The sequence below is a fragment of the Camellia sinensis genome, chromosome 7 (genome assembly GCF_055761805.1).
Source record: "Camellia sinensis isolate YWXY chromosome 7, ASM5576180v1, whole genome shotgun sequence".
Lineage (NCBI taxonomy): Eukaryota > Viridiplantae > Streptophyta > Magnoliopsida > Ericales > Theaceae > Camellia > Camellia sinensis.
Genome location: NC_138967.1, coordinates 85,962,201 through 86,034,289, shown reverse-complemented (window position 1 = coordinate 86,034,289; position 72,089 = coordinate 85,962,201). Strand labels below are relative to the sequence as shown.

The window sequence follows — 72,089 nt, the reverse complement described above, 5'->3', positions numbered from 1 at the left end:
CTTCTTCATTCTCTCATTCTTCAGATGGATCTTGTAATGTCTCCTTGAATTTGACAATTGCCTTTTTTGATTTTTTCTTCATCTTTTTACCAAGACAGAACTCCTCTGATGGGTTTTTGACTAGTTGCTTGTTATCTATCTGTAACAGGAGATTCTTTTATTAGAGAAATGTTACAAAATTCACTGGGAGAAAAAATTCAAATAAGGAAAATAAAATTCATCTAAATGATACTAATGGGAAACAAACTTCAGAGAAAATTGTATGGCCCAGAGAAAATTAGAGACAAGGAGTTAATTTTATGAGGCAGAGAAAATTATGAAACAAGCAACATAATTTAGATATCAGAGAAAATCAATCAAGGCATATAAGTTAATGTTTGACTATAATTGTGTCAGAGAAATTTGGATTCCAGAGAAAATTCATTAGAAGGGTAGAAATAAACAGTGTTTATCAAAGATGCAAGGCACATAAGTTATGGGCCAAAGAAAATTACACACAAAGAGATAAAATTTTATGGGCCAAAGAAAATTATGAAACAATCAACATAATTCAGATATTATAGAAAATCAATCAGGGCATGTAAGTTAATGTGTTACAATTGTGGTCAGAGAAATTTGGATGACAGAGAAAATTGATTACAATGGCAGAAATAGACCAGTGCGAACCAAAGAAGAAAACATAAATTGATAGTTCAGAGAAAATTGATCTTAATCAATCAATGCACAAGGAGGGAAGCAAAGCAGTGGTCAGAGAAATTTTGGAATTTCACTGAGATTTCAGTAGTGATAGAAATCTAACCTGTCGAGGTGCAAGAGAGTGGACTGGTGTCTTCTGTAGCTGTTTCGTCAACGTTTGCAGGTTCCGCTTGGCACATCTTGGGAAGTCAGTTGTGTTACTATTTTCCGAGTCAATGATATTTGCATGTTCACATAGCCAAAATTGTGATGAAAATTAAAATAATTAAATTTTTCTAAACGCACAAATTTGTAAGTATGATAATTGCAAATTTGAATGGATATTATACTTACCAGCAATGCAATGACACACCCCGTAACGTTTTTTGGAGTTTTGTGCAATGCTATGATTGAATCAATCAATGTTGATGTGATTGCTTCTGGCCAATCATACTGTTTCATTGATTCAAGAGGTTCCACATACTTTATAAAAATCCACCCTATTGAATTCCCACTTGTTGCAAAAAAATAGGGTGAGACACAAGTACAATGTAACAATGATTGCTACACCATTGAAGTCACTTTGTTGCTTGCCTTTCATTGCTTTGACCAAGACATTTTTAAGAACTGGACCAGTGAGCCTTGTGTCCTTTTGGAATCTTCTCCTCAGGAATGCAGATTTTGGCTTTTTAGAGTACCTTAATGACATGGCTCCTTTACCTCCTTGCAAACCAAAAATCAAGGTCATGTCATTTGTTGTAAAGGTCAACTTCTTTTTACCAACTGTGAATGCTTTTGTTTTTTCATTGTAACATTGAATTATTGCAACTACATCATCATCAGATTTCCTAGATTTCTTTGGATCCATCCTTCCAGTGGTTAGAGCTTGGATCAAATACCAGAATGGGGTCTTTTGAAGCTCTACAAGTTGGTTTGAATTGAATTTAAGTGTTTGAAAAAAGGAGACAACAGATGAGAGGTTGGATCGGTATTGAATGTTGTAGTGAGCTCTCTTTCTTTGGAGTTTAACAGGTTTTTTGCCCCTTGAGCTTGAGTCTTTTGAAGTTGGTGTACTCATCTGGATGCTAGTTGCTTCATCACCTTGGACTTGTGTGTTTCGGCGAGGAGTTTGTGGTGTTTTGCTGCTGGTTTTTGATCTTTGGTCATAAGAAGACTGAGAGAGTTGTTCTTTATTGCTTGGTGTTTCCAGTGTTTTGCTGCTGGTTTTTGATCTTAGCTCATAAGAAGATTGAGAGAGTTTCTGTTTCTTGCTTGGTGTTTCCGGTGTGTTGCTGCTTTTCCGTTTTGCCATTTCTAAACAATGATTAAAACATAAAGATGTCAACATTAAATCCCAGAGAAATTTGAACATGCCAGAGAAAATTAGATATGTCAGAGAAAATTACAGATAATGGAGAAAATTACAGATAAGAGAAAATTGGAGATGTCAGAGAAAATTTCAGATAAGGAAAAATTACAGAAAATTGGACATGCCAGAGAAGATTGGACGTTAAAAATTAAATGTCAGAGAAAATCAACAAAGAATCATAAACATGGGAGAGAAATTTTCAATAATTGTTAAAATACATATAGAAGTAAACATAGTAGAGAAAATGAATGACAGAGAAAAGTAAACATGGCAAGCCAAAGAAAATTTCCATTCCACAATTAGCGAGATAAAATAAACAAAGTAATGTAAACATGCCACTGAAAATTACACCACATTGAAAGCAAGAATTGAACAAAATAAACATACCAGAGAAAAATACACATTCCGGAGAAAATTACACATTCTTGAGGAAATTTCCATTCCAGAGAAAATTTCAATTCATAATATTAAAATGCCAGAGAAATTTACATACACAACTGTGGACGTCCCCGAACGTCCTGGGAGGGAAATCTCCCGTTTTGTTCATTTGGGCTCACTACAGTTCGGACTCAAATGTCACGGTCCTGTATCTAATCTCGCAGAGTGCAATGCAAGACCGATAGATCATCAAAGAGTCCAAATTCGGCAAATCGTTTTTGAAAACAGATTTTTTGAAAGAAGTGCCAAACATGGACTGCTTTGCCAGATACAGAGTCGCCATCTAAATATTGTATTTTGGGGAATATAGGAAACCCTGACTCGTTTGTCTAAGGCCACGTGTCTGTCATCACCAAAGTTGCCTCGGCTCGGGAACTTGGGTACGATTGGGGAAGGTCACTTCGTGAGCACCCCCGCTCGCCCGATCAAAGATCGGCCTCTACTAACCATGATATCAAGTTTTGAAAATATTATGTGCTCTTATTCCGGTTATTAGCCTAGATTTACTACGTGATGCGCACAGTATACAAATATAGACCGGATCGCCTGAATTGGAACAAAACATCTCATTTTTGTTTCGAAAATGGTTTGCTACTCGCAAGTAGGCTAAAATGCAGGTTTTGCCACCCTCGGGTGGGCTTAGAAAAGATGTTTTTTTTTTGCCACTGGCTAGTGGGCTTAAAACTCACAGTCAATGCATTATTCCAATTCAGATAATCTAACCTTCACCCACAGGCATTCAGGCAGTTATATCACATAAGCAGTTTAGCCTCATGGTAAGCATGCTATCATGGCAGTCACCCACACGCATGCAAGGATGCTAAAGCATAAAACTTACCAAGTACTCCAAGCCAAAACAAAAGCTATGTTAGAAATCCATGTATGATCCTAGTTATACAGAAATGTCTAATGCAATACATGCAAAATGCAACTAAAATAGGCTCGGCTATTCTACAGATGGCATGTGGAATGCTACAACCAAGGTTTTGAAACCCGGACTGGACCGGCCGGTTCTTGAACCGGTGACCGGATGGGGTTCCGGTCCAGTTAGCCCTCTTAAACCGGCCAATTGCAAAAACAGGACTATTTATTGAAAACCGGTGAACCCACTGGTTAAACCGGTGAACCGGTTGACCCGGTCACGGGTTGATCGAACCAGTCCGGCTCTTTTTTTTTTTTTTTTTTTTTTCAGTTTTTTTTTTTTACTTTCTTTCTTTTCTTTCTTTCTTATTATATATATATATATATATATATATTATATAAAACATAAGAATATAAGAAAATTTTAATTTGAAACTCTTTTTTAAGGGTCTCCTCTTGTGAGGAATCCCCTTAAGAGTTTTGATGAAATTATTGTGAAAGTCTTCACCTATTTATAAGAAAAAAATTCTTTCAAAAAGACTCAAGAAATTCATGTGGGATTCAATCAAATGTATTGGAGGGAATATTGAAATTTTGATATCCCTCCAAAATTTTTGCTCTCCTTTCAATCAAATTATTTGAATTAAAATCATATGGAGGGAATATTAAATATTTGATTTCATCTTTCAAAATTGAAATTAATAATATTTCAAAATATATTATTATATTTTTCAGTAAAAAAAATATTAAGACAAATATTTAAGATAATTTAATAGTTTTAATATTTTTAATTTATAATTTCATTACTTATATTTTTATTTAAATATAGTTTTAATATATTTATTACGTCACGGTTCAATTTCGGTTCAACCCGACAGTTGAACCGGTGACCCGTCCACCCGATCCTTTTTCCGGTTCGTTCACCGGTCCGGTTTTTAAAACATTGGCTACAACTATCAAGTATTCAACTCGGAATTGAAATACGATGCAGTTAGTATGATACGCCGAGCCCAGTGCATGCAAGACAGATGAATGATGCAAACATGCAAGCATAAGTATGCTAATTGAAACATGCCCTAATCTAACCATCATAAGCTGATAAATAAAAGGGAGAAAGAAGTGGGGTTCGAAGATATACATCACACACACGCACACTTATTACAATTGTGCCCTCGCTCGGAGGGTCCGAATAAATAATACAGTCCGAATAAATAATCAAATATTACAAAACCCTAATTAATTAACAAATTAATTAGGAAAGCAAATAAACTAGCATGCAAGTTCATGGACCGACTCAGCTCTGTTTTGGATGACAATGGATGCATGCATGCTCGAGTCGCCTCGTCGGGAAATTCCATCGCGATGCCTCGTCTCGCCTTTGTTTGCAACTGATTTTAGAAACTTGCACAAAGCTCCAGAAGGCTGAAACTCCACCTTGGGAAGGCTGCCGACCAGGTATTGGCTTGGGAGACACCTGCCGACCACCCTTTGTGGTGGAAACCAAAGAGGTGGTCGGCCTGCCAGAAAACCTGGTCGGCCGACCACTTTCTGCCCCTGGATCCTGGTTTTTCTGCAAAAAAGGCAAGATGGAGAGAAAACAAGGTATTTTCAACATATGTGTGCAAGACCACTCTCCCCGTCCTTGCACAAGCTCAAGGGAGTGTAGACCTCGATCCTCGGGCCACCAATCACGCATCTCGATGCATGATGGCCAAGAAGTCGAATTGCACGACTCAATGGAATGAATGCAAGTATAAACACAACAAGGCTTAGACTCCATCATGGTTAATCCGGAGTGTCGGCGATCGGGAATTGAGACACGTTTCGTCACTTTGAGTACGAAACGTCCCTCGTTTCCCGTGTTTGGGCTAACTCATTTCCCAAACACAATGCAAATGATATGGCATACACAATGCGACTAACATGCAACCTAGCATACGCAATGCTATGGACTAAAATGGCATACACAATGCTAACAACATAACATGCACAACACGTTGCAACATGGTATACACAATGCAAGGTGGACTTAAACCGATATGAGTGGACCTCAGCCACACTCAAATTAGTGGCCATGTGATGGAAACGGGACAACCGAAACACATGCAAATATGCACGATGCAAGGGACCGATCCTAAGGCATCAAATGCCACTCTACCAAAGCATGGCAAGAGGTGAAAGATGGCATACAAGCATGCAATTTCCAGCTCTGAAATAATATGCTCAATGGTCCCGAATCATGGAAACATGTCACCCAATGCATGAAATAAGCTTCGAAACTCAAAACTAGGCAAATGCATTGAACCACAAGTATGCAAAGCAAGCATTATTTGATCATGAGGCATGAAAATAGAGCCAAGGCAGTCCTAAACATGCACCAAATCAGTTTCAATCATGGCCAAAAAGTGCTAACATGAAGGGCTAAAACAACATGTGACATAGGCTAGTAAGCATGGTTTACATGGCATGTATATGAAGCACAAGAGAGATCACCAAACCAGCCACAACTAGGAACATGGTATGCTAAAATATGCCCAAATAATCATTGAAATGTATCTAATGCATGCAAAAATGATGGGCTCCTTTGGAGGGCCATGAGGTGGATTACTCAACACATACAAGATAGACATGTAAAATGGCAAGACCAACTCCGGAAATCAGTTATGACAGCCCTAAAACTCACCAAAAAGGCCCTGAAATGGGTCAATGAATCATGCAATGAAAGGTCCCCTTGAAAGGCCTTGAGGAGGATTTCTCCACACATGCATGAGGGACACAAAATATGGCCAAAAGGGCTCCGGACAGAGCTAAGGCAAACCTCAAAACTCACATAATAGGGCCCAAAACAAGACTTCAAAGCATGTAAGATGGAGCCCCTTTGGAAGGCCAAAAGGGCCAACAAACAAGACAAGGACAGAGGGGGTCACCCTCCTCTGATTTTGGTTCTCAAAATAGTATGTTAGCCACTGAAAATCCACTGGATTTCAGTGGCTAGAAGGCCAAACAAAGCATGCAACAAAGGCCTAGATGCAAGGCTCAAAACAAGAGGCAAACAAGTATACAAGGAAGTAAATGACCTCAAAAAGAAAAATTCCCTTAATCAAACATCAAGAGGGGCTCAAAATAAGACTCTTTTCAGTTTATGACAAATCTCGAAAATACTTGCAAGCAAGGCTAAGATATGAAGCAAAATAAGCCTACAAAGAGGGATAGAGCATACAAGGAGGTATATGACCTCAAACAGAAAAGTGTCCTTAATCAAACTTCAAGAGGGGCTCAAAATAAGACACTTTTCAGTTTATAACAAAACCCAAAAATGCTTGCAAATAGGGCTAAGTTATGAAGCAAAATAATGCAAAAAAAGAAAAAATGAGGACTTACCCTTGTAGCACAGCAATGCAGCAAGTTCTGGACCAAGAAGGTGAGTATTCAACCTCTGAAAAATAGCTCCAAGATGATTGAATGGATGGTGGAGGTGGTAGGCTAGGAGGTGTGGTGTAATGGCCAAGAACAATGGGGTATTTGAGCTTGGATGAGAGAGATATGGAGGGTGGAGTGGCTGGTTTTTCTAACCCTTGCAAATGGAGGGGGAGTGTTGGTTTTATAGAGGAGAAGAGCCAAGACTTCTTAGAGAAGCCTTAAGAGAGGGTCAATGCTTCTCAAAGAAGCTTAACCAAAAGGGTCAAGCTTCTCCAAGAAGCTAAGCAAAAGGGTCAAAACCAACTTAAAAAGACCAATAAAAGGCTTAAAATCTCAGACAGTGGGTCAAGTACTACACAGCTGGCACAGCTGTATTGCACTCAGGAAGGCCAAAAAGCAGAAGGCTGGCCGACCAGCCAAAGTGGTCGGCCGACCACTTCCCCTGGTCGGCCGACCAGGGGTCAAAAGGGTCAAGGTGAAATGCTGGTCGGCCATAACAGAAAGGTGGCCTCCTAGATGAGTAGAATACAGCTGTATTGTGGGAGACCAGAAAATGTAACCCAAGAGAGAGAAAAACCAGCTTTCTAGCAAGGTTCAAAAGGGTCAGGAAGAAAAGCTGGTCGGTTTACCCATATTGGTGGCCTCCTAGATGAGTATAACACAATGGTGGTATGGGAGACCAGAAATTAAGGTCCAAAAGTGAGAAAAACTAGCTTTCTGTCAAGAAAACCGGCTGGAGGAGAGAGAAAATGGTTTTCAAAAGAATTGCTAGTCTCCCACTATCCTATCACCTTCCAAACAATGAAAATAGGGTCCATACCAAAAATGAACCCTAACCAATACAAAACGAGGGTTCGGGGGCCAAAACACGCGGCCTATGGCCCCGAAAATAGGCTGTTAGGCACCGGAGGTGGCGTGCGACCACGAAGGTGGTCTCTCGGGCCACAGTGTCCCTCTAGGGAGAGGAAACAAGGTGTGTGCCAAAAATCGGAGCAAACAGAGGTAGTTAAGCGGTCCCGAACCGAGGCATACGGCTGACGGTTCTGAAAAATCGGTAACTGGTCTCCAAACGGGAAAAATGGCCTACGACCATGAAACGTAGCCTACGGCCGCTGAGAGATGGTCTACGAGACCTCTTCCTCCCTTTGGGAAGAGAAAATAGAGAAAACAGAACCTGGTTCGCAAACCGAGGCAAAGCGCAAAAGAGCTCCGAAGTCCGGAGGCAAGGCTCTCAGCCGAGACTCCGCAACCTCAGAACGAGCACCATATGCATCATCACCGAGCGCTCAACCGGTGACGTCTGAGTCTTAAGGCTGATAAAAAATGGGGTGTCTACAACAACCAGAGAAAATTAACCATGATAGAGACATACGAGAGAGAAAAGTGATGTGATGTGGTCAGAGAAAATTATAAATACTAGAGAAACCTAGACAGAGGCAAGAGAGTAATAGACATTCCAGTCCATAATATTAAAATGCCAGAGAAAATTAAACATGATAGAGACACACAAGGGAGGAAAGTGATGTGATGTGGTCAGAGAAAATTATAAATACCAGAGAAACTTAGACAGAGACAAGAGAGTAATAGACATTCCAGAGAAAGATAAACATTCCAATTAAAAATACATATTACAGAGAAATTTACAGAGCAGGGAAATTTATAGACAAAATCATAAAAACATGTTGAAAAATAAGATGAAAACACAGAAAATTACTTTTTTCAAAATAAACATGCCAGAGAAAATTGGAAGAAGAAACATACATCAAGCAAAAATCAGAGAAATTCAAATGCCAGAGAAATTTACAGATAAAATTACACAAACATGTTCGAGAATAAGTTCAAAACACACAGAAATAACTTTTTTCAAATTCAGGTAGCTTTTTATTACGAAATTGAAACCCTAATTTATGGAAGGTTAATATAAAATGCAATTAACTGTGTTTCAGAGAAAATCTGGTTGTATTGTATAAAAACTTACCAGAGTTAGGATGAAACTTGAATGACGAGCTGATATGGCCTGAGATGAAGATGCGACGTGACGAAGATGAACTGAGATGACGATGAACGACGAACAGTGAAAACAGGGTCAGAGAAATTTGTGAGGAAGGAATGAGAATGATTTTTGCAGAAGATAACGAAGCTCTAATGTCGATGGTGAAGATGAAATTGAAAACCTAGTTCTGCTGTACTGTTGTTCGTGAAGATGGTGGATGCTTGGAATGGAACTCAGACGTTGGAAAGTTTCATTTCTGTGTTGATTTTGGGAAGGGTATTTTGGTCCACAAAATAATTAAAAACGCGCACTAAGTTGTTCAGGGACCTGATGCATCACTATTTTTTTTGTGTCCTTTATCCTCTAAATTATTATTATTAGGGACCTTAAGAAAAATTTCCCTATTATACAATAGTTTATTAGGTTATTATGTATGAGATTTAGGTTTATATATATATATATATATATAATATAATATAATATGTAGTCAAGGTCTTTATCACTTTTTGGTGGAAGTTTTCCATTAGCAGCTTCGGAGAGGAGAGAGAGAGAGAGAGAGAGAGTAATCAAAGAAGAAAAAAAAGAGTGCGGCTGGGTGTGTGTCTAAGAGCATCTCCAACCACACTCTTTATTTTTTACTAGCTAAAGTTTAAAAAAATGACACTCTTTATTTTACCTAATTAGTTTAGCTATTGTGTGTTCCAACCATACTCTTTATTTTAGCTAGTCATTCAAACTAATTTAACCAATTTTCAAAACAAAAAATGCTACATATATATATATTACTCTTTTTCATAGAATACCACATATGCACCTACTTTCTAATATGGATGCCAATGTGACATTTGCGATAATATTTTTAAAAATAATATTTTTTAATATTAGTTTTAAAAATGTTATAAAAAATAATTTTAAGTAATATTTAATTTTTTTATTATAAAATTTATAGTATGTGAATACATTTCAACATATGAATTTGGTGGAACCATCTTGAAAGGAATGGAGGGGAAAAATAAAAGAAAACAATAAAGAATTTTTTTAAAAAAATAACAATACAAAGGAAGTTCTTCAATAATTATAGTTTATAAAATTAAGAACCGAAAGAACACAAAATAACTAATTAAAAACCTTACAAAGGTCAATGAATAAATAAGAAAAAAAATCATAAATAGCAAAGTTATGAATAAAATTCAAAATAAATAAACTATTTCTAACACTAATTGTTACAAATCTCCATGTAGATACCACAAATGCTCAACTAGGTCTGCTTGGAGTTTAGAATGAGTTTGTCTATCTCTGATGCGATGATGATTTTGAATGAAGTCATAAAGTTCGGGTGTACGCTCGTGTGACACTGCTGGAGGGAGAGTTTCATCGATTGCATCATAATTACAGTCTATATTTTGTTCATTTCGCTCATCCTCAACAATCATGTTATGCAATATTATACATGCCTTCATAATAACTTTAAGGGTTTCAACTTTCCAAAAACGTGCAGGTCCTCGCACAATTGAGAAACGTGCTTGGAGCACTCCAAATGCTCGTTCGACATCCTTCCTTGCTGACTCTTGAGCCTTAGCAAAATGTATTTGCTTATTGCCTCGTGGAGATGGAATTGTTTTAACGAATGTTGACCATTGAGGATATATACCATCAGCGAGATAATATCCCATTGTATAGTCATTTCCATTGATTGAGTAATCAACTTGGGGAGCACGCCCTTCAGTAAGGAGAGAAAATACAGAAGAACGTTCTAACACATTGATGTCGTTATGAGATCCCGGTAATCCAAAAAATGCATGCCATATCCATAGATCATAGGAAGCCACCGCTTCTAAAATAATAGTTGGTTCATGGATATGACCACAATACATACCTTTCCATGCAGTAGGACAATTCTTCCACTTCCAATGCATACAATCAATGCTCCCCAACATTCCAGGAAACCCACGATTTTTTCCCACCTCTAGTAATTTGGCAATGTCATCTTTGTTTGGTGCCCTCAAGTACACATCTGAAAAAATTGCAACAACTGCCTGAACAAACCTTTGTAGACTTTCTATTGCAGTGCTTTCTCCAATCCTCACATAATCATCTACAGAATCGGCCGCTACTCCATAAGCGAGCATCCTCATAGCCGCTGTCATCTTTTGAAGGGAAGACAGACCAAGAACTCCAATAGCATCTTTCTTCTGGACAAAATAAGGATCATATGCTTCCACCATAGATAAAATACGAAGAAAGAGATATCGACTCATCCGAAACCTCCTCCTAAATAAATTGGGCGGATATATTGGCGTTTCAGAGAAGTAATCTTGATAAAGTCTCTTGTGGCCTTGAATTCGATTACGATAAATAACTGTATGACCTTGAATAGAACCACGACGTAATCCCAATTGCCTCTCATTATTTAGCCGCTCTTCTTCTAAAGCAGCTATTGCAAATATCTCCAATTCATTATCAGAATCAGAGTCATCAATAATCATCTTCATTACACTATTGCGAGCCATGGAAATTAAAAGAAGAATGCAGCTGAGTAATAAGCAACTGAAAATAAAAATATTAGGTTGTGTTTTGCTTCTTAAGCTTTGCAAGTTTCTGCCTAACAACTTCAATTTTCTGCAAATTCAAATTTATAAAACATATCAAACAACTTCCAAAATCAAAACACCAGCAACTTACATAATCTGTATTTAATTGATCAACAAATAGAAATGTCCTGTAAATAAGAAGCACTCCAATCCAACATACAATAAGAATTATATTTAGCCATGGAGTACTTCAGCAAGCATTCAACGAGAATTCCACTCAGTAATTAAATTACTACTACTTCAACCATTCAACAATAGGTAGTTCCAAAAAAAATTTAACATATAATAAATAATTCCAACATAAACTGCATAAAAAACATAGTTCTGCCTACAATGGAGAATCAAATCCAACAATAAATAAAGTGAAAAACGTAGTTCCAACAAATAAATTTTTTTTTGGGTAGTTCCAACAACTAAATCTTTTTTTGGAGAATTTCCATTTGGCGGCGATGAAGGTATTCTGCTTGCAATGAAGGCAGACCACTTGTATCTATTGACATTATTCGCTCTTCCTCCTTCAATTGTTCCATTCGTATCTTCTCTTTCTCATTATCAACCTTTTCTTGTTCCATTTGCGTCCTCTTTTTCTCATTATCAATCTTTTCTTGCTCTTGAAGATACGACCTTTCATACATCTCTATTTTCTTGTCATTCATTTTCTTTCTATCTTCCTTTAAATCCTCTAATAATATTAAAATAGGTGACCCTCCTTCATTTCCACGGTCTTTATTCTTTCTTTTATTCAAACGTTCCTTTTCAGCTTTCCTACCCGGTGGTCTTTCCAAGTCTACATTGTCATTATGTGAAACATCATGGTCCTCTAAATTGATTGAATCCGGTGCACTAGGAGAACAAACGCCGGGAGTTGCCACTTTTTTTGGTTTTTGTTTCTTCATGCTATATTCCTCTCGCCATTTTGGTTGATCTCTTAACTCATGCCAACAATGTTCAAATGGAAATGACGATTTGTACAACTCTTTGTATAATTTCTTCGCATCAAGAATCTGAATAATAGATAAAAGAACACTAATTATCATGAGATTAGACAATTCCAATGATAATAAGTATAAAAAACTCAATGGCATTAATACCTTATCTTTGTCAGTCTTTCCACTTTGATTCAACCTTTGGATTTGGGCGAAGCACCCACTGAACTTATTTGTGGCAAGTTGAATTGCTGACCAACGATTCATTAAAGAAGTTTGACTACGATTAGATGAAAAAGTTTTGTACTGGTGGAAATACTCCCACACTCTTAGCCAATAAGCCTTTGATTTTTGTTCATTCCCTTGCACTGGATCTAAGCTAATGTTAAGCCACGCCGATATGAGCATACTGTCTTCTTCTGTAGTGAAGTTGCCACCTCGTTGTGGTTTCTTGGTGGTTTCTATTTGAGGAGAGATTGGGGAAGACTGATCCCCTTGGTCAAGAGGTTCATCCATAAATTCGTAATCAGTCCCATCATTCATCAAGTTGGTGAAATATGCATCATTTTGTTGCTGACTCATCTACAGACAAGGTAAAGAAAATTATGGCAACATATATTGGGTTGGAGAAATAACTAAGATTCCCAATTTGGAGCAAATTAATTAATAATTGGAGATCATGTAAATTAAAACACTAGTTGTTTTGTTGAAAATGATTCAATGATAATTTTAGATAAATAAATGGAGATCGTGTAAATTCAATGATAAAGAATTCAATGATAGTTGCAACCAACTCTCTATCATTGATAGACAACTTAGGTATTGGATTATTATTTGACTTAAGAAGTTTAAGATTCATTTTGTTTCTTGTGCTTGGCATTTCTTTTATTTAATTCTATTTTGGTTACTTTTTTCTTGTCAGACATTCGGCATAAGAATGAAGGCAATACAAATTGGATATCTAAGATTGGCTATTCCTATAAGAGACTGTCCCTCAGAATCGGAGACTAATAAAGCAGAATCAAAGAAAACAAAAACAATTTAGTAGTATGAAAGTATGAAACAAGGGAGATGAATGAGTTCAAGTTGCTATATTGATATTATTAAAGAATTGCAAGATGTGCATAAGAAAACTCTCTATACATAACAATATAAAAATATTAGTTGGAGTAGTTCTGTTCTAAACATATACAGAAAGAAAGGGTCAACTGTCGAGTACCTGACAATCACTCATCACCAATAAACAATATAATTATGTCAATTTTGAATAAGATTCTAACCATAACTAGGCATGCTGAATGCAAAATTAGGAAAAGGTATAAGCTAAAGCTGAATAAGATAGCTATTAAAGAATTCTATCCTAATACAGAACTTAACACTGTATCTTTTAATCCAAATTTAGTAGATTCCAAAAACTCTCAAAGTTATCACACTTCATATAAGAATAATTTATTTGACTAAGAAACAATTATTTGGAAAATGATGTGTGGATATCATTTTTCATTTTTTACTAGGTACATTGAGTTGGATAAAGGATCATATTTAGCTTATGAAATGAGAATTAATGGGTAAGGAATAACAATTTTTTAAAACTAATATACACTCCATGCTTATTCCCACATTTTTTGGGATCTTCAATGTAGATCAGTTCAACATGTGAAGTTTTTAAAGAACATGTGGAGTTTTTAAAGAACTATCCATGTCTCTTCCCCACTTTCATTCCCATTCCCAAACTCTTTTTCCACTTTATATTCATAATTTGAGCTAGTCATAATTGGGAGTAAATTAATGTCCAACTTGAAAAGACATCTGCCCTAAGAGGGACACTACAGTTTACACTATAATATAAGCAACAAATATGAACAATCCAACAAGAGTGACACTACAGTCTTAGACTTTGACAAAAAGATAGCAGATCAATAAGCATATCTTTTACATAAGCATGAAGCTTGAAAGAGTCCATCAACACTCTTTATGAGATATATATTAAATTGGGCAAGGCATGTGCGAAGTGCACCTCAGTCAATACAACAATGACAGCAGATCTTTTATGTCAAAGCAAATCACAATACCCCATCTTCACAAAATTCTATCTTTTTTCTATGCTAGCATTTCATTAATTTTGCATAAGAAGATAGTTGGAGCACCTCTTTAGGAGAGGTCAAGGATTCAAGTCAATTAAAAAAAATAACAAATATATAATGTTTTGATACCATCCAAGTTGATTTCTGGTCCTGTTGGACCCATCATTGCATGTAGCACACAATCTTGGTTACCAGCACTGTTGTTGGCACATCTTGAGTTGTTACTTGTCTCATGTATTTGCTTGCTGGGCACAAAGGCCTATGCTAAGCTACTTCTATGCTTTTTATAGACATAATATATGCAACTATACTTGGAAAACTCGCTTCTCTCCACCAATATATAAACCAACATCAGTTTACGCTCCCTTTCTTAGAGAACTTGATTATTTATATTAATTGACTCATTAAGTTTTTAGTTTTAAACTACTTATTGCTTCTACCATTATTTGTCACAACAAACTAAAACGACATTATCTGGTACTAAACCTGTAATTAGCTAAAATTAAAAATCCCAGGTAAGTCATGGACCACCAAGTTTCTTTGCAAGAGCAGAACCAAAATTCAAGGCATCCACAAGTTGCTAGGCAACATGCCAACACCCAAGCAATTGGATGCATCTATGGTAAATGACAACCAAATAGACTGCACAAAGCTATCTATACTCAAACTATATGTAATTGTCAACCATTGGATCAAAAGAATAACACCCAGGCAAGAGTTCTCGAGCAACAAACAGCAATATTACAACAATTAGTTTATTCCATCTTCCACTCAGATTAAAATCTTTTTCATATGCTCATATCACTGTATGTAAAAAAACATAATGTAAAACAGCTAATCATTTAAAACCAAATTCTAACTCATCTGCATACCATACTGTAATCCAGTATCTTTTTTAGCAAGTTTCGGAATTTCTTTTGGCAGGTAATACTGAACAATAAGCTGTATGAAAATGGGTCAGAAAATTGGTAGCACACAGCATACTTGAGATCAAAAAACCCCCAAGAACAATAACAACGATGATGTGTTTTGCACTCTATTCAGTCTGTACTTATGACCAAGTAAAGCTAATGACCTTGCCATTTAGTGTACACTCAGATGAGTATAACTGAATAAAGGTCTTTGTTCTAGATCTATGTAATTCATAAGCTTATACTTTCACTTGTTCCTCCTGGGCTATGAAGCACCGACATTTCAAAATGGGTGTCCAAGTTGGACACATATGGGACGACACTCCAGAGACACGCATGACACATTTTTTTGCATGACAATTTGGGGACATTTTCACGGACACGCCGATCTTGTGTGGGGTTGGACTTGTATACTCTGGTTTTTTTTTTTTTTTTTTTTTGTTTTTTTTTTTTTTTTTGGGTGCAAACTCTGTTTTGAGGTGGTTGTGTTTCTTGATAGTTTGGTCTCATGGGGGTTTCAATTCAAATTAATAGGGTAAGCCCAAGAAAATGATTTCCTGTTTATGAGGCACTTAAAAAAGCAACTGGTGAAATTAATTAAGGAAGAAAAAATAGGAGGCAATGCTATGGTGACATATGATTTATAAGCAAAGAAATGACAAGGCTAAGGGATTCTGAGAAAATAAAAAAGGTTAATTAGTTCACCTAACAGTCTTACTCCCCACTGCCCAGGGGCAATTACTCAATGCCATGTTGATCATTCATGTTAAAGAACAACATTTTTTGGGAAGCTTATGATTTCCGTCCATCTTGCAAAATCATTCGCAACACAAAAACACACAACACAAAAACAGAACAGTAAAGTATCAATGTATGCTTGAACTCACAGATCAGACCCTCAAGTACACATATAAATTGTTTACAGATTGTAAAACCAAGAAAATGGGAGAGACTTACACTAGTAATTCTTAGACTTTCTTTCTTTTGTGTGACCCAATCAAGTATTATTTAATTTCATTTAATACACAAAATTATGTTTTTGTAAGTTAACATGAATCAAAAAAATATGTTTAGTGATATATTTTTTTTTAATGTTGTTTCTCATTTGTTATGATAGCAGAATTAACGTAGTAGCTCATACTTTCTTTTTTATTTTAGTGCATACCGTTTGCCCATCTAAGTTAAAAATACATATATATATATATATATATATATTTGATTTGTCATAGAAATTGATTGGTGCTTTTGATTAGTTGTTCTTGGGTCGGTCGATTAGCATTCTTCACATTGCAAAACTACTAATGTGAACATCGGCTACCAAAAATAAATAAAGAATTTTTTATATAATAAAAAAGAATGTAATGACCTTGAGACTGGGTCACTAAACAAAATGCCACTAGAATCCCACCCCTACTTTAATTAAGTTATAACTACGATCCTAATAAATTGTAATAAAAAAAACCCACAAAGTGGCCAGAATGTTTCTAGTAAGAGGGGAGAGATAGAGAGATGCTGTGCCGCCTGGCTTTTGACGAGCATTCACAGTGCCTACAGAGGAACAACGGAAGTTTGTGCTATACATACATATATATATATATAGAGAGAGAGAGAGGGTTTATGAGTTGCATAGAAGGGGAAGCCAGAGAGATAGAAGGATCCATACCTTGAGGAAGAGGTCGATGGAGGGAGTTGCAGACAACGTTGAAGGAGAAGATCGATTTCACTGAAAGAATAGATCGATTTCGCGGGAGAGACGTGTTTGGAGATCGGTTTCGCGCTGAAGAAGTAGATCGATTTCGCGGGAGAGACGTGAGTAGATCGATTTCGCGGGAGAGACGAGTTTGGAGAGCATTCAATCACTCTCCAATTGAAGCCAGCGAAAAAGCCGCGAGGGAAAATAGGAAGCCATTTACCCAGCCCGTTGGAGTGAGAATATTAGGCTGATATGAGCTAAAATAGCTAACAGTACCAATATACCTCTTCCCTTGGAGTTGCTCTAAGGGAGAGACGGCAGAAGAGCAATAGAAAAGGAAAAAAAGGGAAGGAAAGGAAGATTAGGGTTAGGGTTTTGTTTTGGTAGCTCCATTAATTCTCTAAATATTTTTTTATTTTTAAAATAATATTGTGAGTACAAAACTCACTTCCCTTGATTTATATTTAATTCGTTATTTTTATTTATTTATTTTTATTTATTTGATGTTGAATTGATTTCATATTTTTATGTAGATGATTGATTGATTTTAATTATTTTAATTAGTTGTGTATGTAAGGTTTAGGGTTTTTAGATGATTGATTGATTTTAATTATTTTGTTTAGTTGTGTATGTAAGGTTTAGGGTTATTAGTTGATTGATTGATTGATTTTTAATTATTTTGATTAGTTGTGTATGCCATGTTTAGGGTTTTTATATAGATTTATTTTATGGTTGTAATCACACTCATGGTTATATGAACTTAAAATTAATTAGGAACCCATAGATAAATTTCTTATACTCCACCATGACTCCATGGATTGTTGTTTTATTTGAGTGATGGTGAGAAAGAGTGTATAAAAAAAAGTGAGGATTATGAGAATTATTTGAATGTCTTAGGCTTGGCATTGTTATGTTGTGCTCATGAGTGAGATGTTTTATATATGTATATTGTTGCCTCGTTCTCATGAGTAGATGAGTGCTTTAATTTACGTGCGTACGTATATACTAACCATCCGGGAAGTGTGAGTCAAACTCGGGACGATATCCCCGTGCAAGTTTGGCTTCGGAGCGGTGTTAGGTATACGGGAGGCACATGTGATATATGTGTAAGCCAGAGGTGGAGGCCGAAGTGGTAGAGTTAAGGTACAAAGAATTAAATATGAGTTTATTGTTATAGTGTGAATTGTATTGATTTGTACATCTTGAAAAATAGTAAACGATCTCAATAAATTATGAAATTTGAGCAGAGGCATGTACATGTGATTATAGACAACTTTTGTGTTTTAAATTTTTATTAAAAAGATCGATTAGAACTTATAATCGGATGATCTTGGTTATTGTAGTTTTGATTCATTTTTAGCAATGCAGAGTTTAGAGGCTGTTTTAACCCACGAAACGAGTTCATTTTTATTGGTTTTGCTTAAACTGAAGTAAAATATTATTCTGCATACTTTTCGTGTTTTGAACTTTTTCGAAAAAAATCATCTTAGGGAAGTTTGTGTTCATTTTCAGCTTCAGATTTTTTGATTGAATTCCGTCTAGGTTTTTCTATCACGGTGTTCTCTCAACTTGTTTAGTTTATGTTAAATTTGTTCATGTAGTCTTTTAGGAAATTTGATTCTGTACAACTTTCATTCTTTGAGTTTTGATCAATTCGAATTATTTAAGTATGAAACGGTGCATTTTTATACTTTTTCAGCAAGTTACTTATGATTAAATTATACTAACTTTATTTATTTTGTAGGATGGTGGATCTTCCTAATTTTTTTTATGCAGGGCTGACCCATCATATTTTTATTTTTATTTTGTTTATTCTATACTTAATTTATATTTTGTTGTGTACGGGTAAGAAACTAAATGTCACCATATCTCGAAAAACTACCCATTCGTCTCGGTGCAGTTAGAACTACTTGTCTTGTCATGTAACCAGAATTAAATGTATTTTTGTTTGTGTCTGGTAGACACGTGGGTGTTAAATCTTGTACTCATACCAGTATACCTGTATACTGACCTGTTTTGTCTCTTGGACACTCGGGTGCGTTCTGTTTGAGCGCAGCCGAGCTTCTTTTGTAAGATTAGTTGAGGCTATGGCGGTGACAAGAAGTAACTATGATCGTAGGACATATCGTTTGGACTTCTTTTGTTTTCTTGAGCTTAGGATTGATATTAGTCTATGTATTTATTATTTTCTTTATGACTTTAGTATTGGAATAATTTGGCATGGTTTGCAACCGTACTTTATTTAAGTTGTTTTGACTAGTTGTTGCTACCTTAATGTTAAGGTATTGGTTAGTTATGAAATTATGGTGGATGGTTTGGTTGGAGTTTAGTTTTTTTGTTTCACCCCTAGGATTAGGATGATGGAATATTAATTGGGGTTTAATCCTAATTTAATATTTGATTGTCCAAATTTTGGGGCGTGACACACTCTTTGCCATGTTTGGCAAAAAATCATGCCCCCCATACCCATAGTTATGTTCAAAAGGGCCATGATTGAAAACATCTTGCCCTCCATATCCATGTCCAAACGGCGCTTACCTGTCGACATGTAAAGGAGGTGCTGGAAAACCATTATTTCTTGGCCTTATGTTAGGGTAACCATTAAATTCTCTATTGAACAAATTTTTATTTTCTACACCTTTTTGGCCATATAGTGGGTTAGAAAAAACATTTGATCTAGGTTGCCCCCCATGCCAGTTTCCTTGAACTTAAACATTTGGGGTTTGAAATACCTCATGCATTCTTTCCTCAGTAGTTGGGTCCCTGTAAAAGGACATTGGCTCACCAATAGACTGGTGTAGCATACCAGTTGGTGGCAGCATGTGTGCACTCCCTGCCTTTTATACTTTTACTTCACCCTGACTTGCATACTCCATCGATGGAGCTTTTCGCACACTCCTCACTTCTCCCAACAGGATCTGGTTCTCTTCCAGTGACTGATTTGCCAATGCATCCCTGATTTGAGCCACCAAAACTCCTGTGGGAATTTTGGCATGTCCACTTGTTTGGCCTTTCGTGCTCACTACTTGGCCACTTATCTGGTCTTTATGGGCCACTACCTGGCCAACATGTTAGGCACCACCATCAACCTGTTTCTTTGCCTTCACCATTTTTTGATATAAATTATGCAAGAATGTCCAACAGGACATGCCAAAAATTGTTAGTAAAAAGTATGCTAGGCCTAGATCGACAGCAACCAAACAATAATCTTAAACTAGACAATTAAACAGGAACAATCAAGCAATTGTGGTACTTGTTCGAATGCCTCAAAAGGATGAGGACTTCTTTGGATCAACTAATGGTAACAAAGTAAACAAGTAAACAAACTGCTTTATATCAACTGATGGTAACAAAGTAGACAAGATAAACAAAAGTAATTTTGGATTGAAATCACCAAAGTTCACTCAATTACAAGGTACAAATCACAGTGGCAGAACTACTCGTAAGTTGCACTCTGAACTACTCCTAAGATAGAACCAAGTTGTTGTTGTGTTCTTGATGTCCTCTCTCTCTACAAATTCTGGCCTTTATACTTCTTCTTTTCCACGCTTCATGATCTCTTTAATCTGCAACTGCTTTCTCACTTCCCAACCCTCAAACTTCACCAATTCTTCCTTTTTATCAGTCGAACCACCTCTCCTTCATGTTACCATGTGTTCCTCAGTCCTTTGGACCTTCCATTGATAGAGAAAAACTTCCATTCTGCACATGACTCTTCTTGCAAGTTGCCCACTAAGCCCATGACCTAGCCTAATAGCTGCTCCATCACCTAAACCTAGCCTGATAACTACTCCATCATGTGAACCATCCAATGCATGTGATTAACCTTTCTAACACCACCACTGAACTTCACAAGCACTGCTACGTGTTCCTTATGAATTGTTGACCTATGTCGACAAGCCATCTTGCCATTTACAAGCACTAAATGCCTCCTGAAAATTGGCCATCATTCAACAACTTGTAACTGATCCACTGATTGTCTTCACCACATTGCACATACTTTGGCCCAGAAAGTAAAACATCTTCAAGCTTATTTGCCACATGTCATAAGCAACTTTTTACTCCTCGTCGACAGAAGAATTACAAAAATTGCTGCAAACAATGCCCCCTAACTCTTTAAGAATGAGACAGGCTTGAATTCTTGAAGAGTTATAAAATCAAAATTAAATTGATGGCAGTCTTTTCAACAAACAAACATATATAAAATATATGCCTTGGGCCAAGAAGTCTGATGGTCAAAGACTACATTATTAATAATCATATGCCACATAATTGCCAAAATCGCAACTCAGTCCAAGTGAACATTCAAAAAAGCATATTAGAAATATTTCAAGTATATATTGTGCAAATGGCTAATTAGAACTACCTTTCACAAACACAGTATCTTTGTGCAAATACAATTGCTACAATTTCCTTTGGTCTTGTGTTCATGTTTGATTAACACAATTTAGACCAAAAAGGTTTCTTCATGCACTTGAAAATCTGATCACATGCTTTCAACTGTTAGTGTTCAACAGTGAAAAGATACTTTTGCTTAAAACCAAGTTTTGGTGTGATCCACGTATCCAAAAAAGATTTTGAACAACAAAAGCCATCAATGGCCTTAAAAACTCATACATGTCGACATCTTGAATAATATCAAAAATTTTGAATTCGTGAACATATGGTTGTTCATCATTTTCAGCTATAGTTGACTTAAGATTACACTTCTTTGTTTCACACATTAATGGGTTAGAAACATTTTTTGAAAATCCAGAAAATATTTCTTCTTTGCAAAATTGCCATTCTTTTGTCCAAATTATGCATAATTTTTACTAACAATTTTTGGCACGCCCAGTGGGACCTGTCTAATTTGGAGTTATGGTGATAAAGAAGCAAACTAATGCTTATGGAATCATGCCTTCAAGTGGCATGTGCACGTCTTATGCACCCATGGATGCAAACCGCCAATGGAATGTCTCATCTTCTATGTCTAACGATTGCCAATATTATGGCAATGATTGTAACACCTATTGCCAACATAATGGCATGATAAATGATATGGAAAGAATGATTTGGCATTGTAAAGATGAAATTTATTGGCACGGGAGTGAAAGTTTGGCTATAAGAGGAGAAATTAATTCTTTTTATCGGCAAAGATTTCAGATAATTTCACCATCTCCATATTATTTAATGCAGAGAGATTTAAATTATTTTGTTGAAAAAATTCATCAACTTGAAGGCCAATTTTACCTAATTGATGAAGAAATTCGATATTGGGAGCATAATTTAGAAGGCTTAGTGGCCAAGAAAAAATTAAGGCATGAAAATAATGTGGCTTGGGAAGCTAATACCCGTATTCCTAAGGAGCCAATTATTCATGAAAAACCAAGGTATGTGGCTCAAAGGGTTAGTACACCAAGTCATGAAGATAACATGATGTTAGAGAAGTTTCATAGGCCAATAGTGGCTAAAAAGAAAAACAGCCACTTTTGACAAAAAAATGTTGAAAATCTATCATAAAATGATGGTGAAGATTTACTTGGGGGGCATGATTTTAAACTAAACATGGCTGAAAATCATGAACAACCCACATTTATTAAATTTGAAAATTTTGACATTTTTTATTTTGTCAAAAGTTTTGATTTTCTAAAAATATTAGATATTATGGTTTCTGTTATCTAATGACCACCATGGATTTCAAAAATTGATTTTGATAAATTGGTTAACAAAAATAATATCTTATTTTTGTATGTTTGATGGAATAAAAAATGACCATATAAAACAACCCAGGCCAACCAATAATGACCAATACCCAATTATTTATACTTTGCATGAAGGCCAATTCAATTGCCAGTTGTTTAACATTGATGCATCGACAGAAGGCTAGTTTAAGGACTAATGGCCAATTGATTATACTTCGCATGAATAGACAGAAGAAAGAAAAAAAAAAGTACACCTCATCTTCATATCTTCCTTTATATCTTCCTTACTCCTATCAGTCATCACCTCATTTTCCTCACTCTCTTCATCAGAAGGAAGAGTTTTAGATATCTCATCTAACCGTCTCCTAAGGAGAATCTTTCTAGTTGTTTGCCCACCATCTTCTCTGTTTTGCTTGACTCAACACCTTCTTCCTTCACACTCTCTCTCACCCAAATCAAATTGTTTTGATCATCTCTCTTTGGATTGTCACCCTCTTTTGTTGAGAACATAGCATGAAACTTTCTTTGTTCTCTTCTCACCGAGTCCTGGTTGGACCCATAAGCTTGCACTTTGACAAAGGAAACTTTGGATGTATCACACCTTGCCAACCAGCATATGTAGACACTGGTGGCTTCACCATCCTTGGTTGCACTAGGGGATAAGCCTATGGAAACCTCACCCATTGGCTATGAAACTACCCTGGCCTGAAAAACCTCTAACCCTGGCCAATAAATGGCCTTTGTAATGGTCTTTGTACAATGCGGGTCTCTAAACATGACTAGGGCCACTAGATGGCCTCTAATATTTCAACTGCCTTACTTTAACTCTAACCCTTTCTGCTCCATGAAGAGAAGGATACACAGGCTACCATCTAAGTAAAAATGGACCATCCTCCTCATTATATGACCTTTCGGCAGATCCAAAGATTCGAGGGTCCTGCTAACACATGTGATGGATCTGAATCATACTTCTAGAGCATACAGATATGAAATATGTCATGAACTTTAGAAGGCTGTGGCGGTAAGGCCAAACGATAAGCTACCTCCCCAATGTGCTCTAGGATCTCAAAAGGCCCAATAAATCTAGGAGACAACTTCCCCTCTTCCCAAACCTCATCAAATCCTGTCTCGGTGATTTTTTCAAGAAGATGTGATCTCCTACCTCAAATGATAATGGTCTTCTCTTATGGTCAGCATAACTCTTCTGACGACTCTGAGCCGAAACCAACCTCTTACGGATAAGTGCAACCTTCTCCGTTGTTTCCCGGACTAACTTAGGACCTAACATAGGTGTGTCACCCACCTCGGCCCAACACACAAGAGATCTACACGGTCAGTCATACAAGGCCTCAAACGGTGCCATGCCAATACTCACTCGAAAGCTATTGTTATAGGCAAACTCCACTAAAGGTCAGTGCCTCTCTCACGACCCCTTCAAGTTAAGAACATAACCCCGAAGCATATCTAGGATCTGAATGGTACACTCAGACTGCCCGTCAGTTTGAGGATGATAGGCAGTGCTAAATGTCAATCTAGTGCTCAAGGCATTCTATAGGCTCTACTTCAATAGAGCCGTGAAGCATAGATCTTTATCCAAAACGATAGTCATAGGGACCCTGTAAAGTCGAACTATGTCCTTAACATAAAGGTCGGCAAGGTAATCTACCGAGTCACTCGTGCGCATAGGTACAAAGTGTGCTGACTTAGTTAACTAATCAACTATCAGCCATAAGGCATCATTACCCCGTTAAGTTCTCAAAAGAACAACATCAAAATCCATCGTGATATGCTCCCACTTTCACTCAGCTATAAGCAAGGGTTACAACAAACCAGCTGGCCTCTAATGCTTGGCCTTCACTTGTTGACAAGTAAGGCACCTCGAAACAAACAATGTTATGTCTCTCTTCATTCCCCTCTACCAAAACTGGCGACTAAATTCATGATACATCTTTGTGCCTTCTGGATGTACCGCAAGGCGCAAATGGTGGAACTCTCTGAGTACTTCCTCCTATACCACTCTGGCACAAAATGACGGTCAAGATATCTAACACTCGAGTCAGAATACACATTCAAACCATTCCCTACCTTTCCACTAGATATCTTTTCTCGAATAGACTCTACCTTATGATCACCTCATTGTGATTCTATAACTCGGCTCACAAGTGTCGGTTATGTAACTATAGTAAACAAGGCTGCAGACTCAACGGACTCACTAAGATGCATGTCGAACTCGCCAATAGCGCCCAATATCTCCCATTCTCGGAAGGCAATACTAGCTACACTGCTGATGGACTTCCTACTCAAGGCATCGGCCACTACATTGGCCTTTCTTAGATGATAATACAACTCAAAGTTGTAATCTTCCATGAACTCCATCCACCTCCTCTATCTCAAATTCAAATCATTCTGTGAGAACAGATACTTTAAACTCTTGTGATCGGAGAATACCTCAAACCTCTTACCATACAGATAATGTCTCCAGATCTTCAAGGAAAAAATCACTGCTGCTAGTTCTAAGTCATGAGTAGGATAGCTTCTCTCGTGTATTTTCAACTACCATGAGCCATAAGCTACTACCTTCCCCTCTTGCATCAAGACACAACCCAAACCTTCCCGAGACGCATCACAATACACTGAATGGCCTAAATCTCTCTGTGGAACAATCAACACTGGGGCAGTGGTAAGTCTAACCTTAAGCTCTTGAAATGATTTCTCACAAGTCTCACTCCACACAAATTTGATTCCCTTCCTCGTCAGTCTAGTCAACGGTGAGGCTAATCTAGAGAAATCTTCACAAAATATCGGTAATACCCGGCTAAGCCCAAGAAACTCCGGATCTCAAAGGCATTCTTAGGTTGTTCCCATTCTTGCACTACCTCTATCTTAAAAGAGTCTACAGTCACCCATTCTCCAGATACCACATGGCCTAAGAATTTCACCTCTGTCAACAAGAACTCGCACTTCCCGAACTTAGCATACAATTTGTGGGCTCTAAGTAACTCAAGTACAATCCGCAAGTATTCCTCGTGTTCCTCCTCAGAGGGTCAGTAGATTAAAATGTCGTCAATGAAGACAACCACAAAATGGTCTAGGAACTCACGAAAGATTCGATTCATCAAATCCATAAACAAAATCGATGTGTTGGTTAGCCCCAAAGGCATTGTTAGGAACTCATAATGGCCATACCACATATGGAATGCCATTTTCTAGATATCCTCCTCCTTCATTTTCATCTGGTGATAACCTAATCTTAAGTCTATCTTAGAAAAGCAACAAGACCCCTTCAACTGGTCAAACAAGTCATCTATACAAGGCAATGGGTACTTGTTCTTAACAGTTGCCTGGTTTAACTTCCGGTAATTAATACAAAGTCGTAATGTGCCATCATTCTTCTTGGCAAAGAGAGTCAATGCTCCTCAAGGCGAAGTACTACGGCAGATAAAGCGCTTATCTAGCAATTCGTAGAGTTGAATCTTCAACTCACTCTACTCGGTGGGTGCAAATCTATACAGTGCCATGGAAATCGGTGTCGCGACAAGCACTAAGTCAATAGAGAACTCAATCTCACAGTGAGGTGGTAAACTAGTGAGATCCTCGGGAAAGACGTCCGAGTATTCACAAACTACCCTCGACAACTCTACTTGGACCACATCACTCTCAACACCTAAGAAAGTAGCAAAAAAAAGACTAAGCTCGTCCTGACCACATGGATCATATGCTTGCAACAAGGCTTTATCAACTCAGTCCTCCAAGAAATAAAAACAATCACCACTCGAGGTGCACACTGTTACTCTCTGACAGTAACAGTCTATAAGGGCCCAATAGGATGACAACCAATCCATGCCCAAAATGACATCAACACTCAACATATCAATCAACATAAAAGCAAAAGGAAGTCAGCGACCGACAACCCCTATCTTACAACCCCGATACCCCTGGTCCATCACAACCTTATCACCAACAAGTGACTCTACGCTGAGTGGAGATGCTAACAGTGCCACTTTTAACCCCAAGGCTGATGCAAATACAGACAAAATGAAAGAATGCGATGCACCAATATCAATCAACACATTGTCAATAGAATTACACATGATGCTACTAACAAGTCTAGCATGGTAACAGCATATACACACCCTGTAGGTCTCTGCACTACCTGCTTATCCCTCGGAGCACAAGTCTAATACACTATCTAAGCCGAAGAGGCTTCCTAATTAGCCCTCGAGGCTTATGCTGGTGGTGTAGGCTGACGGCTCTGTGTCTGCCTCGAACAAGACGCACCAAATGTGCCACCCGATTGAGGGCAAAACCTTCTCACGTACCTTGACAGCCCACACTGATAATAGGTAGGCGGCTGCCCTCTCCTCTAACTCTAGCTCTGATGACGAGCTACAGATGGTGTAGATTGTTGCCCTCTTTCTCTATACGGGCAAACTAAAGACTTGTGGCCTAGCTGTCCAAATTTAAAGCAAGTGATCCCACCCTAACCACCTCTATCCCTGGCCTAGAACTTGGTACATGAAAAGTGGATCTAGACTGTGCTCCCTGGGATTGCTGTTGGGTGAAACCCCTCTACCTCTTGTTGTCCCGAGTCTCTCCTTGAACCTCCTGACTTCTCTACCTGGAGCCCCTTATTCGTTCCTCCTCTGACTGAACCACGGTCTCAAGATAAGCCGTCGCTGCCTCCACAAGGCGTCTATAGTCCCTAATCATGGACCTAACCACTTTGAAAAAAAGCCCAGTCCTCAACCTCTTCTCGAACTCATTACAACAGCGTTCCTCCATCGCCACGAGCTCTGGTGCAAACCTCGACAAACTAGAAAAGGCAACCTCAAACTTGGCCACCAGTGTGTTTAACTGCTTGAGTTTCAAAAGCTGCTCTCTTAACTTTTCCTTAGCAGTGGGAGGCAAGAACTTATCTTGGAAGGTGTTAACAAAAGCCTCCCAAGTCACCTCAATACGCCCACGCGTGTACTTCCACCATTGACCCACATCTCCTTTCAATTGGAATGATGCCAAAGTCACTCTCAGTCCATCGTCCTCGATGCCAAGCATCTTGAACATCTTCACCATCTGTTCCAACCACTCACCTACCTTTAGTGGCTCTTTCAGATCCCCTAAAAACTCATCCTGATTAGACCGAAAAAAGTCCATCTTTAGAAAAGATGGCCCTATCTCAGCGACATTGGCCTGGACTTGATTCTTAACTCTGAGAATGTCCATGGATTCCCACAAGGCTCTGGCCATTTCACAAGCTAAAGCACCTGCGACCTGCTAACTAACTGGTTCAGCCACATTGGCTTAATCAACCCCTTCCTCCTATGCTGGAATATCATCCGATAACGGCACTTCCTACAGTCTAGGCCTGCCATGTCTACCATCACCACGTCCACGTCCTTACATCCTAAAGAAGGTAACACAAGAGATTAGCACATTTACAAATTTGCCGAAACTAATTCACCCATGTCCTAATGTGATGGACCGCAATTAATTCACTCCACATAAGCACATAGTCACGTAAACACTTATGAATTTCCTTTCTAGATAATGATCATCCCGCGACATTACCAGAGTTCCAGTTAGAAATAGCAGTGATCAAGTGCTCTTCTAACAGGACTTCTAGAAACTCGTAGACCCAATTAATATCTTAAAAATTCAATCTCATACCCATCTAGTCACCTAAGAATGTTATCACATAGTATACCAGGTAAACTAGCAAGATAACCCATTGTAGTAAAAACCACATCCCACAATCCCAAGGTATTCAAACCTGGTAGCTCTGATGCCAAGTTGTAACGCCCCGAAATAATAACCATAATTCATCCCATGTCAATTATTAAATAACCATATAGTTCTAAATACAGTGTCCTTCCATTCATATGATTCTGTTGTACAAAAAGTAACACATGCAATTATATATTCATAAGTCCTAACCCTAAATCTATAGTATGTGCCACAAGTTAATGGTATGAAATAAAAGTTAAACAGATATATAAATGCCCTAATGGTTATAACTTTCCAAGACAATGCGTAGTTACAACAAAAATGAGTTTTAACTCAACACAGTTTAAGCCCTAGGCTTGTACAAAAATAATTACAAAAAGAAGCTCTTGGCTCCAAGTCCTTCCAAGCTACGGCCTTCATGGAGGCATATCATCAGCACCTGAAAATGGTTTTCCATATACGGTGAGCCAAAGTTCAGCAGAGATACTCTAACACAGTGTATGAATCTTAATAAAGCTATAAGGTGAATGCATATGCAATGCTCGTGCGAAAACATTTTATATCTCTTTCCAAAACTATGCAATATCAAGTTTGTATCATAATTCATGAAAACATTCCATTTACAATAGAAAACAGGCAGTGGATACAAGCACTGGGAATCTCTAGGTTCGTGTTTGCCAGTAGGCTATACAAGCACTACCAATGCCATTTTTACCGGTATTAATCGGAAGGCTCGGCACCTAAACACGCGGATTTTTGGACTTTCGCCAAAGACACATAGGCTAACAATAATACCACAACCACACCCCCTACCCAAATTCACTAAGGTATTCACCATTTTTTCTCAAAACAATATACATTTTCAACGTGTTAAGTATGCAACAATGCTCACTGCAAATTGATGAGAAATCAGTTTCAATTCTCCTAATTCTCATGTAATTTCTACAACAATCATAGTTATCCTCTATCGATAGTCCAAAAAAGATATCTCTAAACAGATAGATAATTTTCAATAAAGATAAAATTTTCAAAATTTCAATATATAAGTGATATTGCATATCCAACTCCATCATCATCTCCACCATCATCATCATTTCCATTTCCTCTTTACAAAATCAAATATTCACATTTTAGGGCAAAATCCTCTTTTCTTTATAAATCAATTCCAAGGATAAAAATTCACCATTTTATCACAACTCAACCACATTTACAAACCCACAATCATATTCAAGAACCCTTTTGAAAACCCCTATTTTGATTTTTAAAACAAAACTCTAGATTTTGTTCAAAAATCCCCAAATCACAATATTGTTTAGAAAAATAAATAACCAAGTTAAAACCATGCAAATGTGTAGAGAAATCCCCACCTCGAAGCTATGAGACAAGAGAGAAAGTAAAGAAACCTCGACAAAGCTGAAAATCAACTTTGCTTTGATTAGAATGAAACTCTAGGGGAGCTTTACCTTTTTCTTAAAGGGACTAGGGTGTAGAGATCAATGGATGATAGTGTATTTGAAGGTAGAAGATGAGTTTGTGAGAGAGAGAGAGGGAGAGAGAGAGATAGAGAGATTAAATCTAGGTTTTTGGAGTGTTCAGAGAGAGAGAGAGAGGTGAGAAAATGACTGAAAATGTGAATTTTATGAACTGATATGCGTGCAGATTGCTCGTGCGACCAAAACACCACTCGAGTGACCAAACACAATAAGTGAGACCGCTCAAGCGCACAAAGTTACTGCTCGAGCACATAGAGACACCCTCCTAGAAGTTTTGCAAATAGAGGCTAACCACTCAAGTGCAAGAAAGATCGCTCGAGCCAAGACCGCTCGAGCGCAAGAAGGATCACTCGAGCTAAAAACGCCACCCTTCCAATACTTTTGCAGGCCTGCAAAAGTACTGAGAGATCTCAATAACCGCTCAAGCAACCAAAGGACCGCTCGAGCGAACTAACCAAAATCTAGGCAAAGACTCCTCTGAACAACGGGCTCCCAACCTATTCCAAACGCAACAACGACATCCAAATAACCAACTCAATCAAGAATTGGATGTATAAGGGTATGAACAACCAGACAAGACAAGGAATCCAAATCCAAAACAATAAACGGGTCGAGTCTAAACCAGAATCATTATGTTCGGGTTTGATTTGGAGTTTGAATTAATTCACAAAATAGGGATTTTGGGATATGTTTATTTGAAATATTATTGGAATGGTTTATGGTGTTGGGAATTGAAGAAATTTCTTTAAAATGGAGAAGGTCGTAAGAAATGTTTGTTTTGGTATTATGGAAACATTTATGATGCTTGATTTTCAACAAAGGAAAAGAGCAAATTAGTGACATTTTGGAATGATATTATGATAACAGCTATTTGAGTTGGAAGAATGGAGTTAAACATGTGATTGTTACTCCTATATTAAACTCTAAAATTTATATTTGTCTCTTGGAATTTTTCTTTTGAATAGAGGTATCTGTTTTGGCTATCGGTAAGGGATAGCATTGCTTGTTGTAGAAATTGCATGCGCTAACAAAAACTCATTTACTCATGCATTGCATTTGAACATTAGTTTCATATTTATTCATTGAAATAGATTGTTTTCGAGAAAAATGGGTGAATACTATGATAAATCTAGTTAGGGGGTATGGTTGTGGTTATTATATTGGCCTTTGTGTCCTTGGTGAAAATCCAGAAATTAGCGCGGTTAGGTGCCGATCCTTTTAGTTAGTACCAATCAAATGGCTTTTGGTAGTGATTGTGTAGCCTACTTGCAAACACGTATCTACAGATTCACAATGTGTGTATTTACTACCCTATTTTTTTTTTTTTTGGAAGCAACAGTTTATTAATTGTTATATAAACATGGCATTGCATTGTTTGAAAGAGAACATGCATGCTTTGGTAATGACATTCATATACATTCACCATATGGCTTTGTTAAGCATCATATCATTAAACTTATTTCTACTGGGCTTTAGCTCACCCTATGTGGAAATCAACTTTCAAGTGCTGATGGTATGCCTTCACTAAGGGGTTAGCTTGGAAGGACTATGAAGCTGAAGGCTTGTTTTGTTTTTGTTTTGTATTTGTGTTTTGTACAAGCCTAGAGCTTTTCCTATATTGGGTTTCTACCCATTTTTCTTGTAACCAAGCATCTTCTTGGAAACATGTAGCCTTTAAGGCATGAACTTGTATTTATTTATTGTTGTTTTATATGTCTGTCACATGCTATAGATTCATAATTTAGGATTGTTGAGTGTATTAACGCATGTGATGCCTTTGTAATATCTAAAGGAAGATCAATGAATGAAATATAGTTTCGAAAATGTTTATGTAACTATATGAGTGAGATTGGTAAGCTTCCGCGTGTATGTTTGAAAGTTATGTTGCATATCTATTATTGTTATTTTTGGAGCATGACAGGAAGCAAAAGAACCAGCTTCTTGTATCCAAAACAAGTAAGGGGAGATGATTACGGATCTCAAAACAAGCAAGCAGATTTTTTTGGATCATTTCAAATCATTATTTAAGGAGGAGCTTCCCAACAAGAAGTTGATTAGCATATTAATCCAAGTGCATTCCCAAATCATTTTAATTTACTTTATGTTTTTAGTTGTAAATGTAATGAGGAACAACTTGCAATATTAGAACAACCTTTTCATGCTAGTGAAGTGAGGCAAGCAGTGTTTCAGCTTGGGAAGTTTAAATCACCTGGTCCAAATGGATTTATTGCTAGCTTTTATCAATCCTATTAGAATATTGTGGGTCCATCAATTTCAGAGGCAATGCTTACTTTCCTTCAGTCTGGTTATTTGTTGAAAGATTTTAACAAAACTTTCATTTGTTTGATCCCTAAAATTTGCAATCCTCTCAATGTAAGTAACTATCGCCTAATTAGTCTATGCATTGTAATTTGTAAGATTGGGTCCAAAGTGTTGGCTAATCGACTTAGGATGGTGCTACCTGTGCTAATTTCCCAACATCAAAATGCTTTTGTTATGGTTCGTCTTATAACAAACAATGTGCTGCTAGCATATGAGCTTCTGGAATTTATTCGAAAGAAGAAGGGAAGACAGTCATCCTTTGGGCTCAAACTTGACATGAATAAGGCCTATGATCATGTTGATTGGTCTTTTTTTCATTAAGATTTTGAGAGGGGTAGGATTTAGTGAGAAATGGATTCAATTATTATCGTAGTGCTTCACGACTGTTTCTTTTTCGATTTTGGTTAATGGTCAATAGTCACAGTTTTTCCAACCTTCAGTTGACCTTCGACAAGGGGATCCCCTTTCTCCCTATCTCTTTCTTTTAGTCATGCAAGGATTATCGAAAGGATTTAATCATCTTCAGGCACAAGGAATCTATAGAGGGATTGCGGTGAGTAGGCACTCCCCTCCTATTTCACATTTACTTTTTGTTGATGATTGTTTTATTTTCTTGAATTTCAAGGCTGAAGAAGTGTGGTGCTTGTCTTGGTTTTTGAATGCTTTCTGTGCTCAATTTAGATTGAGAATCAATACTCACAAATCAGAAGTTTTCTTCAATCCAAATAGTTCACACCAGAACAAGGAGCTAGTACTCAGTATTTAATGTTAAGGTCTTGTAGCCTTTTCCATCACTTTCTCTTGCAGCTCATTCAAGCACACCCATGCACATCCGACTTTATATCCTTTCGCCCTCCAAGAGCCATCAATCACTATTGTCCACATCTGAAAATTTGAGATGTTATCAAAGGAATTGACCAGCATGCAATTATTAACAACACTACATATATTATCAGTATCAATATTAGATAGAGGCAGCAACTTGCATGCATTGATAACATATTTCTGCATCTCATCCACTGTACTGATAGTCTGTGGAATTGTCCTGTGCACAACATCAAAAAAGCAAACTTTTTTTGTTGGCGCCAAGTTGCCCATGGGATAGCAATTGATTTTAATGATAATCTTCCAGCAGAATTGTCCAATGCGCAACATCAAAAACAAAACTGTTTTGTTGGTGCCAAATTGCCCATAGGATAGAAATTAATTTTATTGATAATCTCCCTCCAGAATTTTCCAATGCATAACATAAAAATAAAAAAAAATGTTTCATTGGCGCCAAATTGCCCATAGGATAGCAATTGATTTAATGATGATCTCCTCTTCCTTGATTGATTCCAAAAACCATTCCTTAAAAGTCATTGGAATACCTGGTGAGAAATCCAATCATCTTCTAGTGGATTAATAGATTGGCTATCTCCCACAACCCATTTAACTGCTTCTTTAATTAGACTTCTTCCCCACAAGATACTTCTCCACCCTAATGACACTGATTTGCCAACCCTAACATTAAGAAAAGATTGAGAATAACATGTAAGAATGGTTTTGGAAAAATAGGTTTTTCTTAAACTTTGATCTATTTTTTAAGTGGGACCCATGTGCCGAGGTTGGTGGGTGTTGTTGGTAATAGGTTCTATGCCGCATTGTGATTCACATAGTATATTTGATTGTTCAAAACCATTATTGGGTGAATGGGAAATTGATGCCAAAGTAAGCTCCACAGAAATGGTGTTTTGGTGGGTTTTCCGAAATTGAAGGAAAGTTTGTCCCACATTGCTTAGCTAGGCTAACATTGTACGGGTTTATAAGCTTTGAGTTTAGACCTTGGGGTAAGCCCCAAGGGGCACTCAAATTTTGTAGAAGGAGAGGTTATGAGCAAAGTGAGCTAGACCTATTGGACCCAAAACAAATAGACATGCGTGTGCCGCCGCCTCCCATTCGGTCGAGTGGGCTGGGTTGGGCTAGGTTTGGGCACGGGTGCGTGGTGTGAGATTGGGTTGGGCTTGTCCGGCCCAATACTTATCTTTTGGGCTAAAAACTTTTGAATTTTTTTTTTTCATAAAAAATAAATTCTTACCTTTTGGAATTTGAATTTCGGTTTGAAATTCAAAATTCATTCCAAAATGATCCCGACGTTTCTGAACGTTGGCAGTTTGGTCCCTCGCACCTCTTCAGAATTTTTCTTCCAATCGAATAGGTTCATTATCTGTTCAAATTTAACCCTACCTGTTCAAATCTGTCTGAACAGGTTCGGTACCTGTTGAAGTCATTCTAAAAAGCCACCAGTTCACCTATAAATAGACAAATCCTTCATTTTATTTTTCATCCAATTTTTGTTCTTCTTTTATGCTTTTATTTCCTACATTTGCTGCATAAATTTCCTGCGTGAGAAAGAGTATAAATACAAAGTGTGTTTGTTAGACAATTAGTTGGTAGTGCTGCTATTAGTTGTTATTGATCATTTCATCCTAGGAGATAGACGTCCAATATTTGTGAGCACCCTAGAGAGGACAAATCTGTCTTAAAGACACAGTGTTCAACACTAGACTTGATCAAATTTTGTTCGAAAAAATAATACAGTTAGTGATTAGTTTATTTTTCTATTTTTATTAATTCTTCTTTTCCAGATTCTGGTATTGTTTTTGTAACAAAATAAGAATCTGTTTTTCTTAAAAATATATATATATATATATATATATTCTGTTTTGATTTTTGTAATCAAATAGACTCTCATTTCTTTATCTTCTTTTTTTGAATACATTGAAGATTGGTGTAACATTTTTGGGTGGATAAGATTGGTGTAACATAACAGTACTTACCCAATAAAACCTTTGCCAGGAGAGAATCTGACCTTTGAAGCAGTCGCCAAACTTGTTTAGCCAACAATGCTTGATTAAAACACCCCATGTCGCATAGTCCTAGACCTCCCATCCCTTTCGGCATGCACAAGTCGTGCCAATTTTTCCAGCAAAATGCCATTCTCCTTCGTTGAATGATAGGGAAATTTCCTTGAAATGGTTTTAATCTGATCCAAAAAAACATTAGGCACCTTCAAGAAAGAAAGAGTTTTAATTGGGATGGACTGTAAAACATGTTTAACAAGGGTACTTCTTCCTACAAAATTAAGAAATTGCCATTTCCACCCTTGCAATCTTTGCTTGATTCGATCAACCATAACTTTAAATAACTCCTCTTTCCTTCAACATGAAAAATCAAAATTCATTCCCAGATAAATCCCAGGTTTGGTGACACCTTTCCTCGCCTTCGACGGTGGAAGCAACTGCATGCTTGGATGGTATTCAATGGGCAGTGTCTCAAAATATAAGATGCATTTCGATCTTTTCCAATTGCCAAGTTTTGATAGATTTGCTAAATGGCAAAGGGATCCCTGATTGGAATGTGGATCATTTGATTAAAGACATTACTCAATCAGCTATGTATTTTGATTTGTTATATATTTCTGAAGTACCCAGAAATGTTGTACAACCAGCACATGTGCTGGCTAACAATGTATGTTTGTTACCTAATTAATGATATTTGCTGTTATTATTCTCAAAAAAATAATGTACAAGCTTTATTTACAAAATGCTGGAGGTATGAAAATAAAGATAGAGGCACTAAGCAAAAATTGAATTGATTGAATGATAAATTAATTAATTTTGGTGTTGGACCCTTTGTAATGCCTTTAAAACTTTTATTTATATTGATTACTAAGTAGGTTATCCATTCTAGATTTGTTCGGACAGTCGCTACCAAATGTTGCCAGCATAAAGATTGGCACCCCCTTTCCCCCCACTCCCTTTGACTCCCTTTCTTTTGTGATTGGTCACTTTTACTTTTTCTTTTTTTTCTTCTCCTCCAATCACCACCGGCCACATGTGTGTGGAGGTGGTGGAGGTTGAAGTTTGAAGGAGTCCAAATCACTGCTGATGTTTCCAGGTGCCCAATTGTTGTTAACTTTTACAACTACGCCCCATAATCCATCAATCATTTTCAGGAACTAATTAATGCTAATTGTACCACTTATATTCAAATGCAAATACCAAAATGTTACAAACAATGGTCAAGGCTTCAATCATAATCAGCTTAGGCCTACTCCTTCCCTCCAAGCTACCATGTGGCGCCCTCTTATTTGCGGTGCCAATTGAGCTACAAACAATTAATTGAGAAAAAAAAAATCCTAAATTTGAAATTAAATTTAAAAAAAAAAAATCATAAAATGGTAAATAAATTTTTAAATACACACAATATTTCCTAGTATATCTACTTTAAAAAAAAAAAAAAAAAAATTGAAAATTATAAAGATTGGAATTCTCTCTTGGGATTTCCAACTGGAGAGTTTTATATTTAGGTGGATCCACTATGAGATTCATCGGAATGATCATAACCATTCATTTTTGTAGAGTAGATCAAAATAGCTGTAGCCACATGATCCGATCATATAACAAATATAATTTTGAGAAGATGCTACCCTCTCCCCCTTCAGTTTCATTATCATTCCCCACATTTTCCTTATTTTTCTACCCATATTTTCACAGCATCCAAACTGAACAAAAGACTCATGCACAAAGGGTAAATACTGGTTATACATTTCGTACAAAGAATGAATAAATGGAAGTAGGAGTATTGTATTATTATAATACAAATGCTGATATAAATAACGGACCTCTTTTAGAGATCTCATAATTAAAAGAAGACTGGCAAGGAAGGAAGGAAGGAAGGAAGATGTCAATAATTCAATTCAATTAGATTCTATTCTTCTTCGACCTCAAGGCCTGGTATGTACTCCAAACTCACGTCAAAAATAACTGGACTATTAGGAGCCACCCTTGGCCTTCCAGGAGCTGAAGTGAGACCTTTCGGGAACGCCAACTAATTTAATGAAAGAAAAACATGAGCCAAAAATCTCAAATGTTAGAAGAAGCGTTACTTGAGACGATGAGTCTGACAACAAACTGTGATTATGATAACACTAGCATATACAATACAACAGAAGATAAGTGCATACATTTACATGTAAATTGTAATCAAAGAAAAAAATATAACAATGGAAGTTGATGTTGTTTCAAGTTAAGGAAAACAGCAGAACAATTAAAAAGACAAGAAGAACAAACCAAATTCAAAACAGCCATTGAAAATTGGACGGGTGAGTGCAAACTAACATGACACATGATTAACAGAAATGCCATATTTATTCATTTGTTTATTTAGATCACACGAGTATAAATTAAATGAGAAATACTAATCTAGATTTATTTTTATCGAAAAACCTGGATATCTGGTGAAAAACTTACTGATCCAGGAATGTACAGTCGACGTTTGCCTCCAATTTTCATGCTCAGGATCCCTTCATCAAGTCCCTTGATCACCTATTCTAGTCATTTAACTTTGTAGTCAGTAATCATAAACATGTTCAACTACTAAACACACGAAGACTTTTCAAATTAATTAAATTGACTAGAAGCCCTTTTTGGAGGAACTCACCTGACCAGACCCAACCCGAAAGAGGTAAGGCAGACCTTTCTCCAGTGAACTGTGAAATTGTTGATAAAGAAATTGAATAAGACACCAAAAAAGCAACAGAGTTCTGCAATTCATTGGAACAACCTGCTCTGTGGTAAGAGACCTTGAGGATAGTTCTCTACTCTTGTACATTGCCCAATGCTCAACATGTAAAGCATGTTTGGCTGTGTAAGGTGCATGACAAGATGTGAGACTCCCATAGGTCATTTAGTCTGATATTCTGATTGGGCCATCTGATTACAAAACTTTAACCAATTTTTTATTTTTTTATATTTTTTTCCCCATAAAAATTTGTATATCTAACAGTTCAACATCATTTACACCGTCCAAATGTTGAAGTGCAGAAACCTATTGAATCCATAAATCGGCGGGTATGGATCTTCACTTTCAAGAAAAATCTTATAATGAATCACTTTCTGGTCCAGCCCACCAGTTGTAATACTTGGGTGTGCAAATAAACAATAGAATATTTTTCTAGGTATTAACATAATTAACCCAAGACATTGAGTATATTTACAAGTAATCAATTAACTACCTGTCAAATATTTGTCCAGATGGAACCATGGCAACATAATTTGCAGCCACCTGTGATAATGAATGAGATTGTTATAGAAAAAGGAATAATACGATAAGTGAAATTGAACCTAGACTTCATTCTAGAACAAGCCGAGGAACATATTACATTGGCAAGGACATTGCTTAGTACCCAGCAGCACCATGGCCATCTATATTTTGTGTGATGCTAGAAAAGTCATGGAGAAACAATGGTGATAACTGTTGCCACTTACATTTTCTGTTGAAACGTTTGTGATTCAGACAACAAATGAAATCATGACCTGCATAGAACTGCTAAAAAGTTGGCATAATAACCTAGGTGTTCATATTTATCATTATGATGCAAGTTTGCAATTTGAATTTGATGATTCAAAGGGAGTCTGAACGTTTGCATAGTGTGATTATTTTAACATTCTTTTGAATTTTGCATTTCATGATGTTGTAGCTTATATGAGAACTACAACCATTCACCTTTAAAAATTCTAGTTCCGTAAATCATCAATCTATAAGTTTTCAAGTACTAATTGATAACATGGTCAATTGCGGTATGCATTACTGAATGAAGATGTATATGCCAATATGGATAAAAAACAATAAAAAATACATACCATTAATTACTAGTAGAAACATCAAGATTCTTTCACTATTGAAAATGTGGAAAAGAAACTGACAATATATTGCTATTAAGAAAAATTCCTTTCGCAATTTAAGAATAATAGCAGTCAAGGACATCAACTACCTAACAGCGGAAAGACCGATTAGGGATATAATCCATTCTTTTCCTTCCTATCTTTTCTAACCATACAGTTAACAACCAAAGATGGAAAGAAATTCTATTAGATAGGATAGAGTAAGACCTACGAGAAAGAGAAAAACTAGGAGAGGAATGCCAACAACAGCAGATAATCAGAAGCGGAAACCTATTATACTTTATATTCATTGCAGCTCTTGGAGTCTACAAAATAGCACAATATTTCTCTTTGTTGCCTAAAGAAGCCTTACTACCTTCCGCCATGTCCACAAGATTAATAGCACCAAATAGCCAACAAAAATCTGATTAAATGGCTTACAAATCAAAAAAGAAAAAAAGAAAGGTCAACGAATCCAAACTTTGTAGGAACCACTCAAACAACAATATTTGCTTGCATAAAATCAGCCCAAAAAACACATCAGCAGCCCAAAAAACCATTAGAAGAGCACTGTGTTCAAATTACCCAATGAACCGAAGAACCAAACCAAACTGACCTCTTTGGATTGGGTTGGTTTGGTTTTTTAGTGCATTGGTTGGGTTCTGGATCTTCAAATCATCAAACCAATAGGATTGGATTGGTTATTGGTTTAGGCCTTGCCTAAACCAAACCAATTTGAGAACCGAACCTATTTATATATATGTATATATATTTTTAAATTTCTTTATATTGACATGTCTTCCTTCACCTTATTGCTCTATTACAATGGATTTGATTACACCTAATAATTTTCCATATACAAGAATTATTAGGTAAACAAAGGAAGTATTAGAAGCTTGAGCTAGATTTCACAGTTGATTTAATTTTTATTGGTTGCATTAATGGATTTAATTTGTATTGATTATATTTAAGCTAGAGTTGGATTTAATTTGTATTAGTTTCATTAATAGATTTAATTTGTATTGATTATATTTAAGCTAGAGTTGGATTTAATTTGTATAGACTTGCATTAAACAATATTTTGCTCTTTGTTTATATTCTGTAAATCATCAATCTATAAGTTTTCAACTACTAATTGATAACATGGTCAATTTCAGTATGCATCACTGAATGAAGATGTATATGCCAATATGGATAAAAAAAAATAAAAAATAAAAAATACATACCATTAATTACTAGTAGAAACATCAAGATTCTTTCACTGTTGAAAATGTGGAAAAGAAACTGACAATATATTTCTCTTAAGAAAAATTCCTTTTGCAATTTAAGAATGATCAGTCAAGGACATCAACTACCTAACAGCAGAAAGACCGATTAGGGATATAATCCATTCTTTTCCTTCCTATCTTTTCTAACCATACAACTGACAACCAAAGTCGGAAAGAATTCTATTAGATAGGATAGAGTAAGACCTACGAGAAAGAGAAAAACTAGGAGAGGAATGCCAACAACAGCGGATAAGCAGAAGAAGAAACCTATTATACTTTATATGCATTGCAGCTCTTGGAGTCTACAAAATAGCACAATATTTCTCTTTGTCGCCTGAAGAAGCCTTACTACCTTCCACCATGTCCACAAGATTAATAGCACAAAATAGCCAACAAAAATCTGATTAAATGCCTTACAAATCAAAAAAATAAAATAAAATAAAAAAATAAAAAGAAAGCTCTCAACGAATCCAAACTTTGTAGGAACTACTCAAACAACAATATTTGCTTGCTTAAAATCAGCCCAAAAAACCATTAGAACACTGTGTGTTCAAATTACCCAGTGAACCGAAGAACCAAACCAAACTGACCTCTTTGGATTGGGTTGGTTTGGTTTTTGAGTGCATTGGTTGGGTTATGGGTCTTCAAATCATCAAACCGATAGGATTGGGTTAGTTATTGGCTTAGGACTTGCCTAAACCCTGAGAACCGAACCTATTTATATATATGTATATATATTTTAAAATTTTCTTTATATTGACATGTCTTCACCTTATTGCTCTATTACAATGGATTTGATTAAACCTAATAATTTTCCATATACAAGAATTATGAGGTAAACAAAGGAAGTATTAGAAGCTTGAGTTAGATTTCACAGTTGATTTAATTTGTATTGGTTGCATTAATGGATTTAATTTGTATTGACTATATTTAAGCTAGAGTTGGATTTAATTTGTATAGGTTTCATTAATGGATTTAATTTGTGTTGATTATATTTAAGCTAGAGTTGGATTTAATTTGTATAGACTTGCATGAAACAATATTTTGCTCTTTGTTTGTATTATGTTTAAATATTAAAGACTCGTTTATTTTAATTATTTATTATTGCCTGATTCACTTATTTTTAATACAGTGGAACCGTGGTTCCAACCCAAGCCAACCCGAGCTAGGTTGGGTTGGTTCTAGTGCATGATTGGTTTGGTTCTGAATCCAAAAACTTGAAACCGACCATGATTGGATTGGTTACAAATTTTGCCAAACGGACCCATGAACACCCCTAGTCACACTACCTGGGAGTAACCCCGCACACTTTTCTGCCCCAAAACTATCCAAAACCAGAAAGAAAGAAAAATTGGTGTGTAAAAGTGTTTGTGGGCTCCCATGGATGTTGTTCCAACCATCCATCTGAATCAAACCACACTCAATCAACGATTTCCAAAAAAAAACACATATATATATCTAATTTTTACTAAAAAATCATTGAAAATAATATTAATAATAACTAATAGGGAGCTTCAATTTGCACACCACACTCCAGTTCACAACTTCAAACAAAAATCAGTTGTTCGAATATCAACTTCTGAATTTGAACAATTGATTTTTGTTCAAAAATTAAATCCAAAGGGTAAAATAGTGCTGACTAAGAATATTTATATAGTGCAAATTGAAGGCTGAAAATTAAGTACTGAAAATTGAATGCTAAATTTTTTAAGCTAATAAGTTGTTTAATAAAAATTAAGTGCTAAACTAAAAAAGATTATTTGATTTATACAAGATCAAATTTATTATTTATTATTTTTATATTGCAATGTTGATAATGGTGCCAATGGTAATGGTGGTGGAGGTAAAGAGATGGTGGTTGTGGCGATGGTGGAGGGGTGATGTAGTGGAGGTAAAATGGGGTGGTGGTGGTGGTGTAATGATGGTGGTGATTGTGGTGGTGGAATGGACATGGTGGTTATGGCAATGGTGGCAATGGTTATGGAGGTGAAGGGTAGCTGTAATGATGGCGGAGAGGTGGTTGTAATGGTAGTGGCACTAGCAATTGTGATGGTGGTGTAGTGGTAGTAGTGAAATGATGGTAGTGGCTATGCATCGATGACAATGGTGATGGAGGTTGTGGTAGTGGTGGCGGTGGTGGTGGCAGTAGCTGTGGTGGTTGGTGTGATGGTGGTGGTGATGGTGGTAGGAGTGGTAGTGGTGACGGCAACTACTATAGTGGTGGTGGCGATGGTGGTGGTGGTAGGAGTGGTGATGGTCATGGGCAGTGGAGAGGTTATAACCATGTATGTCAACACGTATTCATAAGTATTTATAAATTCAATCATAATTTTTTTCTTACATTTTAAAAACTACTTAAATTTTTAAGTGATACAAATTATGGTTATCAAACAAGCTGAATGGATTTTCATTTAATACATTCAGTTTTAAGTGTTGAATTAGGTTATCTTAGGTGATGTTTGATAAAGCTAAAAACTAAAAATTAAGTACTGAAAACTAAGCGCGGAATTTTTTAAACTGAAAAGTAATTTGATAAAAAAAATGTAAGTGTTGAACTAAAACATGCTATTTGATATGTACAGGATCAAATTTGAAAATTATATCTTTCAATTTTTATGTTGTGATTGTGAGTTGGTGGAGGTGGAGGTGGAGGTGAAGGCGGCATGTAACGCTATAGATCTAAACCCGAACCAAATACCTTTATTTGGTTGGTTTCAAATAAGGCTATGCTGCCTTAGAATTCGAATCGTTTTGTCTGTTTCGTTATCGTGATGTTATTAAGAAGTGTTCTGGGGGTTTGTTATTATGATTTTGAGAGTCAAAATGTGATTTTCTGGGTTGGCGATCGATCGCAGCCCTCCAAGTGATCGATCACTTCAATATTATTGATTTCGTGTGAATTTTAGTAGCTAGCAATCATTGTGCAATCAATCATTGTGAAATGCGATCAATCACTTCACATCTAGTAGCTAGCAATCGATGTGTGATAGATCGCTTCGATGTAGATATTTCATTAAAATGCATTTCTCTCTCTCTCTCTCTCTCTCTCTCTCATTCATTAATACTATCATAGAAGCTTCAATCTATCCTAGCTAGAGTAAGAGTTGATCTTCAACTGGAGTTTCAACGTTGTAGAGCTTGACAAGGGCTTTGCATTCATCGGAGCCGATTTCCATTTCATCCACCTTCAAAATATAGGGTTTCTCCTCTTCTCTATTTGAGGTAGGGATTTTCTTTGATCTACTCAATATGAGTTAAGAGTTGTTCATGAAACCTAGAGAACCGACAAAACCATCTGACCCGACCCAAACCGAGTAGCTGTGGACAGTTTCTCTTGCAAGAACGGTTGGCTGCGGGTTTACATCTTTAATTTTCACGAATTCGTGGTCAGTCACAATAGCAGGCATCAAAACTCGATAAACCTGATCTGACCGATATATTTTAAAGAAAACTTTCGATTCTCTTCCACATTTCTAATTTTCAATAATATATAAATATTATATATTTATCTCTAGCCCTGTCTCTTCCTTATCAATTTCTCTTGTTCTTTTATTAAATCATTCCAAAGTCTTCCAGGAAAACCAAAAAACTGTTTAGAGAACTGAAAAGACTACCTAGAGAACCCAAACCATTTCACTCTCTATTTGATAATTAGTCTAATATTATACATATCTCTAACACACTTTCTCTGTCATCAATTTCTTTGAGAAACCAAAAGTCTGCTCTAGAGAACTCAAAAGTCAACCTAAAGAACCCATTTGACACACTCTCTCCCTTCTCTCTCAGCATAGCAGACTTCTTCATAGACTAATTGTGACACCCCAAAGAATGCCACATATTATAATTATATCATTATCCATCTTTGAATACCTTAGGTCAAAATAACTATTCCATTGACTACTTCATATCATGGGATACCTTGATCTAATTACCTTACTATGTTTTAGAAATAAAAATATGAATTGTTAGGATAACAATTTAGGATATGAATACATTAGCTAGAAAACTTAGGAATGTATGTGCTAGATAGAGAACCCAAGGAGCCTTGAAGAATTTGAGCATGTCCAAGAGACTTAGAAGTATTGTAGGGTTAGGGAATTTATTTTGACTTTGAGAATTGAACACTTAAATGATTTAGAAAACCCTAAGTGAGGAGCTTAATGATCTTAATCTAACGAATAGAGTTTAATGAATACCTTGTTAGAAATTAAGCAGGATTAGCAAAAGCTAAGTAAGATTAATTAGGCTAATGAAGATTAGAGACAAAATAGGATTAATTAGAGTTGAGCTTGGTTAATTAAGTTAATAGAGCAATTAGTGGTTTAAACTAATTATTCTCATCAAACAAAGAGAAAGATGGAGAACAAAGGAGAGAAAGCAAGAACAAGAACAAGAACAAGAACAAGAAGAAAGAAGGATAAAAAGGAGAAAAAGAGGAGAAATCAAATAACTCCAAGATTTGAGCTATGAAAATCAAGGAAAAATCATCAATAGGTAAGAAATTCAACCCTCTTTCTTGTATTGTTGCTTTAATCTAGCTAGAAAATCAGTTAGACTAAGTTTTGAACATTGTAATTGTAAAGATAGGAAAGAATTTGGAAAATAAAAAGGGTTTGAAGAATTTGTAAGAAAAACTATGTTTTGATTTGTTCAAGCTTAGAATTTATTGCATATAGGTTTTTGTCTATGAAACCCACATCATTTATTCATGCTTTAAAGCCTTAAACATCAAGTTTTGAAAGATCAAAATGAAGAAAGGCAAGAGAGTTTAAGAAAGAACATGAGTTGAGAAATTTTTGAATTCAAACTTCTTTTTGTTGGATTAATCTTGAAATTCATGCATTCCAATGAGTTTTCATAAACCCTTCATCATATTTTCATGCCTTAGTATATCAAATATCATGTTTTGAGGCTTTTAGGTGAGGAAAATGGAGTTGGAACACCAAGAACACGCACCTGACTTGATTTCTGCTTGTTGGGCGCTCGAGCGGCCACCATCGGGCACACGAGCGCAAAGAACACAATCTGCCTCCCCCGAGCCACCACTTGAGCGGCCAAACCACCGCACGTGTGGCCAACCCTGCTTCAGCCCACTTTCATGTTATACCTTGCAACCTGAAATGAGCATATCTTTCTCATCCAGACTCGGTGTTAAGCGATTCTTAAGTCTAAATTCAAGCCCCGGAAGTCTAGTTTCCAATAATGGTAGTCTAACATCCAAATTCTAAGTATACAAAAAGATATGTTAAATTTGTGAAGGCTGCTCACTTTTTTTCTAACCATTTCATGCTAATTCCTCTCCTAACTTAATTTCCTTTCATTTCTTCATGTTGCCTTAAACCTTAAACATCTAAACATGATATTTCCCATACAAAACATATGAAATTGTTTTAGGGTACCTAGGGCTTGTCAATATGCACATTTAGCACATGATTAACACTTGAATTTGAGCTTAAAAAGATTAAGAAACATTAAGTTGTGAACATTTAAGGCCCTTCAAAGTACGTCTTTAGCAAGTGCTTTGCACATGATTAACATTTAGAAAAGACTTGAGTCATAACTAGAGATGTAACAACTGATTTTGGGTGACCGCTCGAGCGTAGACTTGTAGCTCTCAGTATCTTGCATGTTTGCAGGTGAGACCGCTCAAGCTAAGGAAAGGTCACTCAAGCGTAAAATTCAAGCTCCTAGTATTTTCACTGTAACTCTACAAAACTTCTGAGACCATGCGTTTACCACTCAAGCAGTGGAAAGTTAGCTCAAGCGGTCTCTTTGTATTTTGGCACTTCGCTCGAGCGATGGAAAGTTCACTCAAGCGGTCTATTCGGGGCAGCAGAGTTATAAAATGATCCAAACACTTTTCTAACTCATTTCTTATACACTCCCCTCTCTAACAGCCCTCTTTCCAAAACCCCACCTTGAAAACCTTAGATTTCATCTAGTATAGTAAGAATCAATCTTTGGGCCTTCATTAAAGTTGTTACCCTCGTCAAGAACTACGTTTTGAACCAATTAGATCATGTTATTTCGGAAGTTCATCGCGTGGATCTCCATCTCTCATCTTGCAACCTTTGAGGTAGGAATACCTTTACCCTTGTATATTCATACTTTCGTTTAAATGTGAGTGAATCTTAAGGTATATGTGACTATTGAGATGGATGATGTATATATATATGGGTTTTGTATTGATGATGTGTTTTGTGTGAAATTGATGATGGGTTGGGTAATTAAATATACATGAATTAAGGAAAATTAATACTTGGAAGGAAAAGCCTCAAATTTTAATGTGTAACCCGAAGGGTTGTTCTTGGTTTTGACTTAATAGGTAATCAACAAGTAAAATTGGAGGATCCTTGTGATTCCTTGTGATGTGTTTAGGATGTCAACATTTTGGAATGTGTTTGAGGTGCCCACTTGCCCGGTTCACGTGAGGACGACAAATGTGGGGATGTTATGAGGTGTCCACTAGCCAGTTCGTGTGAGGACGACGAAAGTGGAAGGTTTGAGGTGTTCACTAGCCATCCGTGTGAGGACAAAAAAATGTGGAGAATTGAATGTTGAATTGTATGTTGTGTTATAACTTTTTACACCAAATGTAAACTCATGGGCATTGATAGATGTCATGCATATTTTTTATATCGAACATTTATATACTTGGTTAAAGTTATTCTCTACTGGGCAATTGCTCATTCCAATTTACTAACATTTCAGGACATGAAGAGCCCCAAACTCGTCAATGAAGAAGGAAATGACTATCTCTTTTAAAAAAAAATCTAAATTTTTGTCATTTTGAAAATGTAATGTAACTGGGGACTCCTTTCTTAATTTTGTTTTGAGTTTTGTATTTTTGTATTAAGGGGGCACAATGTAATTGTTTTGTAACTTTCTCTAACTTACTAAACTGGGATGTGTATCTTGCAATTTTTGTAAGTTCAATCTATAGTTCAATGAGAGAGAAAAAACACTTGAATGGTATTGTATTGTTGGATGTATGGGGCATGTTCTTTTAAGTGTTCAGTGGGAATTATATCTGGGGTGTTACAAGAGATCCTTTAGAAAATGCTAAGCTAAACTAAAACACTTGAATTGATTTAAGAACTTGCAAGTTAAGATATTTCCAATGCCTTGTTTATACTTTGTGTAGGTTAAGCTTTGGAGAAGGGGAAAATCTCATTGTTTGCGAGCCATCTGTGAGTAATATTATTGCAAAGTTATGTTCGAAAATTAGTTTTGAAACTTGATGATATGTCATGATTTGTGAAATTCTTATTTTGTTTCCAAATGAATGAATGTCCTATATTTTATTGAATCTATCAATGGCATCCTTAGATAGACCCAGCCATTGGGGGACTATCTAAATGTACCATGGCTATGTTTGAGCTCCATCGCCACCGAAGTGTCGATTATTCTACTAAGAGGTTCTAATGGATGTACCATGTTATCATGTTTTTATTATGAAATATTTTGCTAAGAAATCTTTGAATGCTTTTGAAAATATGATATGATATTATGCTTTGCAAAACAGATTGGAATTCATTCATTTACCACTTTACTGTAATATTATTCACTGGACAATGGCTCACCCCTCTCCCTTATATATATATATATATATATATGTAGGTGACGAAGAGCATGATTACGAAAAGGGGTTGATTAAGAGTGGTCTTGAATGATTATAATGGTTTTGTATAATTTTTGTCATAAGTATTGTATTTTACTTTTGTCGTACGGATCATGTAATGACGCAAGATAATAATCCAAAAGGAATGTATGCTTTCATTTCATATAGTTATGCACTGCTCTGAATGGATATTTCAAATGAACTCAATATAAGTAATGGCTTCCGCACTTAAAAAGAAAAAATTTGCCCCAATTATCCTGAGAGTCCAACTTGCTTTGAAAAGTTAAGCTTTTGGTAGTCTACAACTACTGGCCGGTCATAACACCATCTTGTTTGGTGCGGGTTGGGTTTGTGACACTAAGCCCTCATTCTTGATACCGAAGATGGTGAGAGTGGCTCTCTATACAAACTTCCCTCTGTTGATTTTGCAGCGGCTATGGCAATGTCGATGTGGTAGTAGAAAACTTGCGGTGGTGGTGGCAGTGATGAGTTCCTTTCTTCACTCTATTAGATCCCTCTATCTTAGTTTTATTTTTTACTCTCTCATCTATGCATGTGAGTTCATAGTGTTGTAGTTGGAAACCTTGAATTAGTTTATTAGATCTACATTTAAAGGGTGGCTCTATTTGCACCCAAAAAATTAGGTTGGGCACCCCAATTTAATGAAATTTTTTTTTATTACAATTAAGTCCCTATTTAAAATGGTCAAAATGTACTTGACATTGGAAAAAGTATAAATCAAAGTTTTTGGACACCTCATTCATCACCAGCCCCAATATTTCTTTTCTCTCTCTTTATTCTCTTCTTACTCTCTTCACTTTGCATCTTCATACCTAACCCTATTTGCTTGAATCCATTATGCTTGCATTCTATTTCATATTGAAATCAACAATGGACAATAAAGAAGATGTTTCCAAGCATTTTTCTATGGATAAAGTAAGTTTTCATTTGATGTTTATCATTTTTCGTTGTTTGGTTTACGGAATTGATTTGGAAATTCAGTATCGAACAAATTACGTTTATTCGGAAACTTATTTCCAAACAAAATTCATATATTCAGCAGTGTGTTTCCGAAATAATGGTCATTGTTCAGTATTTAATATCCGAACAAATTGTCTATGTTCGGCTATGTTTTTTTGAACATTTAATTTTCTAACTTCTTCACACTCCATTTTCGAAAAAGAAAAAAAAAAACCTATCAGGTATTATATCTCCAACCAAATTACATACGTTCGGAAACTTGTTTCCAAACAAATTGAATTTGTTCGGTATTGAGTATCCAAAGAAAGTTAAAATATTTGGTTGCGTGTTTCCGTACTTTTAAATTTTCTATCTTCTCATACTATGCTTTAGGGTGATGTTTCTACACGTTGTAATAAGACTTCAACATAATGTGTAATGCATTTTACTAGTGAATTTGTCACTCATGAGGTATGTTACATACATAAAATTAGTAATTGTAATGTGTATTATGAATATTAGTTGTTATCTTTTTATTATACGTAGATATGCAAGAGTCGAGAAACATTAATTTGGTGGGTTCATGACATAGGAAGGAAGAATGGTTTTGTAATTGTTACGAAGAGGGCTGATGCGGGTGGCAATGGATTTGTAATTGACGTCAGGTCATCTTGCTCCACCAATAGCAACAAATTGACAAAAGTATCATCGCCCATGTTCTACAAGATGGGACACCATTTACAATTCTCGTATAGAAGCTTTCAAGAAAATTGTCACTGCTGATGTTGCAACGAAAGAGATAATAGACTTGGAGTGATGTCTTCTTTACTATTTTAAGTACTTCTAATGAAGTGTTTTGAATGTGATATAGATTCTTTTCAATGTTTTCAATGTGTTTATAACATTAAATACTTTAAATGATAGAATGGTAAGCATTTAGTATTTTTAAGTACCAAAGTTTTTGTTTGTGCTGAAGATATGATTATATTGGCAAAGATATCATAAGATATAGAAGATATGAGAAGATATGAAGATCTTATGATTTGTGCATTTATGATTCTTTTCTTTCTTTGATTTATTTCAATTCCTTAACTAAAGGGATTTGATTGTATCTCTCACTCTATATATATAGTGTATCATTTAAACAAGAGAATGAAGTTGAGTGAATGAAAGATGTAGCCCCCTAGGGCTTTGTGTGTGTGGATGTAGGCCAATATTGGCTGAACCACGTTAAACCTTTGCGTTCTTTCTTTCTCTTTTTTGTCTCTATTACCTCTCCATATTCAACCTCAATGCCTTGTTACAAAATTCAGCTGTTTGGAACTGAGGCAGTTTAATATTTTTAGAATTGACTATCTTGATGGAAAAGCTAGAACTAATTTTCTGTTGTTTGGAACTAAGTATCCGCACTTCTCATTTGTTCGGAACTGAGTATCCGAACATATTTCATTCATTCGGCACTGAGTATCCAGATAAAAAAGTTGCAACTATTTTCTATCGTTTGGAATTGAGTATCCGAATATATTTCATTTGTTCAGCACTGAGTATCCGAAGAAACTTCATAGATTCGGAATTAAGTATCAAGACATATATAATTTGTTCGGCACTGAGTTTCCAAATGAAAATGCTACAACCAATTTTTTAACATATTTAGGTCTCGTTTGGGAACAGGCTATTTTAGTAACTTTTTAGTTTGTTGGTTAAAATATTAGGTAAAAAATTTAGTATGTTTGGAATGACTTTTTAGTTTTTTATGAAAAGATGTGCGAAAAGTAGAAAGAAAAATGAATCTTTGACTTTTTTGTATAGTTTGTTGGCTTTTTGGCCTTTTTAATGACTTTTTGACTTTAGGCTTAAAAATGATGTTCCTAAACGAGACATTAATTTGTTCGGCACTGAGTATCTGAAAAAACTACATTGGTTTGGAATTAAGTTTCTAGACATATATAATTTGTTTGGCCCAGAGTGTCCAGATGAAAAAGCTAGTAGTCTTGGGGTGTAGAAAGTAGAATTTTTTTTTATTTGAAGGTTATAATAGGTACTATTTGGGGTGTCCAAACAAATAAATAAATATTTAAATTTTCAATTGGGGTATTCCAAGTATTGGGGTGCCCAACCTAATTTTTGGGGTGCATTTAGAGCTACCAACATCTATGCTTGTACTGTGTGCAAAACTAACGAAATCGACCGAAAAAAACTGGATCAAATAACGGTTGAGTTCAAAGAGAGTGTTGGTTAACATCGGTTGATGGAAGTGTCAAACCGAAACGATCGATTTAAGAGGTAATCACACCTCTAAACCTAAACCGACTGACCCTAAGCACCCCTAATATGAGTTTATATTTACATGTGTGGTATTTTCTTTACACTTCTATGAGAAATATGTATAGATTTTGGGAAATATGCATTGTAGAGACTTAGGGTTTGTAAATATTGGTGATTTCTCTATATTTTTCCTACTAAATGTATTTTCTTAATGTTTTATAGCGTGAGGGTGCTTTAGTTTGAGAAAGCCCCAAATTCTTTGAAACCCTAATTTGAGAAATTATACAGTGGTTGAGAATCTTGTCTCTTCTCTTGAAATTGAAATAAGATACCTTAAAATTTGACTTATTACATATTATAGAGATTGTAATTGTTGGCAATTGGTAGAGAATTGCATTGTTGTAGAAATCACCAACCTAGGATGAATTGAAACTCATTTTGATAATTTGAAATATTGAATTCTTTAAATGGGAAAACCCGTTGATGAATGGTGGTGGTGGTGGTGTTAAACACATTTTCGATGATTGAGTTTTGCACGAGATGCATCACTATTTGAAAACCCCTTATTTAAATTGAATGTTAATGGTGAATCTAGGCAATGCATAGAGATGAGATTAAATTGGCGAGAGAGTCCACAATGAAAGACTAGAAACCCGTGCGGAGTAGGTACCCATTTATCCTTCCAGTTAACAACCGGTAAAGTGGTAGTGTTTAGGTGGTGCCAAGGTTTTAAAAAGCGGCCGCAACCGTTATGTAATGCCATTACGTAACGATTTTGGTGGTTACCGCCACCCGTTACGGCCGCTTTTGCAGTGTGACTGAGATTCATAGGTGTGTCGGCCGTAGCAGCTGCCGTAGCGGCCGTAATGGTGCCGTAACAGCCGTAACGGCCTATTACGCACTGTTACGTAACAGTTCCAAACTGCTTCTTTCGAAAAAACACACAAAAAAAAGTTAAAAATGGGAGAAGAGGGATAGAGAGAAGAGGGAAGATAAAGAGAGAAAATGGAGGAGCAAGAGATAGAGAGAGAGAAGAGGGAAGATGAAGAACATGTTATTGATTTGTTGAAACTGTAAGACCTATGCTATTCTATTCAGCTGCTATTACTCAACCATTTTGTTTGTGTCTATCTATATATTATTTGAAAATAATAATAATAATAATAATAATAATAATAATAATAATAATAGTAAGTGTGGTCATTATCTATTTGGCTTGGTTAAAATATATATATATATATATATATTTAGGCTCTTATTTATTCTCTTACTTTTGTCATTGTTTATCTTATATATAATAGCAAGTGATTGATTTTTTGTATAATATAAAGTCATTAATTATTAAAATAAAATGTAAAAAACATAGTTTATAGTGATTTAAAAATATGAAATATATTGGATAATACTTAAAAATTTACAAAAATTGATCAATATTTATTTTAAACCCAATAAATATGATCATGGGAAAAAAATATGCATATCGGTAAGTTTTTTTCAAATTGTGCAAAAAATAAAAAAATTCACGATTCCGGTTACCGCAACCGTTGCGCTACGGCTTTTACACCCCGCAACCGCAACCGCGCTACCGCCACCGTTACAACGACCACAACTGCTTTTCAGAACCTTGGGTGGTGCTTAGCAATGACCACTGGCAGATTCATTGACTTAGGGATTCATCTAGCTATAATTAGATAAACTATGATTTGAAAATATTTATTAAACATTGTGATAAGCCATGAGATTTGAAAATGAATATTGCCACTGATGCAAAATGGGATTTGAACATTTTATACATATGTTATACCATCATGATCATCTACACATGTAGATTAATATTAGTAGATGTAAAGATTTTTCTACTGGATTATATGTTCATCCCACGTTTAAAAAAAAAAAAAAAAAAAAAAAAAAAAAACCTTATTAGGTATCGATGATGTACCATGACCATGAGTTGGCATGGAATGTGAGCATGAACTAGAGAAGCTCTTTTGATTGTTGGCCAAGGGCCTTTATTTTGTAGGTTGAGTGCCATTTATTTTCTAAAGGGTTGTACCCTTTTTTAATTGTCGCAAGCTAGTGGACATTTATTTTGTAAAGAACGTTGATTCCATTTTGATTTGCATACTGTATATTCATGCCATGTAGTTGATGAATATAGGATGTATGTCAAGACTATAAAACATGTACTTAATGAACTATTTATACATGGACGATGGCTTTTGATTATTATTTATTATTGTCCTTTGATATATTCTTGGAAATATTCTCTTGGATTCGGATCTTGTAAGTCCAAGGCATGATACAACGTTAGCTGTGGGACTAATGGCGATAGTGGTGGAACTAGAGAGATTGTGCTTGTAGAGATAAAAAGAGGGCCGCAGCGGTGGTGGTATAATAATGGTAGCTATTGTGGTAGTGAAATGATGGTGGTGGTTATGGCAACGGTGACAATGGTTGTGGCGGTGAAGGGTTGTATGTTGTGGTGGTAGTAATGGCATTGGCGATTGTGGTGGTGGTGCAGTGGGGGTAGTGTAATGATGGTGTTGTTTACGGCAATAATGACAATGGTGATGAAGGTGGGTAGTAGTAGTGGTTGCGGCGGCGGCATGATAGTGGTGGTCGTGGAGGTAGCAGTAGTAGCGGCGGTGGTGATGGTGATCATGGCGGTGTTAGTGGTAGTGAGTTTATATAATAATATATGTCAATGCTTATTTTTAGTATTTATAAATTCAGTCAGGATTAAATAAGTTTCATACCACTTAAAATTTCTTTGCATTTAACGTGCATTTAAGAGTCAATTTTTTAAGTGCTATCAATTGTGGTTGTCAAACAAATTTAATTGATTTTCATTTAATACATTCAGTTTTAACTACCAAATTAAGTTATCAAACATCGCTAAAACTGAAAACTGAAAACTAAAAATTAAATACTAAATATTGAATACTAAACTTTTTAAGCTAAAAAACTGTTTAATAAAAATTTAAGTATTGAACTAAAACAAGTTGTTTGATATGTATAATATTAAATTTGAAATCTATTTTTTTAAATTATAACTTTCAATTTTATATTGTGATAGTGAGTTGGTAGTGGAGATAGAGAGATAGTGGTTGTGGTGATGATGGAGGGATAATGTTGTCGAGATAAAAAGAGGAGGGCGGTGGTGGCAGTGTAATGATGGTAGTGGTTATGGCCAGGGGTGTTCATGGATCAGTTTAATTTAGTTTGGCACTAAATTTAGAACCAACCCAATCATGTTTGGTTCTAAGTCTTTGCACCCAAAGCCAAACCAATCTTGCACTAGAACCAACCCAACCCAATCCAATGTAGCTTGGGTTGGTTCGGGTGCCACTATATTGAAAATAAGTGAATCAATCAATAATAAATAATTAAAATAAACAAGTCTTTAATATTTAAACATAACACAAACAAAGAGCAAAATATTGTTTAATGCAAGGCAATACAAATTAAATCCAACTCAAGCTTAACCATGACTACTACAAATTAAATCCATTAATACAACCAATACAAATTAAATCAATTGCGAAATCCAACTCAAGCTTCTAGTACTTCCTTTGTTATGTGGAAAATTATTAGGTGCAATTAAGTCTATTATAATAGACCAATTCGGTGAAGAAATGACAATATAAATAAAATTTTAATATATATATTTAAATAGGTTCAGTTCTTGGGTATGTTCGGTTTAGACAAGGTCTAAAACAAGAACTAACCCAATCCTATCAGTTTGATGATTTGAAGACCCAGAACCAAACCAATGCACTCAAAAACCAAACCAACTCAATCCAAAGAGGTCGGTTTGGTTTGGTTTGGTTCGGTTCTTCAGTTCATTGGGTAATTTGAGCACCCCTAGTTATGGCAATGGTGCAATGATTGTGGAAGTGAAGGGTTGTAGTGATGATGGTAATAGCAGTGGCAATTGTGGTGGTGACAGTGAAATGGCGGTGCTTATGGTAACAATGACAATGGTGATGAAGGTGGTGGCCATGGAAGGGTGGCAGTGGTGGTGATGGTGATAGCGGTGGTGGTTGCGATGGTGTTCATAGTGATTGTTGTGGTTGTAAGGTTATAACAATGTATGCTGATGCTTATATATAAGTATTTACAAATCCAATCATAATTAAGTTTGTTTCTTATCACTTCCTAATTTTTAACTTGCATTGTAAGAGCCACTTAAATTTTTAAGTAATACCATTAGTGGTTATTAAACGGGCTTAATTAATGTTCACTTAATACATTCAATTTTAAGTGCTGAATTAGATTATCAAACACCACCTAAGTAACCATAGAGAGAGTGAAAGAGAGAGAGAAACTAGGTACTCACACCCTATAGTCGAACATATTGGTCTCTTTTTCTTCAAAGGCATATATTCTCAGAAGTTAAGAGCAACGAAATTCTTCAATCTTCAAACCTATGAAACACGGACACCTCTCTGGAGATAAGATACAGGTGTCGGACACGGACACGAACACAAACACGCACTGGACATGTTCGAACACGTGTCAGACAGGCTAGGGACACGTTGAACACCATTTTTTTCAAAAAAAATAATTAATTAATTTTTACTAAAATAGCATACCAAAAGTTGATAAATTTGATAAAATTAAATATGACATAAAATAAATATTAAATAATTAAAAATATGACATATAATAAGTATATAAAACTATATAAGTTGCACGTGTCCCAAGCATGTCATGTCCTGCATTTTTTAAAAATTTGCATGTCCACGTGACCATGTCATGTCTGTATGTCATGTGTCCGTACTTCATAGCTCAAACATATAGATAATGTCCTGATACCATATTAATTAACATTACAAGAAAAACAAGATGAGAGAAGAAAGATACAATGAACAGCCAATGAAAGAGACCCAAAAAATTAGGGTTCTCTCCCATATGACACGTATTATTATTATTATTATTAGAATTAGAATTAGAATGGTCCAAAGTACACAAATACTCCTTGGGCTACTAACAACTAAAACAAAGCATAAGCATATAACATATAATACTCAACACTACTCCTCTGCATTTATTGCACATTTATGATTAGAAACACTTACTATGAGTTATTTCACTTGGCAGATATTTATGTACTACGTTCAAATGTTGCAAGCATGTTGCAGAAAATAATTCCAAATATTGATAGGAAATTCACACATAATAACTAAAATCAAATTGATATATATGACTGGATATGTAGTGAAAGATTAAATGGACAAAATAATAGCTGGGAACTTAAAAAAAGAAGAGGTCTAAGTTCCCATCATGGTTTGATTTTAAGATAAAATAAAGTGCTTCTAAAGAAGAAGGGAAAAGAAAAGAAAAAAGAAATTGGAGACACAACATCCTGAGTTTTCTTTGTTTGCAACTTTGCATGTAGAAACTAAATTCAGGACACTTGGAAAACAAACCTGAAAACCAACAGGGGGACTGGGGCCTTCACCAACTTTAATATCTTTATACTGCAAACCAGACTCAGTAGTTACCATAGGTACCTTCATCAATCAGTAGATTTACTAAATTTAGTACTCCACCTCATCCACATAAGCCACTGATCAGTGGCAATCAAAATTCATTTCATACTTCGTGAATGTTGGTAGCTAATATGTTGTATAAAATTCAACCTTTGCAAAGTGATGTGTCAGAGGAGGTGCATACAATCACAGACAGGTTGTTTCCAGATAACATACAATACAAGGTTGATGTTAAAGAAACAGGACAATTCTAATTAATAAAGTTCTCTGCGAGGGATAAAATGGAACCGGTGAGAGTGGAATATGTCAGACAGTCATGGCAGCCCAGGTGAAACAGGATATCCTAATTAACAATAGAATGACTGGCCCTTCTTATAGATGTGCTAAACAAGAACGTGTCCACTAGAATTAATGTATTATCAAGTTTTGTTAGATGCCAGTTTTGAGCTTAGTTGCACGAAGCGCGAGCGGGGGCGGGAGCGGGGGCAGGAGCGGGGAAGCGTGAGCCGATAGAAGTTTCTTAGGTTGGGAGCGCCTCGGGGAGCGGTACTATATATATATATATATATTTTAATACACATTAGAATTTTTTTTATAAATATTTTTATTTTAATACACATTAATTATTTTTTTATTTATTATATTTTTAAATAATGTGTTATTGTTAATTTTTTTTTATTTTATATATATTTGTTTGTGTTTTTTTATTAATATGTATAATATATACTCATATATATATTTTTTATATTTATATGTATATATATGATATATATAAAATAATAATGTGTTAATATATTTTTTTTTATTTTTTAATATATATATTAATATATATAATCATATAATATATTATATATATTATTTATATATTACTTAGAATCATATATATAATCATATATTATATATATTATTTATATATTACTTATTATATATATTATTAATATATATGATATATATTATATATGTTTTATATATTATATATGTTTTATCTTATTTATATATTAGTATATTACTTAGAATCAGATAACGGTGGCCAGAGAGAGAGTGAGAGACGAACTGCGAGAAGGCAAAAGACGAAGGAGACGATGACGATCTACAAGAAGGAGCAGATCTGTGAGATCGAGAGAGAGAGGCGAACTGCGAGAGACGATCTGCCAGAGAGACGATCTGCCAGAGACGATCTGCGAGAGCGAGAGAGAGAGACGATCTGCCAGAGAGAGAGAAGAAAAACGAAGCGAAGAAGCAGGACATACCCAGACGACTTTCAGGTTCTTCACCTTCTTTCTCCTCTTTCTCTCAGTTAGGGTTTTTGTTCATAGCCACCAACGATCCTATCTAGGACAGGATCGCGTTTCTCTCTCTACAGAAACGCGATTCTTACACGTTTCTTTCTAAGAAACGCGGAATCGCGTTTCTCACGGAGATTCGTCACCTGATTGCGCGATTCCTGCAACTAAGGTTTTGAGTTTCATTCCTTGACTGAATTCATTGAGTTAGCTTGAACCCATACAAACTTGCTTATATGAAGAGCATAAAACTAACTTAATAAATGAGTGTCAAGTGTGGTAAGTGTAATAATCAAACAAAAGGTAAGTACGCCCAATTTAATCCCCATCAAATAAGGGTTTGGGTGGGGTAGATTGTTTATAGACCTAACATATGGCATTATTTGCACAAAGCAGCTGCCACCATGTTCAAACCCACAACTTCAAGGTTGAGAGGCCCAGTGGGCCCCTGTTCATCAAACAAAAGGTCATATTATAATTTACGAAGTTAGGTTTTCTTTAATATTGGAACATTATGAAATAATCAAAGGTGTGATGTGACATGTTGGGACCCCCATAACAGATGAGAAAAACTTTTGAACCTTTTGATTTAAGCCCCTCTCGGAGACAAATGAAAAGCAAGAAAAGCTATAATCCATTTTTTTTCAAATAAAAAATAAGAAGGAAAAAGAAAAGAGGAACAATGAAATGCAGATAAACATTTGTCCTGTGCCTTACAAGAGTTTCCACCAGGTCACTGAATGCAACTGTCTCAAATGCCATGGAAGAGTATTTATCCCAAAAAAAAAAAAATGCCATGGAAGAGTAAAATAAGCTAATTCCCTTCTTTTATTGATCCTCATGCAAATGCGAGAGAAGACGCCAGGTGATGCAAGACAAATAGAGACGGCAGTAAATTTGGACTTTTGGGACTGATTTTAATTGGGTTTTATAGCCAAATCGCAATAAGAATATAGGGTTTTGAAGGGTTTGTATTGGGTAATAAGAGGGTAAGAGTTTAAGTACAAAAAAAAAAAAAAGAGATTTTGGCACTGTTTAGGTGCTGTTTCAAGGGCCATGAACAATACCCGTGAACAGTGTTTGGGCTGCGGAAGTGCAGAAAATATGAAAGGGAAAGGAGAATAAAAGCTAGCTTTTTGACTTTTTTTTGTTTTTTTCAAAAAAACGTGCAAAAAAGTAAAGAGGTGATGTGACCCAAAAAAAGCCAAAAAACCAAAAACTGGCTTTTAACCCAATTGCTAAAATAGGCCTAAGGAGATAGTTTCTAGGAATTACTCCTAGAGACCTTAAGCATCACACTTAGGGTTTGATTGCATCACACAATCCATAAGAAAGAAGCTTCAAAGTCTTGAAATTTTCTATAATATTAACTCCATCAAGTTAGAAGCATTACATGGTTTTATATAGACTTTAAAGACTTTCTATTCCAACTAAAACCCAAAAAATGAGACAATTAAAATTACTTTGACTTTCAAAACCAATTTAAGACCAAATAAGAAACATAAATAAAAGCCAATTAAATAATTAGACACTCGAATTAAAGTAGGAGCTTGTATATTGAATTATTTTCAAGCTTTGGAAGAGAAACCTTTTGATCAACGAGCCATCTATGAGTAGTAATTCAGCAACGCTGTGTTTGTCAAATTATGTTTTCAATGCACAACTTGATTATGGTTACAAGCTTTGATATGTTTTGTTATGAATGAATATTCTATACTTTTTTATCATGTACCTAGATGGTGTTCTTGGATCATGTCCCACAATTGGGGGAATATCCAATCATGTATTATGGCCAATCTCGCACTTGATCCATTTATCCGGTACCCGGGCCAATTAAGCACTTTGTAATCCTTGAAATGTCTATCACTCTGTAATGTTTGCAAGTCAAGTATGTATACCTTATTCAAGTTAAAGTTATGAACAAGTTATGTTAAATGTTATATTTCATGGATGTTCATTCATTTACCGCCTTACTTTATTACTATTCACTAGGCAATGGCTCACCCCTGTCCTTATACATATATATGTAGGTGATGAAGAGTTTCAAGTATAAAGAGAAGTTCGCTAGAGGCTGGTCTTGTGTGCTTGTGCTGAATTGTTTAAGCTGTGACTTGAGTATTGTATTTTATTTCATTATTAAAGTTATGCAGTGTTGTAAGATAATAGTTCAAGAAAAATACATGCTTTCATTTCATATAGTTATGCCTTACTCTAAATGGATGTTATAAATGGATTCAATATAACTGATAATGGCTTCCGCACATGAAAAAGAAATTTTGCCCCAATTATATTAAGAGTCCATCTTGCTTTCTTTAGTTAGGCCTTCGGTAGTTAAGGACTACTGGCCAATCCCTACATCATCCTGTTTGGGGCGGGTTAGGGTCGTGACATGGTGGTTCTCAAGTATCATAGTAGCAAGCAACCTTTTATCCCAGGCACTCCCCTTCAATGTCAATGTAATATTGTGGGGCCTGGTGGGCCCAGCCATACAACAATGATGGAAACCCTTGTCTCTCACAGTTGCAAGTCATAATGGGCCAAAGCTCATTTTAGGAACCAGTGAAGATATAATGGGCCAAAACCATGTCAAGTATCACCAAAATAATTTGAATGGTCTACAATTGCATGTGAAAAGTGCGACAAGAACATAAAAAAGCAATATATATTACATGCACAAGTTCTAGAGAAAAAATTACATACACACATATATAGAGATACACATGTATAAACAATCACAGATGTCAGAAGAAAATCAGGTATATGAAAGGGATAAACAAGATGGAATGTGCTTGGTGGTACATATCTTTAAGATTGTAATATTTGGAAGGGGATATTAAATTTGTATATCAATCTTTAACCACTGTTGAGTAAAAAATGATTGACAGCCCCAAGTTCTGAAATCCGTAAGGGGAGCCTCTAAATGCACCCCATAAATTTTGTTGGATGCCTCACATTTCATTTTTTTTAGTACCATCATACCCTTAAATCAAATTACCAAAAAGGATAAAAGCTCCTGATCCTAGCAGCTGCCATTGCCATCCCCGACAGCCAACCCACATTTGGCCCCCTCCCCCCAACATCTCCTCACCCTCTCCTGCTCATTAGCTCCTTATCGGCCCCCAGCCCCTCCCTAGGTCCGGCCGCCACAACCTAACCCCTCCCATACTCCACAGTTGCCACCTCCTCAACACAACTAGCACAACCCAACCCTACTTCTTCTCCTCTCTCTCTCTCTCTCTCTCTCTCTCTTTGTGGTTTTGGGGAAGAAAAGGGGTCCACTGCAGGGAAGGGTAGTTCGTGGCAGGGAGAGGGGATGGGTTGGGGTTCGTAACGAGGGAGGCAGTCTAGAGGTGGTGGTGGCTGGGTGGAGATAAGGCTAAGGTTTGGGGGTTAGGTGGGGGTAAAATTGAAATTAATTGGGGTGTTGAAAGAAAAACAAGATAACTTAAATTTGAAAACGGGGTGTCCAACCAAATTTTTGGGTTGCATCTATATGCAAAGTTGTTTGTCTTCCTATGAGGCAAAAGTGAGTAGTAACTTTCCAGAAATAAATAATTCATCCAAGAAAGAGGGGGAAAATTATAGAAAAAATAAGGAAAAATATATTTTGTTATAATATTGGCATCCCACTTTCATCCATATCATAGACTCAATTCCTTTCTAACTCTTCAAAAAAGTTCAATAATATAGATCATTCTCGTTTAATATATAAATTAATGTCTTCTAAGTGTGAACTTAAACATACAATGTGCATGAGTTGGCATAAGCATACATATCACAAGTGCCTGACAACAATTATCTTGAAGATGAGGCTAAAGTTTAACTACTTGTATTGAGGCTTGTCTTGAAGCAAGTCAAAGGCCACAAGACTTCCAATCTAATTTAAACATTACTTTGTATTGTGATTGTTCTAAGCATCAAAATGTTGTGTTCCTAAGTTTCTGTATATTTGAAATTCAAAATAATAGTCTATGAATGTTCTGTTAGAATTTACCACTCACCTACTACCTCCACTATCTTTCTCCACACCTACCACCTCCACTATCACACACTCCACTACCATCCACCTCCACTATCACACACTCCACTACCATCCACCTCCACTATCACACACTCCACTACCATCTTCTCCTCTATATATAGGAATTGTAATATACAGAATATTAACAATCTTGTAAGATATCAAACAATCCATCAATAATAATACAGTATTTTTTAACATGGTATCAGAGCAAGGTTAAGAAACTAGTATCTTCGCTTCACCGGCGGGCGGCAGTCTCGCCTTGGCCGCCCGCCGGACCTCTCATCTTCCAACTATTTCTGCATGCCGGATTTTCATCCACAAAAACCATTGAAACCTTCCAAAACCAAGCCAACAACACCGAAGAAGGAATCACACTCTTTGTCCCGAAAGATGATGCATTTTCATCTCTCAAAAAGTCCACACTCTCCAACCTCACCCAAGACCAGCTCAAGTCACTCTGCCTATTCCATGCATTGTCACACTACTATAGTCTCTCAGATTTCAAAAAAAAAAAAAAAAAAAAAAAAAAAAAAAAAAAAAACCTCAGCGAAACAAGCCCCATCAGCACGTTCGCCGGCGGCCAATACTCTTTGAATTTCACCGATGTGTCAGGAACTGTGCACATTGGCTCCGGTTGGCCCAACACCAAAGTGAGCAGCTCCGTGTACTCGCCTGATCCCATCGCTATTTATCAGGTTGATAAGGTCTTGCTTCCAGAGGCCATCTTTGGGACCGATATTCCTCCGACCCCAGCACCAGCACCAGCCCCGGATATTGACCCAGCAGCGAGAATCGTCCCGACAGTCCACACCAACAGCTTCCGACTGACAATAATACAACCCAGATCCACATACTTCTTCTTCTGCTCTCCCGGACCTAACAACCAGCTCTGCGGCGTCTCGTCCAGCGGCCTCGACAGCGCCGCCTTGTCAAACTCCTCTCCTCAACTGCCCCTCCACACCGCTCTCCTGTAGCGAGATGGCCTTGACATCGCACTGCTCTCAGTACTCCAACAAGTGCCGCAGCGAAGGCGATTGCCCTCTCAGGTCTTCGTTTGCGATTAAATCCATTCTCTCTCTCTCTCTCTCGGTTTAGAGCGGGAGAACATTCAGGGAAATGTGGGTTTGATTTTCACCAAACACTCTCTCTCATCTTTTCCCCTTTTCCAACCCACCATTCTGTTTTTTTTTTTGTTTTTTTAATCACCCCACTCTTTCTCCTCCCTTTTGCATCCACCGCCCAAAATTCCCTTGTTCCCCACTTCCTTTATTTTATATATATATATATTTCTCTTTTTATTAAAAAAAAAAAAAAAAAAAAAAAAAAAAAAAAAACCGCAACTCCAACACCCACACAACAGAACCCCTTTCTTTTTCTTTTCTTTTCTTTATTCTCCACTCCCAAAACATTATCATCCACGTTGCTCCACTTTTTCTCTTTTCTTTTATTTTTTTATTTATTTATTTATTTTATTAAAAAAAAAAAAAAAAAAAAAAAAAAAACAACAACAACAACAACAACAAACAAACAAACACGGAGGAAGAAGACGAACTGCAAAATTTTATTCATATCGGGCCTCACCCCGATCATCATTTTACACAAAAAAAAAAAAAAAAAAAAAAAAATACAAACAAAACAACCACACCCACAGTGGGATTTTTCTTTTCCCTTCTCTATTCTACTGCAGGTCTCTTCTTCTTACTTTTATCTTGGGTGTCCCGTGCCAGTCCGGTCTCCGTGTTTCCTTGTCCACTGAGCACGTTCACTCCCCCATACTCCTCCACTGCAGCATATGGAGGACCTCCAAATCGGAACATCACGGTGGCCTTCCGCTTTAACTCCTTGTTTTCTGCCCTTAGCACGCTTATCTCTGCTCGCGCATCCTTATACATGCGTTGGAGCAGAGCCAGCTGGGAGTTTAAATGCTGCACCTCATTTGTCCTACTCTGCAGCCGGTTCGACAGGTTTGTGACCGCCGTCATGCTTTCCACACATGCCTTCAAAGTATACTGATTGGCCTCCACATCCGACAGCCCTGCCATTCTTTGCTCCACAGACCGCATCGGAAAGTTCAACGGAGTATACCCAGCGGTGTTTGGTTGAGGTTCACTGGCCACCGCACCAGTTCTCTCTCCTGTGGACTCGTTGAGGTCGGGAAAGAGGGTGAGCAGCCCGCGGGAAGACGAAGCCATTTTTTCTGGGCAACAGAGTGTTATAGAGAGTGTTACAGAGTTTCTTCTCAGCAAAACCTCTCTTTCTCAGCAAAACGAAGAATTTTTTCAGAGATTTCTCTCAGTTTTTCTGTCTCAGTTTCTGCCTCCTCCGCTTCGGTTTATAAAGACCGTGACACAGAGGCAGCCACGCGCATCGCGCGCCTTTTGACGCCGACAACTTGGCACGTCTTTTGATGGCACACCTTTTTATGGATTGGACACGCCTTTTGATGGCACGCCTTTTGAAAAATTGGGCACACCTTTTGAGGGTGCAACTTTTACATCGGTCCGACATGACCCTATAAACTGTCCCGACATTGATTCCGGTTAGTTTCTACAAGGGTCCGACAAGACTCTGTAAACTGTCCCGACATAGATTCCGGTTAGTTTCTACAAGGGTCCGACAAGACTCTGTAAACTGTCCCGACATTGATTCCGGTTAGTTTCTACAAGGGTCCAGCAAGATTCCGTAAACTGTCACAACAACTGTCACAACATTGTCTGCTACAACGGTCCGACATGACCCCATAAACTGTCTTCTACATCGGTCTGACACCACCATACAGTGTCCTCTACCACGTTATGGCACCACCTTTCAGTGTCTTCATCAACGGTCTGACACGACCATACAGTGTCTCCTATCTTTTTTTATTTTTATGTATTTTCTTGTTTTGTTCCTCTCTTCAAACTCAAGTTGGTTAGTTTCTATCCTCCTTGAGTTTGCGGGGGGCTGTTAGAATTTACCACTCACCTACTACCTCCACTATCTTTCTCCACACCTACCACCTCCACTATCACACACTCCACTACCATCCACCTCCACTATCACACACTCCACTACCATCTTCTCCTCTATATATAGGAATTGTAATATACAGAATATTAACAATCTTGTAAGATATCAAACAATCCATCAATAATAATACAGTAGTATTTTTTAACATGTTCTCTCTAATAATATTCTATAAGTTTTTGTATATTTGAGAGGGTTTATGACACATTCTCTTGCAGGATGAGAGTAAAACTTTTTTAAAGAGTAGAAAAGATATAAATGAGGCTAATGTAATCTCACCATACATTTTCAAGCTCCTTTTCACAAGCATCATCACATAATCTTGGTTTTTGCTCAGGGGGAAGTCCAGCTCCATCAGCGTTAAATGAGTTAATCAACAGGATTGAAGCACCCAATACCAACCCAATCATGTTCCTGCGCTTAACTAAGGTCAACTCATCCCCATTTTCGATAGTCATTGAAGCTCTTGCTCTAAATTCTGAATATGTGCATTGCACATTTGCAGCTCGAATTTTGCCTCCGGAAATGGTATGCCTATTGGTAGACAAACATTTAGAAAATGCAGCACCTAGACCAATACACAAATCCTTTATTCAGAAATATAAACATATTTGACAGCAAAACATTAAAACAAAATTCCGTTCATCAAAATAGCTACAAGCAGGATTTATTACTAGAAATTGATGGCTATCGTTTTGAGAAAACAATCAAACTAAACTAGTACCAAAAGAAACAATTAAACTGAAAGACCAATTCTGCTTATGTGTTCAACAAGAATTCTATGAACAATTGCTTGGTCTGTCAACAAGTAAGAATCCAGATTCAAGTACGCGATCAGGTCCTGTTTTGGTCCACCTAACCCAGAACTCAACATTAGCATATATCTTGATAGTTCAAACCCCCTACCACTTGAGGCTTCATTTCGATACACGGATTTGAAATGAATGGATTTAATGTATAACTTTATAAAATTATAAGAACGTTGATTAACGTATATAGATTGATAATTCTAAACTAAAAGATGCATAGAAATAGGAAAGATACATTTTGTTAATATTAATTAGTTATGTTTTATTACATTTAATAAGTCTTCAAAATTGTTAAATTATGTAAAATATTAATTATAAAGTAGTTGTATACATCATTAAATGCATCTTAACTAGTGCCCCAGGGTCACTTGTTAGCATTAGTCTGTTTTTGTACAAGTAGAATCATTCATGAAAAGATTTCAAATAACCATGCTCACTTAACTATTTCAAATCTATCAATCAAAAACTCCCAAAACCATTGTTGAAATCCATACCTAGAATACTACATTGAATTAAGGCTCCATTTGACATTAATCATTCAAGAAGAAAGTAATATGAATAGCTCAGATTTGGATATACTAGTTTACCAAAGTATTTCAAGATTATATTAAAGGGCTTTATCATGATGCATTTGAAATACCTATGCAAAAGTAGTTATTTAAAATCATGTTAAGGATTCTCCTTTTAGCTACAAATATGCAACAAAAATACTCCTTTTTTTTCTTTTTTTCTTTTTTTTATCTAGTTTTTCTATCCAATATTTTTTTATAAAATCCAACCTCAAATCCCTTGATTTGAAATCCACAAACGAAGCCTGAAATGTAATTCTCCTTAAATGTGTGATACTAAATCCATTTATTTAAAACTGTGCAATAAATTGATTTGATTGATTTTGAACTGTTCTGTCAATTTGCACAATGTGAACTCAACTTTTCCTAAATATGGCCCAGCAATGCATGCTATTAATTATAAACAACTACTAACAAAACGTGAGTCCACGAATCTTGTAATTTCTTAAATTTTGTTGAATCAAAACCATAATAACAGCAAATGCGAAGACAACAACGAAATCAAATTTTCATGTTTTTTGAAGCATTCAACACCTCCTAAATGCACAATTAAGTTTAAGAACATCTAAGCAACAACACAATCACTATTGTAGTGTGTTACCGAGTGGAAACAGTAAAGATGAAGCCATTTTTTCTTTCTTTTGCGAACAAGAACACGGAGGTCGGTTGAATGTGGATAACGAAAGCGGCGGTCGGTGGTGCTTATATGAAGGCAATATTGTGTCCGTAAAAGTAATCATATATATATACATATTTAAAAGTAATTTTTTTTTTCTTCTTTGGCACATTCTAATAAGTCTTCAATATTTATACCCGAAGGGTCTGTTTGGTAGCATTTACGTTTTTAGTTTATATTTGTAAAAATTTTATAAATTGATTTTTGTTTATTTTTTATTTATTTTTAGAAAAATATAAACTACAAACGCGTTTAGTTTAGACAAAATATTTAAAAAAATTTAAAAATATAAAAATGAGCGAGAAATGACAAGTAGTGGCGGGTGGTGACGAGTGGTGGCGGCGGAAGACGATGGGAGAAAATGATGGCAGGTAGTGGTGGCGGAAGACGGTGGTGGAAAATAGTGGCAAATGGTGGGTGATGGTGGCAGAAGACGGCGGCGGAAAATGGTGGCAAGTGGCGGGTGGGTGGGCGATGGTGGCGGAAGACAGTAGTGGAAAGTGGTGGCAAGTGACGGGTGGTGGCAACGAAAGACGGCGGTGAAAAGCGGTGACGGGTGGGTGGGTGGATGGTAGTGGCAAGTGGGTGCTAGTGGGTGGTAGTAGCGGGTGGGTGGTAGGTGATGATGGTGGTGGTGAATGGTGGGTGATGGTGGCAGGTGGGTGGTGGGTAGTGGCTGGTGGTGGCGAGTGGTGGCTGGTGGGTGGTGGTGGTGGTGGTGGTAGTGGTGGTGGTGGATGGTGGGTGGGTGGTGGCCAGTGGTGGCAGGTGATGGATGATGATGGCAGGTGGGTGGTAGCGGGTGGTGGTGGCGGGCGGATGGATGGTAGTAGCGGGTGGCGGATGGTGGCGGATGGTGGCGGGTAGGTAGCAGGTGGGTAGTGGGTGGTGGTAGTGGTGGTGGTGGTGGATGACAGGTGGGTGGTGGCCGGTGGCTGGTGGTGGCTGGTGGGCGGCTGGTAGGTGGTGGTGGCCGGTGGGTGGTGAGTGGTAGTGGCAAGTGGTGGTGGAGGATGGGTGGTGGTGGCGGAAGACGGTGGTAGAAAATGGTGGTAGGTGGTGGCTAGTGTTAGGTGGTAAAAAAAAAAAGAAAAACTCAAAACTCAAAACCGAAAAATATTTTTTGAGTTTACATTTTTTGGCCAAATTTATAAACTGAGACCACCGATTTATAAATCAAAAATTTACAAAATAAGTTTTTATTTGAGTTTTTTAAATTTTTGTAAATATAAACTGAAAACTGAAAATGTAAGTATTACCAAACGAAAGTAATCATAATAAGTCTTCAATATTTATTTTTTTTTTAAAATTACATAAACATACTTTTTCTATTTATATATAAAATCTTACATAAACTCAATTTTAATTATAATAACTAATTTTATATAAATTTTGCGTTTACGTTTTCAATTTATATTTGGAAAAATTTTATAAATTGATTTTTGTTTATTTTTTGTTTATTTTTAGAAAAACATAAACTACAAACGCGTTTGGTTTAGACAAAATGTTTACAAAATTTTAAAAATATAAAAAAGAGCGAGAAATGGCAAGTGGTGGCGGATGGTGGGTGGTGACGAGTGGTGGCAGCGAAAGACGGTGGGAGAAAATGATAGCGGGTGGTGGTGGCGGAAGACGGTGGTAGAAAATGGTAGCAGATGGTGGGCGATGGTGGCAGAAGACGGTGGCGAAAAATGGTGGCAAGTGGCGGGTGGGTGGGCGATGGTGGCGGAAGACAGTGGTAGAAAGTGGTGGCAAGTGATAAGTGGTGGCGGCGGAAGACGGTGGTGAAAAGCGGCGACGGGTGGGTGGATGGTAGTGACAGGTGGGTGGTGGATGGCTGGTGGCGGTGGGTAGGTGACAGTGGCGGGTGGTGGGTGGTGGTAGCGGGTGAGTGGTGGGTGATGATGGTAGTGGTGGTGGTGGTAGTGGATGGTGGGTGATGGTGGTAGGTGGGTGGTGGGTAGTGGCTGGTAGTGGCGAGTGGTGGCAGGTGGGTGGTGGGTGGTGGTGGCGGTAGTAGTGGTGGTGGATGGTGGGTGGTGGTGGCAGGTGGGTGGCAGGTGGCTGGTGGCTGGTGGTGGTAGGTGGGTGGTGCGCGAGTGATGGTGGCGGGCGGATTGATGGTAGTGGCGGGTGGTAGCGGGTGAGTAGCAGGTAGGTGGTGGCAGGTGGCTGGTGGTGGCGGGTGGTGGATGGTGGTGACAGGTGGGTTGCCACGCCCTCAAAATAATAACATTAAACCCATCCATATAGAGACATGCATTGATACATAAAAGGTCCACATTCATCTATTCATCTGAGTATTTCATTACAAAAATATTACATGTATCTAACAAAAGCAAATACCCTACGGGTTTGCAGCTTTCCAAGTTAACACTTGGTTACAAAAGAGAGTGCTAACTTAATTTGCACATTAAGTCCTTGGCTTGAATCTATATGTAATACAATCAAGGAAAAATAAGATAACAAAAGTATGTCTGCCTCTAGTCTCCCAAGCTATGTCCTCAGAGGTGGCATGCTACTTGTACCTGAAAATGATGTTCCCATATAGGGTGAGCCACAGCCCAGTAGAAATATACTAAACCGACTATGAACAATGCCTAAAATATTAACAACTGACAGGTGATCAATACTTACACTCCCATTTACATCTTATTACAATTCCATGACAGCCCAGTCTACGTTACAATTCAATTTCCATTTCCTATTCAACTTTGAGTTTGAAAACAAGGCTCAGTACTCTGGCCAAAACATTTGATGAGATTATAGTTCATGACTAGAACACCTTCGAAATTCAAGACGGATACACATTTTAGTGTTGTACCAATAACACATAGACCACTTCCATACTTTGCAAACGATGATGATATACATTTTAGTGCTATATCAAATCAAACAAACCTTTCAATAGATAAGCACATAAGCCATGTCACACGACCACAGATAAGCATATGAGCTATATCAACATTTCAACAGATAAGCATATGAGCTATATCAACACCTCAACAAATAAGCATATGAGTTGTATCAACACTTCAACAAATAAGCATATGAGCTGCAACCCTGGGTCCATCCCCCACCTTCCCTTAACCATTAACCGGTTTAGAGGTACATCCCCCATCTTCCCCTAAACCGTGGAGTACATCCCTCATTTCCTCCCATACACAAGTAATGCATATAAACACAGAATCACATACGCAATCAATCAATACATAAAGTTAATGTATTCTATCAACTGTCTACACATAATGCATATAAACACATTGGCCATATGCACAATCAACCAACACATAAAGTTAATGTATTCTATCAACCGCCATACTCTATGACACATCCTTGATTAGTTTTAGTTTGCCTAATCATCATGCATTGTCTACAACAATTAATGCTACCCTCCACCGGTAGCCCAAAACAATTATTTCTGAACAGGAAATAAATGCACAAATGGATAATATATCAACATTTCAATTAGGTGAGCAATAAATGATCTGACTACACCCTTTAGTCTCATACATTCCTAATTTCAACATTTCCAATTCAATTCCTCATTTCCTTTAATTAATTATATGCATTAATTAATTAAAACAATTAGGGCAAAATACCTTAATTAACAAAACAACCCTAAAGTCCCATTTTCATCCACAACCCATCATCCAACTCATTTCCCTTTACACCAAACTTGCATATAGGTTTAGTTCAAACAAAACCCCAACTTTTGTAAAATTACACAAAGGCCCAAACCTTCTTGAATCTACCCAACAACACCCAACATATCAAAATGCTAAAATTTAAAGACAAAATTCATAAAGAGGAGTAGGATATCCCTACCTCAAATTCGGAGCCCAAGAGAAGAGGATGAAGAAAACCAAAATGCTCCAAACTCCAAGATCCACGGATCAAAACGAAGCCCTTGACGATCAACACAACTTTTACAAAGGCCAAAGGTAAGGAGAATACCCTAGCTAGATCAAACCCTAGAGAGAAGGGAGCTTCTAGAGAGAGGAGCTCTCAAAAATGGGTTTTAGAAAAGTAAGAGAGAGAGTGTGGATGTAAAAAGTGATTTAAAATAACCTAGCTGTCAACTGATATACGACACTCCCACTCGAGCGGAGAACACAACGCTCGAGCGTCAAGGACAAAAAGCTAGGTACGCTCGAGCTCAAGAAGTCCCGCTCGAGCGCCAAGACACAAGAATAAAGTACATCCGCTCGAGCGCGAAAACCAGTCCGCTCGAGCGTAGATTTCTCCCTCCCAGAACTTACGCCAAAAAGTACCACCCGCTCGAGTGCTAACAAGTCTGCTTGAGTGCGACCTGCTCGAGCACAAGAAATCCGCTCGAGCGTAGAAAACACATCTGCAGAAGTTTTGCAGAGGCACGAAATACTGAAACTGTGAAAACCCCGCTCGAGCGCAAGAAGACCCACTCGAGCGGACAGTTCAAAAACACTGGACAACAACAATGGGAGTTAAGGCTCTACCAATCTGAAACAACCGAGCCCAACACATTCTAAAACTCAAACTAAAGAGTTTAAAGGTTGACAACACGATAGGTACAACTACCAACTCCACGGAACCATGTCCGGAAAACAACAGAATAGTAAAGGGATAACCGGGATCGCTATAACCTCCCCCCCTTAAAGAATTTCGTCCCCAAAATTAAGGATATGCCAAAACACAAGGCCAAATGATCGCACAATATCAACACCCGAGTACTAGGAGAGGAACTATTCTCCCTACAACCTTCGATTCATTCTTACTAAGGAAGAGACTAACCAAGGGAACACGTTCTAAGCGACAACACTATAGGTACGAAAGCCTTAACAAGACCAAACCTTCCCCGAAACAATTCACCAACAACTGATTAGCGCCCCAAGCTAAGTCACTACTCCACAACCATAATTTCCAATAAAAGGATAATCAAGGCAAATCTTCTACATTAATAAAAGGAAAACATTTTCTTGCTCATGAGACATTTCAACATGAACCTTGCATTTTCGACGCAAAACTCAAAAGTTTTGTAAACATTTTTCACAAATACGGTGTTATCCAAAACACGTAACCATCCACAGTTTATTTGCCAAAAAGATTCATTTGAAATTCCTCAAAACCCTTGAATTAGATCAATTTCTCAACAACGCCTTTAGATGGCCCAACCACTAGAAAAATTTTGTTTTCCATTTCTTTCTAAAGAAAAACGCTATCAACAACCATCACTCACACAGTGA

General features: G+C 36.7%; 2 protein-coding genes and 1 pseudogene across 3 annotated transcripts; 1 reads left to right on the top strand and 2 right to left on the bottom strand.

The window, feature by feature from the left end:
• Positions 1-11,665: 11,665 nt before the first annotated feature.
• LOC114258813 (uncharacterized) lies at positions 11,666-12,914 on the bottom strand. Its single transcript, XM_082877094.1, has 2 exons — positions 12,439-12,914; positions 11,666-12,351 (listed from the first exon to the last, which is right to left on the bottom strand). Exons 1-2 carry the CDS (start codon positions 12,853-12,855, stop codon positions 11,761-11,763), a joined length of 1,008 nt encoding a protein of 335 aa, XP_082733220.1. The 5' UTR covers positions 12,856-12,914; the 3' UTR covers positions 11,666-11,760.
• Positions 12,915-36,743: 23,829 nt separating this feature from the next.
• On the bottom strand, positions 36,744-66,954 carry LOC114265738 (FKBP-like peptidyl-prolyl cis-trans isomerase family protein). The gene is made up of 7 exons (XM_028206559.2): positions 66,790-66,954; positions 65,095-65,378; positions 56,435-56,518; positions 38,240-38,289; positions 37,666-37,714; positions 37,476-37,550; positions 36,744-37,053 (listed from the first exon to the last, which is right to left on the bottom strand). The coding sequence occupies exons 1-7, from the start codon at positions 66,938-66,940 to the stop codon at positions 36,934-36,936; spliced, it is 813 nt and encodes a 270-aa protein (XP_028062360.2). The 5' UTR covers positions 66,941-66,954; the 3' UTR covers positions 36,744-36,933.
• LOC145794902 (fasciclin-like arabinogalactan protein 7 pseudogene) lies at positions 62,002-63,107 on the top strand (annotated as a pseudogene). Its single transcript, XR_014334874.1, has one exon. The product of XR_014334874.1 is annotated as a fasciclin-like arabinogalactan protein 7 pseudogene (transcript).
• Positions 66,955-72,089: the final 5,135 nt, after the last annotated feature.

What these genes read in the sequence shown, in the direction of transcription:
- LOC114258813 (XM_082877094.1), bottom strand. Translation starts at nt 12,855, where the DNA reads ATGAGTCAGCAACAAAATGATGCATATTTCACCAACTTGATGAATGAT. An exon ending in GAAAGACTGACAAAGATAAG is followed by an intron (nt 12,352 to 12,438) that starts GTATTAATGCCA and finishes TCTATTATTCAG; the next exon opens with ATTCTTGATGCGAAGAAATT.
- LOC114265738 (XM_028206559.2), bottom strand. Translation starts at nt 66,940, where the DNA reads ATGTATATATATATGATTACTTTTACGGACACAATATTGCCTTCATAT. An exon ending in GTGAAAAGGAGCTTGAAAAT is followed by an intron (nt 56,519 to 65,094) that starts GTATGGTGAGAT and finishes TGATTGATGAAG; the next exon opens with GTACCTATGGTAACTACTGA. An exon ending in GTCCCCCTGTTGGTTTTCAG is followed by an intron (nt 38,290 to 56,434) that starts GTTTGTTTTCCA and finishes TCATTATCACAG; the next exon opens with GTGGCTGCAAATTATGTTGC.